Genomic DNA, 72,089 nt, shown 5'->3' with positions numbered 1-72,089 from the left:
AGGGCTTCGAAGTTTTTAGGCGGGAACCAAGCAGCGCGCGAGTCAGGCTGTGGGCTGACCGCTCGTTGCTCGCGCGCCACGTGGCACCCAGTGGCTGGAAGGGCCTGCCAGCCCACGCGTGCGACGGGACGCCGCCGCAGTCCAGGGCCCGCCACTACCGGGCCACGGCCCACGCTCGGATCTTCTGTGGCCCGGGCGAACCGCGCGCCTCCCAGCGGCGGTTACTGCACGCCGTGAAGGCACAATAAGCGGGGACGTGGGGGAGTGGGCGTAGTTAATCCCACGTCCCCCCACGCCTCGCCTCCTCGGCTTCGCCGCACGAGGCTATAAGTAGGGGGAGGAGGAGGAGCGGCAAACGCTCGCACGCTCGCCCTCGCCCCGCCCCTTCCTTTTCTTCTTCTCTGTCGCCACAACTCCCCGCCGCCGCTCGGCTCTTCCGCCAACCTCCTTGGCTCGCCGTTGCTTTGTCGCGGCAGGGTCGCGCGTCTCTCCGTCGCCGCATCTTTCTCGTCGCCGCGCCATTCTCATGGCCTTGTCGAGCTCCTGGGACGGCTCCAACGTCCACGATGACCATGTCGACTTTCTCTGCCGGGCACGGACTATGTGCGGGTCCGTCTCGCGCCGGAGAGGGAGATCTCGCCGGCACCATAGGAAGACGAGCGGGTAATCTTCCGCTCACATTGCCTGCACAGCTTCGGCCTGCCGGCGAGCGGGTTCTTCCGCTCCTTCCTCGAATTTTATCATCTCCAGCCGCATCACCTCACTCCAAACATGGTGATACTACTGTCGGCCTTCGTCACCCTGTGCGAGGGTTTTCTTGGAGTCCTACCCACCCTCAAACTGTGGGGAGAATTCTTCCAGTGCAATCTTGGCACTGTTGTCGCGGGCGTGCCCGCCCCATGCGGCGCCTTCATCGCCGTGCGGAGGACGAGCGACGACAACCCGTTTCTGTCCATCCCGCTGATCCAGTCGGTGAAGCTCTGGCAGAAGTCTTACTTCTACGTGAAGAACATCGCTCCGCAAGGCGACTTCGTCAACCTGCTGGCTTACGTAGCCGGCCCGCTGGCTGGGAGGCAGCCTTCATGGTCCTTTCGAGTCAGGTCACTGTCTCCGGGCGGGGCCGCCTCCGTTGCCCGGCTCCGGGTGATGGTCCAGTGGGAGGGTCTGTCCGGGGCCTGCCTTCTTGGAGCGCCTGGTGCTCCCGCTTCAGGGCCGACCTCATATGATCGGCCAGATGAGCGGCCGCTTCGACCCGTGCCGGCTAAGCACCAAGGAGATGCCTCACGCCGAGGTGTCCTATATGGTGAATTATATTTCCAACTGCAAGCTCACCGAGGAATGGCAGTATGGCAAGGAGCCATACTCTCGCGCCAATCCTCCGCCTATGGTAAGCTTCTCTTTTTTTCTTTGATTGTTGCCGAGTTCATGATGGCCGACTCCTAACCAGCCGGCTTATTTCTGGCAGAACCCCATGCTTCGACCAGCAGTCGGGGCCGCAGGGGTGGAACGCCAGTTCCTCCCCGACTGCACGATGGACGACGTAGACGACCCAGATCTGGGGGCGGCCACCATGGAAGACGACGTCGCGGGGGAAGGCGGCGATGCAGGCGGGTCCGGGCTCGGGGCCGCCTTTGAGGATTGGCCGGACGATGACGAGGCCGAAGTCATTCCGCGTCGCCGACCGACGCCTTATCACCAAGGCACGGGCCCATTTGCCGGGCCGGCTGCCCATGGCGGCCCACAGAAACGCCGGGCCGCGACGAACCACTTCGGCAGTCGGCCAAAGAAGCCCAAGAGTACCGCGGCGGCGACCAAGCGGGACGAAGCGGCCGTGAAGGCAGCCCGCATCCGCAAGGTGGTGAAGCAGCCGCAGGCGGTCTCAGCGTAAGTGTCGCTGTTCTCATGCCTTTCTTTTTTCTTCTTCTTCGGTTGATGTCTTTCCAAGCCTTTTTCTCAACTCATCAAATAGGGCCCCTCTTTCCCTTGGGCGGGTCCCGGCCGCCTCCATAGTCGGGGCCATGGGAGGGTCTTCAAGCTCCCGCCATGTGGATCCCCGCGCCGACCTCCTAGAGGCGACGGAGCGGAACGCGCGGGAAGTGCGGGAGGAGCGGGAGGCGGAGGAGCGGAGGGCGGCTCGGGAGGCGAGGGAGAAGTCGGCGGAGGCGCGAGCCAGTGCGGCCGCCAAGGCCCAGGCGAAGGCCGCAGACACGGAGAGGGAGGCGGAGGCCCAGCTGAACCAGCCTCCGCAGCTTGTCATTCCCCTCCATGCCGCGGCTCCCGACATCCCAGTGCCCCCGTCGGAGGAGGCCGGCCGCGGCCAGCCGGAGAAGGAGAGGGAGGCGGCGCCGTCGCCACCGACTGGAGCGGACCGAGGAAGCCGGCCTGAAGCGCCGCCCGTGCAGCCGGCTGGAGCCGAGCCGGTCGTGGGAGGGGATCTTGTGATCTCGTCGCCGTCTCGCCGGCACGCGGGGAAGGCGACTTCAGCGCCGAACACGTAGAAAACTGTGGACGCTGGCTCGTCGGCCCAGGACCTGGAAGCGGCCAGCGATAGCTCGTCCGGGTGGACACCGGGCGGCGGCACGGCCGTGCGGCGCAGGACGTCCGGAACCGGCTTCAGGCCCAAGCCACCGCGCCGAAGCAGTACACTCAAGAGTTTCTCACAACGCGAACGGTTATTCGGGTGAGTCCTCCTGCTCTTCGTCGATTGCTCTTGATTTCTTCCATGGGGGCGCGTCAGCGCACCCACTGGGTGTAGTCCCCGAGTTCCGAGCCGGCTGTAGAGCAGGCGGCTTGGAACTTCTTGGAAAACTTGATTGCCCGCTTGTTCTTACTCGTGTCCCTTGTCTTATCTGCAGGAGTACCACAACCTCCGTGTAGCTGCTTTCAACTCCCAGGCCCAGGAGTTGAATCAGAAAGCCACTGATCTGACCGAGAGCCGGAGTAAGTGCTTCGTTTTTTTTGAGTGGGGGCGCGTCAGCGCACCCACTGGGTGTAGTCGCCGAGATTCGAGCCGACTGCCGAGTAGTCGGGTCGGATCTTTTCCTGACGACTTCTTTCTTCATATTTGCAGGGGTCAATGCTGACTTGAGGGGCCAGCTAAGCGGAGCCCAGTCCTCCCTTCGCGCCAAGGAGGCCGAGTGCGCCGCCCTGGCCTAGGAGCGTGATCGCCTGGCCAAGAAGCTGGCCGACCAGGAGGAGAGCCACAAGGCGGCCCTGAAGGCGGCACAGGACAACGAGGCCACCCTCAAAGCCGAGTATGAGACCGAGGCGGCGAACTGGGCCGAGACGCGGCAGGCGCTGAGCCAAGGCTACAGCCGGGTGGAAGACTTGATCGACGGTAGGCCGCCTTCTTCTTTGCTTCCTTGCCTGCGTCCTACTATCTGGTTCGTCTTTTGACTGTGTGCTACTGCTTTCCTCTTTGTGCATATTACTTTCCCGGCTACTCTGCTGCCGCCACCCAAGCCATTGAGGCCTACCGCGACGCGCGACGGCAGGTGGGGGCCGAGATCGTGCCGGGTGCCAGCCGGTCACTTGAGGAGCAGCTTCTAGGGCTTCAAGCCCGCCTGCAACCGGCCCACCGCTTGCTCCGCCGTCTTTAGCGCGTCGGGGCGCAAGTGCTGGCCGCCCTTTGGCCTAGCGAAGTGATTCCGCGCACCCCAAGTCGGACTGCCGACTGGCTGGAGGTCGCAGTCGGCCGCTTCGAGGCTTGGAAGGCGTCAGCGGCCCGGTCCGGCGCTGGGCGGGCACTGGAGTTCGTCCAAGCCTGGTATCCTGGGCTGAACTTGGACTAGCTGAGCACCTGGCGGCAGGAGGCTGGCGAGGAGCTGGAGGCGGTGCGGCCGGCTATCGTCCAGCGCGCCTCGGCGATCGTCGAGTACACCGACACCAGCGCCTTTGCCCCTGAGGTGGATGATGCCGGCATCGCTCAGCCGGAGGAGTGGTTCGGGCTGAACCCGGCAGAAGGTGAGGACTCGGCGGAGGAGATTGCTTCCAGCGATGAGGGCGAAGGGGAGGAAGGAGAGGATGGTGAAGACGTCGTGCCATACGGCGAAGCGACCAGCCCACCTCAGCTTGATCGTGCCTCCAGCAACGATGCCGAGACTCGCCAGCCGGTCACTCCTCCAGCCGGCACCGCCGACTCCACTAGCCTGCCCAACTCGCTTGTCGTCCCCTTGGCCTGATCCGCCGTCCTCGCTTTTTGCTTGTTACTCTTTTGAACAACCTTTAAATTTGCGCAGTTCCATCCACTAGGGTGTATTCAGACTATGTTTAATGCTGGCCTTTCGAAGGTCTTTTGTGTAAATATTATGCATGTGTTTGGCTTCCGTTCATGTTTGCTTTTTATCCTTTTAGCTTTTTCCTTTGCCGCCTTCCCTTGGCCGCCGCCTTCCCAGCCGGACAGTTGCTCTGCTGTCTGTGGCCGGAGAAGGACTTGGTCGTTTTGGGAAGGCAAGTACTCGAGCTTTCTTAGATTGCAGCAAGGTGAACGGGAAGCCGGCCAGCCGACTGCTCTAGTAGTCGGCTGGCGGGTTGGGGTGCCGGCTCGCATTATATAAGTTCGTTGGTCCTTAGCCGTTTTTCGTGTGGGCATCCTTTCCTGCCCTTGGCTCTTGCCAGTCAGACAGTCGATTCTTCGAGCTGCGACTTTTGGCAAGAGGGGGCTTGGGTGCCGGCACACTACTTGTCTGACTGTAGGTAGAACTTCAGATATAACTTGAGGCGGCGAGTCCCCGGGCCGACTGGTCGAACCCGGTGCCAGACGAAAAAAGGCAAATGTAGTAACGTAATCGTATGCGTGATACTCATCATTCATAGATAAAAGAGGGTAGTCCCCGAGTGCTCCTCGGGGTACCCCTTGTCTCATACTTAGTACAAAAGGTAGCGTGCTACGTACTGCTTTTTAACTGTAAAATCTTCGAAGGAGATTGGCGTTCCACGGTCGTTCCGACTCCTTGCCGGAATCATCTCTCTTGCGTGCCTTCGGCTTATGTGCGTCGATTAGGTAGTAGGAGTCGTTGCCTAAAGCTCTGCTGATGATGAAGGGGCCCTCCCAAGGGGCCGAGAGCTTGTGCTGGCCGGCTGTTCGCTGGATCAGCCGGAGCACAAGATCACCCTCTTGGAAAGATCTTGGCTTGACCTTCCGGCTGTGGTAGCGGCGCAGGCCCTGCTAATAGATGGCCGACCGGCTGAGGGCTAATAGCCAGCCTTCTTCCAGCAGGTCCATGCCATATTCTTGTGCTTCCTTGGCCTCCGCCTCCGTGTACATGGTGACCCGAGGCGAGTCGAACTCGATGTCAGTTGGGATGACGGCCTCGGCACCATATACAAGGAAGAAAGGGGTGAAGCCGGTTGACTTGTTTGGGGTAGTGCGCAAACTCCAGAGGACGGCCGGCAGCTCGTCGAGCCAACAGCCGGCCGAACGCTCCAGTGGCACGACCAGTCGCGGCTTGATGCCGGAGAGGATGAGGCCGTTTGCTCGCTCGACCTGACCGTTTGACTGCGGGTGGGCAACGGATGCTAGGTCCAGCCGGATGCCGTGTGTTGCGCAGAAACGTGCCAGTGCTCCTTTTGCAAAATTTGTGCCATTATCGGTGATGATGCTATGCGGCAGCCGTACCGGGTTGTAATATCTGCGATGAAAGTGACGGCAGTCGGCCCATTCAGCTTCTTGATCGGCTTTGCTTCAATCCACTTGGTAAATTTGTCCACAGCGACGAGCAGATGTGTCATGTCGCCGCGTGCTGTTTTGAACAGGGCCACCATGTCCAACCCCCAGATGGCAAAGGGCCAGGTGAGGGGGATGGTCTTGAGTGCAGAAGCCGGCAGGTGTTGCTTGGAGCTGAAAACTTGGCACCCTTTGCAGTGTTTGACTAGTTCCTTGGCGTCTTCCAAAGCAGTTGGCCAGAAGAAACCATGGCGAAAAGCTTTGGCGACGAGTGATCTTGAGGCTGCGTGGTGGCCGCATTCGCCTTGGTGGATGTCCTTGAGGATTGCTATGCCCTTCTCTGGTTTGACGCAGCGCTGGAAAACTCCAGTGACGCTGCGCCTAACAAGCTCTCGGTTGATGATTGTGTAAGATCCGGCTCGGCGTTGAACTTGTCTTGCCGAGATATCGTCGGTTGGTAGCTCTCTATTTACTAAGAAGTTGAGGATGGGCTGGGCCCATGATGGAGCTGTGACTTCTTCTATTGTCAGGACTGCCACTGTGATCAGGGCGGGTGGGCTGGGTGGTGAAGAGTTGGAGTCGCCACCGCCTGTTGTGTTGATGCAGTCCCCGGGCCGGCTGCAGTAGCCCCCGGGCCGAGTTCCGAAGTCCCCGGGCCGGGTGCGACTACGGTAGTCCCCGGGCCGCCAGTCAGAGTCCCCGCGCCGCCTGCTTGGTTTCCCAAGTCGGATCCGACTGCGTTGGGGTCCGTTGGCACGAAGATGGAATCAGATTCTGGAGACGGCTTGATAGACGGCTTGAGGAGGCGGTGGAGAGAAACGCCGGCTGGTATAGCTTGCCGGGTGGAGCCTACTCGTGCCAGGGCATCTGCTTGCATGTTGTCGGCACGTGGTACATGAAGGAACTCACATCCTTCAAAATATCCACTGATTTGCTGAACGAGGAAACGATAGCTTGCCATGTTCACGTCCTTGGCGTCCTAGTCGCCAGATGACTGTTGTACCACCAAATCCGAGTCACCATAGCACAGGATCCGGCGGATGCCGAGCTCTTTGGCTAGCCGGAGCTCGTGTATGAGCACCTCGTACTCGGCCACATTGTAGGAGGCGGCAAAATGAATTTGCAATGTATACTTGAGCTTGTCGCCCTTGGGAGAGGTGAGGACGATGCCGGCTCCCAAGCCGGTGTGCATCTTGGACCCATCAAAGTGCATCCGCCAGTGAGTCGAGTCGGGGGCCGGTGGCAGGTATTGGGTTTCGGCCCAATCGACGAGGAAGTCGTCCAATGCCTGGGACTTAATAGCGGTGCGGGGCTAGTAGAAGATCGCGTAGGGGGCCAGCTCAATGGCCCATTTGGCCACCCAGTCAGATGCATCCCGGCTGCCTATGATCTCAGCGAGTGGGGCAGTACACACGACCGTGATGGGGTGCTCTTGAAAATAGGGCTTGAGCTTCTTGGCAGCGAAGTACACACCATAGCACATCTTCTGGTAGTGTGGTTAGTTCTGCTTCGAGGTGGATAATACTTTGCTTAAATAATACACCGGCCTCTGGACCAGCTGAGCTCGGCCTTCTTCTGGGCGCTGGACTACGATGACTGTGCTGACCACCCGGCTAGTAGCGACAATGTAAAGGAGCATGGGCTCTTTTTCAGCCGGTGCCGCCAAGACAGGCGGCGTGGTCAGCATCTTCTTTAACTCGTGAAAGGCTTGGTCCGCCTGGTCGTTCCACTCGAAATGAGTGGACTTCTTCATGAGTCGGTAGAGGGGGAGGGCTTTCTCTCCGAGCCGGCTGGTGAAGCAGTTCAGGGAAGCCAAGGACCCAGTAAACTTCTCAACGTCTCGTAGCTTCGTGGGAATCTCCATTCTCTCTATGGCTTTGATCTTCATCGGGTTGCATTCGATGCCGCGTTCGGATAACAGAAAGCCTAGAAGCTGGCCGGTTGGTACTCCGAACACGCATTTCTCGGGGTTGAGCTTGATTTGAAATCGGCGCAAGTTTTCAAATGTCTCTCTGAGGTCTTCCAGCAATGTGCAGCGCTTCTCCGTCTTCACCACAATAGCGTCTACATAGATGTGGGCATTTCTGCTGAGTTGCTTGAGGAGGCACTTCTGCATGCAACGCTGAAAAGTGGCATCGACATTTCTCAAGCCGAATGTCATAGTCAGATAGTAGAAGGCTCCGAAGGGTGTGATGAAGGCGGTCTTCAAGCGGTCAGCTGGATCCATTTTTATCTGGTGGTAGCCCAAGTAAGCATCCAAGAAGCTCAACAGATCGCATCCGGCTGTGGAGTCTATCACTTGGTCAATCCTTGGTAGGGCGAAAGGATCTTTGGGGCAAGCCTTGTTGAGGCTAGTGTAGTCTATACACATGCGCCACTTGTTGTTTTTCTTCAGCACGAGGACCGGGTTGGCGAGCCACTCTGAAAAGAAAACTTCCATAATGAAGCCGACTGCCAGAAGCCGGGCTATTTCTTCTCCTACAATCCTTCTCTTCTTTTCCGACAGTCGGCGGAGGGGCTGTTTGACTGGTTTTGCACCTTCTCGGATGTGTAGCTTGTGCTCGGCGAATTCCTTCAGCACACCTGGCATGTCCTTGGGGGACCATGCGAAGATGTCCCAATTCTCACGGAGGAAATCGGCGAGCTCGCCTTCCTATTTGCTGTCCAGGTTTGCCTCGATGGTGGCAAACCTTTCTCGGTGATCCGGGTCCAGAGGTACCTTCTTTGTTTCTTTGGCCGGCTGAAAAGAACCTTGGGCATCACACTCCTTGGGGTTGGGGGACAGGGCCGGCTGCTTGCCGGCCATGGCCACGACTCGGTCCAGTATCTTCTTCTCCTCAGTAGTTACAAGGGACTCGGCCAGCCGGCTGCTGGCAGCCGCACACTCGGAGTATTTCTTGTAGTCTACGGCTATGGTGATGATGCCCTTGGAACTTGGAATCTTCATCTTGAGGTAGGCATAGTGGGGTACATCCATGAACTTGGCCAGAGCAGGTCAGCCAAGCAACGCATGGTAAGGCCTCTCTAGATGCACCACCTCAAACCACACCGCCTCTCGGCGGAAATGATCCTTGTCCCCGAAGAGGACATCTATCTTGATCTTGCCGATTGGGGAGCAGGACAGGCTGGGTACAATGCCGTGGAACACAGTCCGACTGGGCATGAGCTGCTTCGTGTTGATGCTTAGCTTCTCCATGGTGTCATGGTACAGTATCTTGATGCTGCTCCCACCATCTATCAGCACGCGGGAGAAGCGGGCGGCTCGCCTTTCTGTTGTGAGGGTGGCATCCAAAACCAATGCGTAAGAGCCGGGAGACGGCATCACCTCTGGATGATCTGTCCGGCTCCAGCTAATAGGCCTTTCTGACCAGTGCATGAACTCTGGGTTGTTGGAGGCGACTGCGTTGACTTCTTGGTGTTGTCGGCGCCGTCTACGCCGATCTTCTGGCTGGCTCGTAAAGACGACGTAGGCGGCATGCTCGTCGGGGTACTCGTCTTGAACAGCCCCGACTGCTGGTCGAGCAGCCGGCGGCGGAGGAGCCGGAGGCGGGTGACCAGCAGGCGGAGGAGCCGGAGGCAGCTGACCAGCAGGCGGAGGCGGCGCTATCCCCTCGCCCTTGGAGATCCGCGTGAGCCAGTGGCATTTTCGGGTTGTGTGGTTTGAAGGCTTCGCGCCGCTGTGAAACTTGGAGGGGGCATCAAGTGCTTGCTCGTAGGAGAAAGCCGGCTGCCAAGCCGGCCTGCCGCCCTTCTGCTTCTTGGGCGCGGGCCGCCCTTCGGGTGGTTCGTCTTCAACTGTGGCCACCTGCCGACTGGTGGAAGGCGGCGGGGGAGCCTTGCGCTTGTGGTCGTTTTGGTACGGGTGGCGGCTGGATTCTCCAGCTGGCGTCTTGGGACTTGGAGCGAGCACCTTCCCGGAGGCTTCTACTCGGAGCTCGGTCTTCATTGAGGAATCGGCCATGGCGTATTTATCAGCTATGATCAGCAGCTCGTCAAGGGTAGTCAGCTCATCGCAGAGGAGTCGGTGCTTGAGGAGGGTGCCTTCTCGGCACCCGGCGGTGAAGTACTCTATAGCTTGAACCTCGTGCACTCCCTTGCAGGAATTGCGGAGCTCGGCCCAACGCGTGAGGTAGTCGCGAGTCGATTCGTTGGGCCCTTGGACACACAAGGAGAGCTGTCGGGGCTTGGGAGCCAGCTTGTAGGTGCTGGTGAAGTTACGGATGAAGGCTTCGGCGAAGTCTAGCCAGCTGTTGACGCTGTAAGGCTTGAGGCTGTTGAGCCAGGTGCGCGCCATGCCTTGGAGCATGAGGGGCACATATTTTACGGCAACACGCCTGTTGCCGTTCGCGATGCTAACCGCGGTGGAGTAGTTGATCAACCAATCCTCCGGCTTCACGGAGCCGTTGTACTTTGGCGTGTCTCTTGGGAGCGAGAACCCTTTGGGGAAGGGCTCGTCGCGGATGCAGGGGCCGAAGCAAGGCGGGCCGACATCATCTTCTTCTTCCAGAGCCAGGGATCGCCCAAGGCGGTCGATCCGGTGGCAGGCATCATTCTCGCCGACTCCTTCGCGGCGACCCAGCCGGCCGCTGAGAGTCGGATGTGTGACAGGCGGCGGGGTAGGGTATCTCTTCCCACGAGGCGGAGGAGGAGGAGGGTCGCCCCGCCACTCCACGGCTCGAGGGCGGCCCTCCGCGTCACGCTCGATGGAGATTCGAGTCCGGCTGCGGCTGGCAGCCGACTCCTTTTCTTTTCTTCCGCGGGTGTTGCCCGCAGTCGGTGTTCAGGATGTCGCGCCGTGCTCTCAGCGCGGGGGAGGACTCTCGGCGCGGGCACCGGCTTCATGCCGCTTCGTGGCTGCGTCAATAAGCTGCTGGATGCGCCTGGTCATGTAGGGGAGCTCGTCAGGCCCCAGCCCATTCAACTCGTCTGCGACCGCCTGGGCGGCGCGCAGGTTCTCGAGAGGCGTGGCATAGACTGGGCGGTCCGCTCCCAGCATGTCGGCGATAGCCGCGCCGTGTTTCTTGACGATGCCGACGCGGCTCGGCCCGTCGGGAGGCGGCGTGCCGAAGGCGGCACGGTCGACCTCACGCTGGTGAGCCTCGGTGAGGCGTCTCATGGTGGCTAGCTTCTGGCCCTCCACAACGAGGGCGAGGCGGAGCGCCTCCAATGTCTTGGCGTCCGTGTCAGCCGGGATGGGGGCGGACAAGTCGTGCAGTGCCGTCTGCAGGGCATCGTGGGCGTTTTCGCCAGAGGCGGCGCCGTGGCTGATGACCAGTACCTCGGTGATGGCACTGACGCTGCTGTCGGCTCGAGGAAGAGGGTCTTTGATGATTACCATGTTGGTGGGGAAGGCGTCAAGTGATGCCGTGTCGGAGTCGACAAGCATTGGGTCGGTGGAGCCAACCGACTCCAAGTCCGCGGCAAGCTCGCCGGAGACGTGGAGTTGGTCGAGGAGGCTGACGAGGTGGCTCTCGGGGTAGCTTGTGCCCGCGTCGGATGCGGGATCGTCGGAGATGCGAGCCTCGCCAAGAAGATCGGCGAGGCAGCTCGCCGCGCAGGCGTCGGGGACGTCTTGCAGCGCGTCGGGGCAAGCGCCATCGGGCGAGCCGGGCTGGCTACACACGTTGGGAAGGAAGAGGGTTCCCGTCTAGAACAGGTTTCCGGACGACGGTGCACCTGGCCCCACGGTGGGCGCCAAATGTCGGGTGGTTGGTGCAACATATGCCAATGGATGGCTTATCATTGTGGGAGCCAATAAAACATCGCCGGTGCCTGAAAACGGGATAAGGCGAAGACATGCACGCCGGCGAATCTTACCCAGCTTCAGGGCTCTCCGTGGAGATAACACCCCTAATGCTGCTCTGCGGGTTCTCCGCATGATCACTAGCTCGACAAGTAGCTACAAGATGCTCCTTAAGCTGTTCGGTGAAAGGATGAAGGAGGGCCAAGCTAGCCCGTTCCTCTCCTCGTTGTGGTGTCTAAAACTATTGAAAGAGTGATCCCCCTGCATGGGTGCCCTGGGGGGTTTATATAGGCATACCCCCAAGGGTACAATGGTAATCCGGCTGGGCGTGGGCCCTAGCCGTCTATGTCTATGCCCGCCGGCTTCTCTGCCGACTGGTGGGCCCCGCCGGCTGCCGGCCCCACCGCTCGAGGGCCCTGTCGGGGGCTGGTTACTGTGGCCTCGCCCTTAGTGACGAGGGCTTTGTCTTGGTAAGCATGGCTACAGTGCTGCCGCCGGGCGGCTTGTTGCTGTAGCCTTACCTCGTCCTATCTCCTTAATGGGGCGCCTCCTTCGAGGGAGTGGACTGGCCGGCTACTGGGAATCGGCCATACCCCAGGCCGACTGGGGAGGCCCGGCCGCCTTCGGATGTCTCCATGACGGATGGGGCTCGCCGCCCATGGGTCGTACTGACGGATCGCCGTGGGAGACATCACGATCAACATGGCAACAGTGCCACGCCGGACGGGTGATGGCCGCCCCGTACGGCATACTGTGGCCAGGCGTGTTCCGGGATTCGGGGGTGGCAGGCTTCACTGTAGCCACGCCCCGTCTCATCGCCGTTATGTTGGTGCATATTTTGAGGGCACAATCTGGGCCGTCTGCTGAGGGGGGGGGGCGGCTTCTTGGAGTCGGCCCTCTTGTGGCCGGCTTCGTGGAGCCGGCCCTCTCGGGGCTTTCTTCTTGGAGATTTTTAGACCTGGGCCGCACTCGCACAGCCGGCCTGAGGGGCGGTCGGCTGGAGGAAGGCGGCCCCGTATCTTGGGTGTTTGAAGGCTTGATCGGCCTATAATTTTTCTGAAGTGCCAGGGGGAGTCGGCTAGGCTACCCATGGTCATTTACTTTGTCAAATACAATGAGAACAGGATGATCCAAATGTTAGAGATGAACTACAGTTATGCGGGCACGGAGTCGTCGAATGCATCACTCGGAGCAAATACTGACCATAATGCATCAGCTGGGAGTGATGATTGGTTCCCCTAGAGCTTCATTGTTTCTTGCATCACACATAGCCTGGTGGTTGACAGATTGTTCTGCATCATGGTGAAGAACGGGGGCGTGTTAGAACAGAAAAACAGAAAAACTAAAAAAACCACAGGAAAAATGAACGCCTCAGGGAAGATAATGAAAAAACCGCTCCGATGCAAACCACATACCTTGTTAAGTACATTGCGTAGTTTGTCCCCATCGTGGTACCTTATGATATGCATGATGCACAACCCAGTTTCTTCCCTAAAAAATGGTGAACATTTGTATCGTGATTATGACTAGATAGATGATATTTGTGGAAAAAATATTAGGACTCTGAGTGCTCCAGTATACATGCACGGATGTGGGTAATACCTAGTAACTGAGGTCTGCATAAGGAGCGGGTATTTTGTAGTCCAGTTTTCCTTCGGGGTCGGCCAGCCAGCAAAAAAACAATTGAGGCACTTGAACAAAGTGTCGTGAAGCCGCGACGCTATCAGTTCATGTCGTTCCTTCTGACGTGCACTGCACCCCTGGACCGGCAGCAGGATCGATGATGTGGATGATCCTGGACAGCATGTCCCAAATGTATAAAGCCCACCCGTCCTGGAGTATTGCTAGGATATAGAACTGCGGGTACAAATGGTGAAAATTAATCAAAAACTAAGCTGGCAAAATCGGTGTGTGCAAAACTAAGAAACCGCACGGAGAAAACGTCTTCAGATTAGTCATACCAGTTGGCATGCCTCAATTGCATATGCGATGTTGGCTCCAATAAACTGGTTTTGAATCTCTATGAATCTTGATATACTTCCATTGTCAGCAATAGCAAGGGTCTGTCGCGATGGTGTGGTCGGTCAGTTTGTCATTGGTATGTGCTATGAGTGCATAAGGTACTGTGTTGGGGTATGCTTACCGAGAAGTCGCATTCTAATAGGTGAGAATGTGTTAGATGAGGTGTGCCCATGCTTGAGTCCGCGTCCAATTGTGACTGTCGGCGGATAAGAATAGAACCCAACTCATGGTCGATCATGCCGTTGCGAACAAGCTGCTGGATGATCTCGTGACCAGTGACTTTGACTAGACGAGGGATGGCATGCAATATCCAATTTCTCATAAGGTACATAAAATTCTATTAGTACATGGGACGACTTTAAGGCGAATAGGAAAAAGTGTTGAGTCTGAGGGGTAAGCAAATACTGACCGTGCTAGCTGGTTATCGGGCAGTGATGGCAAGTATGTCGAAAGTAATTCTCCTGTTTGAGTCTTCGGAGGTACTACAGGTTTCCCGGTGAACCATGGGTTGCTTGCGTAGCTCCTGGACGAAGTGTACTTGCGTTTAGGAGTAGGGCCTGTGGAAATGCCAAAACAGATTGATGTTTGGTTCTCTCGTGGACTGGAGCAGTATAGATCCTTGACTGCTTCAGCTATGCATGAGGCTTATCGTTGAACAGAGTTACAGATAGACTCGTTCCTGGCTTGTAGTTCGGTTGTGCCTTCTACTGGTGCTGCATCGGGCCGGAGAGTGCCTGGGGATGTAACAATAGCCGTACATTCTTTTTGGATCATTGCCTGGCGTGAAGAACCTGACAGGTGAAAATTCTTATGAGGGATATAGTTGTTGTGACACAGTTGGAGTAAGCGAAAAAACCTCTGTATGGGCTAGATGGTATATGACAAATATGAATTACCTTCACAGTCGGACATATCGAGCCAGACACCAGGTAGCTTGCGAGCCTTCGGTGTCTTGTAAGATGTTTCTCCAGTTGGAGTCAGTGAACCCAGAGGAGGTTTACGTTTGGTATTTGCAGATGCGCTGTGCTCGTCGGCCATCGCCGGGCGAGGTTTTAGTGGGCAATCAGGCAATCCCCTTGCGGCACAACAAGTGCAAGCTGAAGCGAGAGCGGACATGAGCTTGTCTGTGAATGAGACCATATCGTTCTGAATGTTTTGCCGTGCAGTAGTTAGGTGGAGGATCGCACGTGCATTCTGCTCTCGTAGGAGGACGGCGAGTTGCTGTGATGACGGAAGAAAATGCAGACACAAGGAGGGAGAAAATAATATATTTACAGAAGAGTGCGCAGGGTATGTAAACGAAGAGAGCTCGGACTATCAAGAAGAATACTCTTTACCATCAACGGATAACGATTTGCAATGTAGTTGGAGTAGTCCAATGCTGATGGCTGTCTAGGTGGTAGAGCGTGGGAGGCAGCCCCTGTGGCAATGGTCGGTGAGTTGTCCGTACTAGCATTGGGTAAACGCGAGCATGTGGCTGGGTGAGAATGATTGTCCCAGTAGCGCCGCGATGCAGTTACGTCCCTCTTTTGTTTGTTAGCTTCTAAACTCCTAGAGTACCACACGGTTGACGGGTCCCTAAGCTGTGTCACCACGATAATCAAAAACAAGAAGAAAAAATGTTAGGTACATGGCTGTCATGGGAATGATTGGTCCGTACGCGAGACCGGCAGAGGGGGGCATGAACATATACCATTGACGACGCGAATGACGGCTCGGCTACTCCAACATCAGAGGCCTTGGTTGTCATTTTCCGCAAAACAATCCTGGTCGAACTCTTTCAACCTCGGGAGCACATCATGCTTCATGTTGAATAGACCAAGATCAAGATTATCAACAAAGAAAACCTGCAATTGAATGGGGGAAAAGTAGTGAGCATTGCAGGAACATGATACTTTTGATTAGTGCGCCGAGCAGAAAAACAAAATGAAAATCATGATCCTGACCTACAGGAACAAATGGAAACCTGTTGTTGGATTAATGGGCCATGGGTAGCCTGATCCGAGTTCCAAAACCTTTCAAGACATCGGGCCGGCTGCGCCCCTCAAGACGTCAAGATGAAGCGCCGTCTTCTGGTGGACGGCTGGCTGAACGGCCGACTGCCAGAAGACGGCCATGGTTAGGAAGGCAGCTCCAAGACGGGCCAACTCCTGGCAGACGGCTTCCAGAGAGGCCGGCTCCCAGCAGTCGGCCCATGGTGCCCTCAAAGTCTGCACCCCCATTAAGAAGACAGGACGGGCAATGGCTGCAGAGTAGCCCACCCCCCCGTGCCCAAGGCCAGGCGTGGCCACAGTGCTCCGTACAGGCGAAGATCTCAGCCTGGCGCAGCACTGTTGTCACTCCGCCCCTGGCATCATTCCTGACAGGCGAAGCCTTGTTCCCATGACCGCTTGTCGGTACGGCCCGAGAATGATGGGCCCTGCCGGTCAGCGAGATCCCGGAAGACGGCGGGTGCCTCACCAGTCGGACCCGGGGGAGGCCGGCTCCGAGCAGTCGGCCCGTTCCTTCCTCAAGGCCCCACGCATCATTAACCAGATAAGACACGGGGTGGCTATAGTGATCTCCCACCAGGCGGCGGGACTGTAGCCACGCACCCCTGACCAAGCAAGCGTCATTAGCATCACGACAACAATAACCCGCAGCCGGCAGACCCGTGAGCGGCTGAGACGGCCCGTCGGCTCCGTACCAGACCAGCCAGCGGGGCCCACCAGACGGCGGACCCCAGCAGTCGGCGAAGAAGCCGGTGACCAAAGAGACCGACAGCAGGGTCCCACACCCGGCCAGATTACCATTGTACCCCTGGGGGTTAGGTCTATATAAACCCCCCAGGGCACCCATGCAAAGGGTTGAAACCTGATAGAATTAGACTCACACCTAGGGGGAGAGGAGAGCAAGCCTTGCCTTCTTCTACCTCTAGCATATAGTTCGAGGAGCATCATTGTACTCACTAGTGCCTTAGTGATCATGTGGAGACCCCGCAGAGCAGGACTAGGGGTGTTATCTCCTAGGAGAGCCCTGAACCTAGGTAAAGTACGTCGGCGTTCGTGTCTACGCCTTATCCCGCTTCCAGGCACTGGCGACGTTCTACTCGCTCCCACCATGATAACCCATCCATTGACATATGTCGCACCCAACCCCCGACATTTGGCGCCCACCGTGGGGCGAGGTGCACCGTCTCGCAGAGACCTGTTCTGGATGGGAACCATGTTCCTTCCTCGCGAGCGCAGCCAGCCCGGCACGCCAGACGGCGTCTGTGCCGATGCGCTACATGGCGCAGAGGCTGCCTGCGCGACGAGCTGCCTCGCCGATCTTGTTGGTGAGATTCGCCTCTCCGACGAGCCTGCGTCTGATGCGGGCACCGATGGCCCCGAGAGCCGCCTTGTGAGCCTCCTCGATCAGCTCCACGTCGCCAGCGAGTCTGCTGCTGACTTGGAGTCGGTTGGCTCTACCGACCCGATGTTGGTCGACTCCGACACGGCATCGCTTGACGCGTTCCCATCCAACGTGGTGGTCTACGATGAGCCGCTTCCTTGCGCGGACAGCGGCGGCAACATCGTCACGGAGGTGCTCGTCATCGGCCACGGCGAGCACTCTAGCGGAGCTGGCCAGCATCCGTTGCAGGCGGCGATGCAAGACCTATCTGCGCCTATCCCGGAAGACACCGACGCTGAGACGCTGGAAGCACGCCGCGTCCTGCTCGTCGAGAGTGCCAACCGGCTGGCCAGCATGAGACGCCTTTCGGAGGCCTACCAGCGGGAGATGGACCATGCAGTCGGCGGCACGCCGGCTCCTGGTGGGCCTAGCCGCATTGGCCTGCTCCGGCAGCGTGGCGCGACCATCGCCAGCATGTTCGGGACAGATCGCCCCGTATACGCCACGCCTGCTGGGAACATACAAGCTGCCCAGGCGACAATAGATGAGCTAGACAAGCTCGAGGGCGACGGGCATCGCCACATGACGGAGCGAGTCCAACAGCTCCTCGACGCGGCTGCTGAGCAGTAAGATGCCGGGTGCCGCACCGAAGCGTCCGGTCGGTGAAACGACGACCCACCTCCTCACCGAGATCAAGGCGCGACATCCCGGACGCCGACTGGTGACGTCCACGATAGAAGAGACAAGGAGCCGGCTGCCAGCCGCAGCCGGACTCACATCACCATCGAGCGCGACCAAGACGGCCACCCTAGAGCAGTGCGACGGCAAGACGGATGTCCGCCTCCTCCTCCCCGCAGGGAGAGGCGCATTTCTCCGCCGCCTGTTGACCACCCGTCACTCGGCGACCGCCTTGGCCGCCGAGAAGGAATCGGAGAAAATGATGCCCGCCATCGGATCGATTGCCTCAATCGATCCCTGGCGCTAGAAGAAGAAGATGAGCTGGGTCCGCCTTGTTTTGGCCCCCGCATCTGAGGAGCCCTTCCCCAAAGGGTTCACTCTCCCGAGAGATATGCCTAAGTACACCGGCTTCGTGAAGCTGGAGGACTGGCTAGTTCACTATTCCATAGCCGTCAGCATCGCCAACGGCAACAAGCGCGTTGCCGTGAAGTACGTTCTGCTCATGCTCCAGGGCACGACCCAGACATGGCTGAATAGCCTGAAGCCCCACATCGTCAACAGCTGGGTTGATTTTACTGAAGCATTCATCTGCAACTTCACCAGCACATACAAGCGGCCGCCCAAGCCTCGCTAGCTTTCCTTGTGCGTCCAGGGCCCCAACGAGTCGACTCGCGACTATCTCACACGCTGGGCCGAGTTGCGCAACTCTTGTGAGGGCGTGCACGAGATTCAGAGAAGATTCAAATATTGTTCATAGATAGACTTGATCATAAACCTACAATTCATCGATCTCAACAAACACACCGCAAAAAGAAAATTACATCGAATAGATCTCCACAAGAGAGGCGAGAACATTGTATTGAGATCCAAAAAGAGAGAAGAAGCCATCTAGGTACTAACTATGGACCCGTAGGTCTGAGGTAAACTACTCAAACTTCATCGGAGGGGCTACGGTGTTGATGTAGAAGCCCTCCGTGATCGATGCCCCCTCCGGCGGAGCTCCAGAAAAGGCCCCAAGATGGGATCTCGTGGATACAGAAAGTTGCGGCAGTGGAATTAGGGTTTTGGCTCCGTATCTGATCATTTGGGGGTACGTAGGTATATATAGGAGGAAGGAGTACGTCGGTGGAGCAATACGGGGCCCACGAGGATGGAGGGCGCGCCTGGGGTGGGGGTAGGCGCGCCCCCTACCTCGTGGCCTCCTCTTTTGTTTCTTGACATAGGGTCCAAGTATCCCGGGTCTTGTTCGTTTAGAAATTCACGTTCCCGAAGGTTTCATTCCGTTTGGTCTCCGTTTGATATTCCTTTTCTTCGAAACCCTAAAACAGGTAAAAAAACAGCAATTCTGGGCTGGGCCTCCGGTTAATAGGTTAGTCTTGAAAATAATATAAAAGTGGATAATAAAGGCCAATAATGTCCAAGACAGTAGATAATATAGCATGGAGCAATCAAAATTATAGATACGTTGGAGACGTATCAAGCATCCCCAAGCTTAATTCCAGCTTGTCCTCGAGTAGGTAAATGATAAAAACAGAATTTTTGATGCGGAGTGCTACTTGGCATAATTTTAATGTAATTTTTCTTAATTGTGGTATGAATATTCAGATCCGAAAGATTCAAGACAAAAGTTCATATTGACATAAAAATAATAATACTTCAAGCATACTAACTAAGCAATTATGTCTTCTCAAAATAACATGGCCAAAGAAAGTTCATCCCTACAAAATCATATGGTTTAGTCATGTTTCATTTTCGTCACACAAGAATGCTCTCATCATGCACAACCCCGATGACAAGCCAAGCAATTGTTTCATACTTTAGTAATGTCAAACCTATAAACTTTCACGCAATATATGAGCGCGAGACATGGACATAGCACTATGGGTGGAATAGAATATAATGAGGGGGGTTATGTGGAGAAGACAAAAAAAGGAGAAAGTCTCACATCAACGAGGCTAATCAATGGGCTATGGAGATGCCCACCGATTGATGTTAATGCAAGGAGTAAGGATTGCCATCAACGGATGCACTAGAGCTATAAATGTATGAAAGCTCAACAAAAGAAACTAGTGGATTGTGCATCCAACTTGCTTGCCCACGAAGACCTAGGGCACTTGAGAAGGCCCATTGTTGGAATATACAAGCCAAGTTCTATAATGAAAAATTCCCACTAGTATATGAAAGTGACAAAACAAGAGACTCTCTAACATGAAGATTAAGGTGCTACTTTGAAGCACAAGTGTGGCAAAGGATAGTAACATTGTCCCTTCTCTCTTTTTCTCTCATTTTTTGGGCCTTCTCTCTTTTTTATGGCCTTTCGCTTTTTTATAATTCCTCACTTGGGACAATGTTCTAGAAAATGATGATCATCACACTTCTATTTATTTACAACTCAATGATTACAACTCGATACTAGAACAAAAGATGACTCTATATGAATGCCTCCGGCGGTGTACCGGGATATGCAATGGACCAAAAGTGACATGTATGAAAGAATTATGAACGGTGGCTTTGCCACAAATACTATGTCAACTACATGATCATGCTAAGCAATATGACAATAATGAATGTGTCATGATGAACGGAATGATGGAAAGTTGCATGGCAATATATCTCGGAATGGCTACGGAAATGCCATAATAGGTATGGTGGCTGTTTTGAGGAAGATATAAGGAGGTTTATGTGTGAAAGAGCATATCATATCACGGGGTTTGGATGCACCGGCGAAGTTTGCGCCAACTCTCAATGTGAGAAAGGGCAATGCACGGTACCGAAGAGGCTAGCAAGGATGGAAGGGTGAGAGTGCGTATAATCCATGGACTCAACATTAGTCATAATGAACTCACATACTTATTGCAAAAATCTACAAGTCATCAAAAACCTCGGCACTACGCGCATGCTCCTAGGGGGATAGATTGGTAGGAAAAGACCATCGCTCGTCCCCGACCGCCACTCATAAGGAAGAAAATCAAATAACACCTCATGTTTCAAAGTTGTTGCATACCGTTTACCATATGTGCATGCTACGGGACTTGCAAACTTCAACACAAGTATTTCTCAATTTCACAACTACTCAACTAGCACGACTTTGATATTATTACCTCCATATCTCAAAACAATCATCAAACATCAAACTTCTCTTAGTATTCAAAACACTCTTAAGAAAATTTTACTAACTTTGAATACCTAGCATATTAGGATTTTAAGAAAATTACCATGCTATTAAGACTCTCAAAATAATCTAAGTGAAGCATGAGAGAACAATAGTTTCTATAAAACAAATCCACCACCGTGCTCTAAAATATATAAGTGAAGTACTAGAGCAAAAATTATATTACTCAAAATATATAAGCGAAGCACATAGAGTATTCTAACAAATTCCAAATCATGTATGGATCTCTCAAAAGGTGTGTACATCAAGTATGATTGTGTTAAACTAACAAGCAAAGACTCAAATCATACAAGAAGCTCCAAGTAAAACACATATCTTGTGGCGAATAAAAATATAGCTCCTAGTAAAGTCACCGATAGAAGTAGACGAAAGAGGGGATGCCTTCCGGGGCATCCCCAAGCTTTGGCTTTTAGGTGTCCTTATATTAGCTTGGGGGTTCCATGGGAATCCCCAAGATTAGGCTCTTGCCACTCCTTGTTCCATAATCCATCAAATATTTACCCAAATCTTGAAAACTTCACAACACAAAACTTAAAGCAGAAAATCTCGTGAGCTCCGTTAGCGAAAGAAAATAAAAGACCACTTAAAGGTACTGTAATGAACTCATTATTTATTTATATTGGTGTTATACCTACTGTATTCCAACTTCTCTATGGTTTATAAACTATTTTACTAGTCATAGATTCATCAAAATAAGCAAACAACACACGAAAAACAGAATCTGTCAAAAACAGAACAGTCTGTAGTAATCTGTAGATAGCGCAAGATCTGGAACCCCAAAAATTCTAAAATAAATATCTGGACGTGTGGAATTTATCTATTAATCATCTTCAAAACGAATTAACTAAATATCACTTTCCAAATAAAAATGACAGCAGTTCTCGTGAGCGCTAAAGTTTCTGTTTTTTACAGCAGGTTCAACAAGACTTTCCCCAAGTCTTCCCAATGGTTCTACTTGGCACAAACACTAATTAAACACAAAATACAAAACCAAAACTGAGGCTAGATAAATTATTTATTACTAAACAGGAGCAAAAAGCAAGGAATAAAAATAAAATTGGGTTGCCTCCCAACAAGCGCTATCGTTTAACGCCCCTAGCTAGGCATAACAAGCAAGAATAGATCTAGGTATTGCCATCTTTGGTAGGCAATCCATAAGTGGCTCTCATAATAGATTCATACGGTAATTTAATTTTTTTTCTAGGAAAGTGTTCCATGCATTTTATTAATGGAAATTGGAATCTAATATTTCCTTCCTTCATATCAATAATTGCACCAATCGCTCTAAGGAAAGGTCTACGAAGAATAATAGCACATGAAGGATTGCAATCTATGTCAAGAACAATAAAATCTATGGGCACATAATTCCTATTTGCAACAATAATAACATCATTAATTCTTCCCATAGGGTTTTTAATAGTGGAATCCGCATGGTGCAAATTTAGAGAGCAATCATCAAAATCACGGAAACCTAACAAATCACACAAAGTCTTTGGAATCGTGGAAACACTAGCACCCAAATCACATAAAGCATAGCAATCATGATCTTTAATTTTAATTTTAATAGTAGGTTTCCACTCATCATAAAGTTTTCTAGGGATAGAAACTTCCAATTCAAGTTTTTCTTCATAAGATTGCATCAAGGCATCAACGATATGTTTAGTAAATGCTTTATTTTGACTATAAGCGTGAGGAGAATTTAGCACACATTGCAACAAGGAAATACAATCAATCAAAGAGAAATTTTCATAGTTAAATTCCTTGAAATCCATAATAGTGGGCTTAGCAACATCTAGGATTTTAATTTCTTCAATCCCACTTTTATCAAATTTAGCATCAAGATCAACAAATTCCGAATTCTTGGAACGCCTTCTAGGTAAAGGTGGATCATATTCAGTCCCATCATTATCAAGATTCATATTGCAAAACAAAGATTTAATAGGGGACACATCAATAACTTTTAGATCTTCATCTTTATTTTCACAGGAACTAGAAGAACACGCTCTTATAAAGGCATCTTTCTTAGCACGCATCCTAGCGGTTCTTTCTCTGCACTCATTGATACGTCTCCAACGTATCTACTTTTCCAAACACTTTTGCCATTGTTTTGGACTCTAACTTGCATGATTTGAATGGAACTAACCCGGACTGACGCTGTTTTCAGCAGAATTACCATGGTGTTATTTATGTGCAGGAGCAAACGTTCTCGGAATGACCTGAAACTGCACGGAGACACTTTTCAGAAAATAAGAAAAATACCTGCCAAAGATGAAGGCCAAGGGGGCCACCACCTTGCCACGAGGGTGTGGGGCGCGCCCCCCTACCTTGTGGGCCCCCTGTTGCCTCTCCGACTCCAACTCCACCTCCATATATTGAGTTTCGGGGAGAAAAAAATCAGAGAGAAGAAATCATCGCGTTTTACGATACGGAGCCACCGCCAAGCCCTAAAACCTCTCAGGAGGGCTGATCTGGAGTCCGTTCGGGGCTCCGAAGAGGGGAATCCGTCGCCATCGTCATTGTCAGTGTCAAAACCGACGGATCTCCGGTAGGGGGTCCCAAACTTTGCGTCTAGGCCGGATGGTAACAGGAGACAAGGGACACGAAGTTTTACCCAGGTTCGGGCCCTCTTGATGGAGGTAAAACCCTACGTCCTGCTTGATTGATATTGATGATATGGGTGTTACAAGAGTAGATCTACCACCAGATCAGAGAGGCTAAACCCTAGAAGCTAGCATATGGTATGATTGTATGTTGTGATTGTTGTCCTACGGACTAAAACCCTTCGGTTTATATAGACACCGGAGAGGGTTAGGGTTACACAAGGTCGGTTACAAAGGAGGAGATATCCATATACGCATTGCCTAGGTTGCCATCCACGCCAAGTAGAGTCCCATCCGGACACGAGACGAAGTCTTCAATCTTCTATCTTCATAGTCTAACAGTCCGGCCAATGGAGATAGTCCGGCTATCCGGAGACCCCCTAATCCAAGACTCGCACAGTAGCCCCTGAACCAGGCTTCAATGACGATGAGTCCGGCGCGCGGTTGTATTCAGCATTGCAAGGCAGGTTCCTTCTCCGAATACATCACAGAAGAATTTGAATACGAGGATAGTGTCCGACCTTGCAAAATAAGTTCCACATTTCACCGTAGAGAGAATAATGTCTTCGCAGATCTAATCCGCCAGCTTGTTTTGGTAACATGACGTCATGTCATGGCCCGATGATTATTCGAACCGTTTCATTTAACCAGCCCCGCACATAACGCGAGGCAGTTTCTTGACACGTCTTGCCGAAGCGGAGATCGTGTTCCCCTAATTATGGGATTCTCATTAATGTGGTTCGTGGGTAACCCAACCGTGTCTAGGACTCCTAGATTATAGGTAAGTCCTAAACGGCTACGGAGGGGACGCTTGATATTCACCCTCTTTATAAGGGGACGAGGTTTTCGCTTTTTCCCTCCCGTGCTCAACCAAACCCTTCCCCCGCCTCAAGTTCTAACACCCAAAGCTCAGGTTAGGTGCTCCGGACCTTCAACCATGTCCGGATCCAGCCTTCAAGGCCGATGGACGCCCTCTTCCGTTACGGAGGAGGACATTAAGAAGTTGAGGGAGGCCAGATATCTGACCGCCGAGGTTTTGCATCGGCTGCTTGCTAGAGGGCAGGTTGTCCCTACTCCCGAACCCAACGAGAATGTTGTGTTCGTCTCCCACTTCCTCCGAGGTCTAGGCCTCACTCTAGAACCTTTCGTCAGGGGCTTGATGTTCTATTACGGGTTAGATTTCCACGATCTAGCCCCGGACTCCTTTCTCCACATTACGACATTTATTGTCGTGTGTGAGGCCTTTCTCCGTGTTACCCCTCACTTTGGCCTGTGGCTCAAGACCTTTGAAGTAAGGCCGAAGATGATCGAGGGGAACAAGCAGCGTGCGGAGGTGCATCAATAGGCAAGATGGCAGGAGCTCCATGGCCGAGAGGTTCGTTTCCAGAGGTTCCCGAATTATGGCAACGGGAGTGGTTTTACGTCACGGCTCCCAGAAGTACCAAGTGGGCGGCTGCCCCCGCTTTCCGCTCGGGCCCCCCACCAGAACTGATGTCATGGATTAGCAGGGGTCTGAGCTGGGGTCCAGCCAAGGACATGCCTATACTGCAAAGCCGCATCCGAGATCTCTTCGAGGGAGATTTCAATTTGGTTGCGGTGATACAAGTTATGCTGGTTTGCCAAGTCCATCCTTGCAAACGCCGGCCCCTGCATTTGTGGGAGTTCAACCCAGAGGGGCCACGTGCCATTCAAAGTTTCCTCGGCCTGACGCAGAGGAGATGTACAAGTCATTCTTCGGACCCCAAGTGGAATGTTCGGATATCACCGAGGACACTGGCCTGAGCAGTAACCACGCCGTCGAACAAGTAAGAAATCTCCCTAGTCGAACACGCTATCTTTTATTCGAAGTTATTTCTGAGAGTCCGCTTTTTGACCAGGACTGGCTAACAAAGGCGAAGATGATCCGGTGCTTGGCTCCCCTCCCCGAGGGTTTGGAAAATCCGGTATTGGAGAAGATGCTCGAGGTCGCACCTTGTCCGGAGCCCTTGAAGGAAGATACCGAGGGAGATAATATGGGCGGACGCGGGCCCCCATTGCTATCCGCTCCAGCCAAGGGAGCGAGCATCTCCACGAAGGAGGATGATCGGGGGAGGAAACGGACTGCTTCCGAGGATCCGGAAGCCGAAGCCTCCAAACGGGAGAAGAGGTCTCCCACTGAGGGTCCTGCCTTGGGGGGAGCTTTTGCCGCGCAGAGTCTGCGGGGGGATCAGCCCTCCAACGAGTCGTAAGTGATCCAAAATATTTTAGTAGTAATGGTATGTTATCTTTTTCCTCTGAGAAAATAACCACCGCATCTATCTTGCAGTTCGGGCCTCAGCCCCTCTCAAATGAGCTCGTCTTCGGGGGATCTTCTTCCAGAGATGATGGAGAGCGAAACGCCTCCCCCGGACTCCTCCACTCCAGAAGCGGGCGACCCTGAAGTGTCGTCGTGGAGGCCAGAAGATAATCCCATAGACCCCCAAGGTCCCCAGTGTCCGGCTCCCGAAGAGAGCATACGAAAGAGTCCGGCACCGTTTGGTGTGCGGTCGGGCATTCTGAGGGAGTTGATGGGGCGAGCGGCCATCTCAGAAGAGCACCGCACGCTGATGGGTACGGTGATGGAAAGAATCTCGTCCGCTGAAAGCGGATTACATGAAGCCTTCACGAGTCTATTGACAGGCTTTGAGGTATGTGAGATAATATGTGATAGTACTGCACATGTTATAGTAGCCCCTGAGACTCTGGTTGTCATCGAGAACGGCGGCGAACAGAGGATCAAATACCCAGGTAATAACCAATCTGCCTTTATGTGCAGGTGGTGGGAGCTCCGGTGGCTAGCCGGACTAGGGAGTTTGCCCAATTAAAACGGCAACTGGATGCGGCAGACGCCGACATCGAGCTTGTTAACCAGAGGCTTGATGAGGCACAGGGTAAGTGTTATTATCCGATGAACGCCACATAGTAAGAGCAGCATAATGCCAGTATCTTTAATATGTTGTGACTGCAGATGGAGCTGCCACCGTGGAAGCCTTGCGGGCAGAACTTGCCCGAGCCAAGGAACAAGCGAGGAGTAGTAATGCGGCTGCTTTGAAGGCGGCCGAAGATTTGAAAGCCGAGAAGGCCGCACATTGTGAGAGCCAAGAGAAGACGGCCAAGATGGCCGTAAAATTGAAAGACACTGCCGACCGTTGCCGGGTCCTTGAGAAAGAGAACCAAGCGAAGGCAACAGATCTTGAGAAGGCTGCGGTGGCAGACAAAGACACCCGTTCTGCTATGAGAGCGAAGAAGGAGGAGATGCGGGAAGCCGGGGATATTGCGGCTGGAAAACCCTTCATGTTACGGAGGAAGTTCGGGGATCCACGGTATGCCCCTCTGGATCGGCTGTGGAGCTCAACAGATGCGTATAAGGATTTGGCGGCGAGCGCTGCCGATGCGGCCAAGTACTTCCAAGGTCAGACAGATCGTGAAGTGGACAAGCTGTTCTGGACGCAATTCCATGTTCCAGAGCGTCTGCTTTCATTGACTGACCAGCTAGCCGAATGGGTCGAACTGAATAGGTTGTCCAGACTCGCCATGAGGTCTGTTGTGGATCAACTATGGCCTGAAGGGCCTAAGCCGAACAGCTATTTCGGCTTAGTGCAGCAGCTCCTTGATGCGGTGCCGCGCATTAACGCGATGAAGAGGTCAGCGTGCATAGAAGGCCCGCAGATGGCCCTTGCCCGTGTTAAAGCATACTGGGCGGAGATGGACGCTACCACTGTTGCGGCGCAGGGTTCGGCCATAGGCCGTGTGGCTGCCGAACACTATTTCGAGGAAGTTCTCGCGGGTGCTCGTTTGATAGAGGCCTAGTGCTCGAAAAATATTATGTTTGAGTGATATGTATTCTCATTGTAAACATAATGCTTTTATGAAGTTTTGATAAGGCTGTGTTTATACTTTTGCCTGTAAGTAGTATGATGCCTCCTGTGCGGCCGTTTATGTATACATGTGTATAACCTGAAAGATTGCAGCCGTCGGCTTCAACCCCCACGCATATAATGCGGAGGTGCTCGCAAAAAATGTGTGTTCACACTTAACCCAACGTCTTGGTCCTGATAAGGAGGTGATAGCGCAGCGAGCGAGGCAACCGGACTATAATGCTTGAACACTTTCACTTAGCCATAGGAGTTTGACAGTGGGGCTACTAGATAGCCCCTGGTGGCTCCGCACTCTCCCGATCGCGGGGTGCGTATATGCCTGGCCGGAAAGCGGCCCTTCATTAAGGAGGAGGAATTCTAACATTCCGATTGGTCATTGAGTGGTTGAACAGTCTCACGCTATATCATGATAGTCAGTTTTCGGCTTTCTCTACTGAGGCGCTCGTCCGGATGAACTAGGGCACAATCGCAGTAGTTCTCCTGGTGCTACCTTAGCCGGTAAAGTGGAACATAAGGCACCAAAACACAGGAGCCGGGAAACCCAACATTTGACCAAAGACAATGATTCGGAGCTGATGCATATAAGGCCGAACTCGCGACGCCGAACACTCCCTAAGGTATTCGGTCTTTATGGTATAAACCGGGCTGAAATAGTGCCGCTTGTAAGAAGCCCCTTGTGTCCAGGTACGTGCATTCTTCTGACGTGGCCACATGCCAAGACGTCAGCATCCTTCTCAATTTTGCTGAGAAGTCGGTGGATATGTATCAACAAGAGACAGTAAAAAAGGTTTACGCAGGGTCTTAATCTAAAAAGAATCCTTGGAGCAGGTCCCTGCTGCACGTCTGCGCCTGTGTCTCCGTTGTGCCGTATCCTGGACGGGTGGAGCATGATGATCATCTGTAAAAGGGAGGAGCTGAGGTGAAGAAAGCTGTCGTGTGAAAAGATAGTTCTTTAAAGAAATTATTTATAATTCTAGGTAAGTAAGAATCGCCGCTTGTCTGCGCTCATGGAGCCCCTTGTATTTGCAATAGGGGTGTGATTATTGATCCGGTATAAATTGCATATGGCTGCGCCGGACTCGTCTAGCCGTGTCCGAGGTCGTGACGACCTGCTAAATGCTTTAGCTGGTGGGGCAATTTATAGTGTGCGGCTGCCAGGGCAGTCACACGCTCTTCGGCGCGCAGAGATCGCTTAATACTTCCGTTCACTGTAATGATGCCACGTGGACCGGGCATCTTGAGTGTGAGGGAAGCGTAGTGTGGTATTGCATTAAAGCGAGCAAAAGCTTCGCGTCCGAGTAGTGCTTGATAGCCACTTTGGAATGGAGCGATGTGGAAGGTTAGATGTTCGCTACGGTAGTTATCGGGGAGGCCGAATATAACTTTTAGTAGCAGGGAACCCGTGCAACGAGCCTCTGGACCTGGCGTTACTCCTTTAAAGGTAATATTGCTATGGCGAATTTTTGTTGGGTCTATCCCCATTTCGCGGATTGTATCCTGGTATATCAGGTTTAGACTGCGGCCACCGTCCATCAGGACTCGTGCGAAGCGGTATCCGCCAATTATTGGGTCTAATACTAGGGCAGCCCATCCTGCACGCCGGATACTTGCTGAGTAATCATGATGGTCTAAAGTGATCGGTTGAGACGACCAGTGGCAGGACTCTGCGGTGATGGGCCTTCGGGCGTATTTTTCTGGGAGTGCCGTTTTGTTTCTTCCATTGATCACGTGTAACACGTTTACTGTGTTGACTTATGGTGGAAATTTCTTTTGTTCCCCAGCGTCTCCCTTGATAGGCTCATCCTCATCTTCGCTTGGTGTATCCTCTCCCTTGTGTATGGCGTTGAGCTTGCCGGACTGCTTGAAGACCCAACATTCTCTGTGGGTATGATTGGCTGGTTTGCCAGGCGTGCTATGGACCTGACATGTTTGGTCCAGAATTTTGTTCAGGTTGGACAGTTCATCTCTGGTGCCTTTAGAGGGCGGCTTCTGACCTGGCCGAGAGCTTTTGAACCCGGCGTTTACTGTCGTGCTCTTCGTGCTGTATCCTTTGTTCCGGCGTTTGTTATTGTTGTTGCGCCGTGATTCCTCGTTTCCATCTCTAACTTCGGATGTACTAGGGTCGCTGGTGCTGCATCTGGCTAGCCAGCTGTCCTCACCCGCGCAAAAGCGGGTCATGAGGCTTGTTAATGCTACCATCGTTCTCGGCTTTTCTTGGCCGAGGTGTCTGGCGAGCCATTCATCACAGACGCTATGTTTAAACGCCGCCAAGGCTTCAGCGTCCGGACAGTCGACAATTTGCTTCTTGTTAGTAAGGAACCTGTTCCAAAGTTTTCAGGCTGACTCTCCGGGCTGTTGAGTTATATGGCTCAAATCGTCCGCGTCCGGACGTGGGACATAAGTTCCTCGAAAATTTGCTCGAAAAGCATCTTCAAGCTCTTCCCAACTTCCAATGGAGTTTTCAGGGAGGCCTTTAAGCCATTGGCGGGCTGGCCGTTTGAGCTTGAGGGGTAAGTACTTGATGGCGTGGACGTCATCTCCTCGAGCCATATGGATATGGAGGATGTAATCCTCAATCCAGACCCCAGGGTCGGTTGTTCCGTCGTATGCATCTATGTTTACGGGTTTGAATCCCTCTAGAAATTCATGGTCCATCACCTCATCGGTGAAAGATACGGGGTGTGCTGCACCCCTGTATCTAGGTGTGCCGCGTTGTTCGGATGTTTGTTGTGGTACATTGTAAGCTGGGGCGCGCTTGCGTGGTCCGTAGATGGATCTGGTTGCGCCGTCCTTTTGGCGCGAGACCTCGCGTGGATCGCGTATTGGCTTGTGAGTGGCGTTGTTTGCCGCTTGATGTTGGCCGTCAGGTCGTCTATCCGGCCAGGTGGCCGTTTTGATTTTTGGTTGTGAGGGGTCTGATGCCTCCTCATTGAATTCAGGTAGCGACTTCCACTTTGGGTAGCTCTTGCTGGGGCGATTGTCGCCGTATTTGCTGCTGTGTTGCGTACTTTACTCCATCTGATTTGGAGTGTGTCCTGCGTAGCCTTGAGCCTTTGCATCTGCTTTTTTAGACTCCTCGCGGTGGAAACAAGCCTTTGACGGGCATTCTGCTGCTCCGGGTGCCTGTCCAGCATTGTGTCGTCCAGATATTATCTTTGACAGAATTGGTTTGTTCGGTTTGATTCTCCTTATTGCCGTGGTCCGGCAGTGGTTCGCCTAGCTCCAACGCTGGGTCTGTGTGATCGTTGTTTCTGGCGAGGTGGGATTTGGGGCGGCGCTTGCGCCGCCGCTTTGACAGCTTCTCGAGGGAACAAGCCTTCGGTGCGTCCTTCCGTTCCTCGTCATCGCCTTCTTTTGGTGTGTCCACCATGTATACGTTATATGATGAAGTGGACGTCCAGCGCCCTATGGGCGGTGGTTCATCTTTGCCTCCTGCATCATTGTCCATACCGTCGATGTCTGCGGGGTCGAAGTCGAGCGTGTTGGTTAAATCATCGACAGTGGCTACAAAGTGGGTGGTGGGTGGGCGTCGAATTTCTTCGTCGTCCGCATCCCAGTCCTGTTGGCCATAATCCGGCCAGGGCTCTCCTGACAAAGAGAGAGACCATAGTGAATTCAGAATGTCGCCGAAGGGTGAATGCTGAAAGATATCCGCACCGGTGAATTCCATGATCGGCGCCCACTCGGATTCGATTGGCAGGGGCACGGATGGTTCGGGGTCCGGAAGAGAGTCCGACACCTCGGAGTCACAGGCTGTGCAAAGGATTATGCTGGTGTTCGTCTTGATCGTCGTCGAGACTGCAGTCCCTGAGGCGGTGTCTAGCCACCCGTCCTCAATTGGCGCAGTTGGCTCCGAGCTAAGGGTCGGAGCTGGTGTGGGCGCGGCCTCTGGAGTACCGTCCGGTGGCAGGGCTAGGTCATACCCATCGAGACAGTGCGGCGCGCCTGGCTGTGGCTCGAATCCATCGAAGATCAAGTCCCCGCGGATGTCGGCCGTGTAGTTCAAACTTCCAAATCTGACGTGATGGCCAGGGGCGTAGCTTTCAATCTGCTCCAGATGGCCAAGCGAATTAGCCCGCAGTGCAAAGCCGCCGAATACGAAGATTTGTCCGGGGAGAAAGGTCTCACCTTGGACGGCATCGCTATCGATGATAGTAGGAGCCATCAAGCCTAATGGTGACAACACAGAGGAACTCTCAATGAAAGCACCAATGTCGGTGTCAAAACCGGCGGATCTCGGGTAGGGGGTCCCGAACTGTGCGTCTAGGCCGGATGGTAACAAGAGACAAGGGACACGAAGTTTTACCCAGGTTCGGGCCCTCTTGATGGAGGTAAAACCCTACGTCCTGCTTGATTGGTATTGATGATATGGGTGTTACAAGAGTAGATCTACCACGAGATCAGAGAGGCTAAACCCTAGAAGCTAGCCTATGGTATGATTGTATGTTGTGATTGTTGTTCTACGGACTAAAATCCTTCGGTGTATATAGACACGGAGAGGGTTAGGGTTACACAAGGTCGGTTACAAAGGAGGAGATATCCATATACGTATTGCCTAGCTTGCCTTCCATGCCAAGTAGAGTCCCATCCGGACACGAGACGAAGTCTTCAATCTTCTATCTTCATAGTCTAACAGTCCGGCCAATGGAGATAGTCCGGCTATCCGGAGACCCCCTAATCTAGGACTTCCACAGTCATCATCGACCATCCTCCATCACCAATTTCATGATGCTCACCACTGTGCGTGAGTAATTCCATCATAGGCTTGCTGGACGGTGATGGGTTGGATGGGATCTATCATGTAATCGAGTTAGTTTTGTTAGGGTTTGATCCCTAGTGTCCACCATGTTCTGAGATTGATGTTGCTATGGCTTTGCTATGCTTAATGCTTGTCACTAGGGCCCGAGTGCCATGATTTCAGATCTGAACCTATTATGTTTTCATCAATATATGAGTGTTCTTGATCCTATCTTGCAAGTCTATAGTCACCTATTATGTGTTATGATCTGTTAACCCCGAATTGACAATAATCGGGATACTAACCGGTGATGACCGTAGTTTGAGGAGTTCATGTATTCACTATGTGTTAATGCTTTGTTCCGGTTCTCTATTAGAAGGAGGCCTTAATATCCCTTAATTTCCGTAAGGACCCCGTTGCCACGGGAGGGTAGGACAAAAGATGTCATGCAAGTTCTTTTCCATAAGAACGTATGACTATATTCAGAATACATGCTTACATTATATCAATGAACTTGAGCTAGTTCTGTGTCACCCTAGGTTATGACTGTTACATGATGAACCACATTTGGCATAATTCTCCATCACCGATCCATTGCCTACGAGCTTTCGATATATTGTTCTCCGCCTATTTACTTTTCCGTTGCTATTGCTATCATCACTACAAAATACCAAAAACATTACTTTTACTACTGTTACCTTTTGCTACCGTTATCACCACTATCATATTACTTTGCTACTAAACACTTTGCTGCAGATATTAAGTTTCTAGGTGTGGTTGAATTGACAACTCGGCTGCTAATACTTGAGAAATATTCTTTGGCTCCCCTTGTGTCGAATCAATAAATTTGGGTTGAATACTCTACCCCCGGAAACTGTTGCGATCCCCTATACTTGTGGGTTATCAAGACTATTTTCTGGCCCCGTTGCCGGGGAGCATAGCTCTATTCTTTGAGTCACTTGGGATATATATCTGCTTATCATTATGAAGAACTTGAGAGATCCAAAAACCAAGATCTATCCCTTAACTACGAGGGGAGGTAAGGAATTGCCATCTAGCTCTGCACTTGATTCACCTTCTGTTTTGAGTAAGCTTGCGACACCTACACCTGCTTCTGCTATTCGTTCTGATATGTCGCATGTTATTGATGATGCCACTTCTGCTATGCATGATACTTATGATGAAACTACCTCTATGCCTGATACTACTATGCCACTTAGTGCTTTTCTTGATGAACAACTTGCTAGGGCTAGAGAAATTGAAAATATTGAATCTGATGATACTGATGAAAGTGATGATGAAGAACCACTTGCCATTCCTAAGGGTTATGTTTTTGATCAAGATGCTTCTTTAGCTATTTTAGCTTGCAGAAATAGAACTGAACTTAAAAAATTATTAGCTACATGGAGTAAGCAATCTCTAAATGCTAGAATGAAACCTGACCCTCCTTTTGCTACTTCACCTATCTTTGTTACTGACAAGGATTATGAATTCTCTGTTGATCCTGATATAATTACTTTGGTTGAATCTGATCCTTTTCATGGTTATGAATCTGAAACTGGTGTGGCACATCTTACTAAACTGAATGATATAGCCACCCTATTCACTAAAGATGAGAGAACTCGCTACTTTTATATCCTTAAAATATTTCCGTTCTCATTAAAGGGTGATGCTAAGATATGGTTTAAATCTCTTGATCCTGGTTGTGTGCGTAGTCCCCCGATATGATTTATTACTTCTCTGCTAAATATTTCCCTGCTCATAAGAAACAAGCTGCTTTAAGGGATATATATATTTTTGTGCAAATTGAAGAAGAGAGTCTCCCACAAGCTCAGGGGAGGCTTCTCCAATTACTTAATGCTTTGCCTGATCATCCTCTTAAGAAAAATGAAATACTTGATAACTTTTATAATGGACTAACCGATGCCTCCAGAGATTACCTGGATAGTTGTGTTGATTCTGTTTTCAGGGAAAGAACACCAGATGAAGCTGAAATTCTATTGAATAATATGTTGACAAATGAAAATAATTGGACACCTCCAGAGCCAATTCCTGAGTCTATTCCTAAACCAACTCCGAAGAAGAGGGGTATTCTATTTCTCAGTCCTGAAGATATGCAAGAAGCAAAGAAATCTATGAAAGAAAAAGGTATTAAAGCTGAGGATGTTAAGAATTTAGCTCCTATCGAAGAAATACATTGTCTTAATTTACGTACTATTGAAGAAACCTGTAATTAAAATCCTTTACCCATTGAACAAACTCATGGTCTTGATAACCCGACACAGGTAGTAAAGGTAAACTCTCTCTATAGATATGATAAAGCTGTAATCCCATTTACTAAAATTGCTAGCCCATGCTTAGATGAGTTTGATAAATTTATGGCTAAGCAAGAAGATTTTAATGCTTATTTTGGTAGATAACTGAAATATAATTCAAATATGCTTGGACACTTGGGTGATTATATGGCTAATGTCAAAGGTGAACTTAAACTTATTAGTAAACATGCTTCTATGGTTACCACTCAAGTAGAACAAGTACTTAAAGCTCAAAATGATTTTCTCAATGAATTGAATAGTAAAGATAATGATTATGCTGTTAGAGTGGCTACTAGAACTGGTAGAATGACTCAGGAACCTTTGTATCCTGAAGGCCACCCTAAGAGAATTGAGCAAGATTCTCAGAGAAATAATATAGATGCACCTAGCTCTTCTAAAAGGAAGAGAAAGAAAAATGATAGGACTTTGCATGATTCTAGTGATCCTATTGTTGAAACACCTGAGAATCCAAATGATATTTCTATTTTTGATGCTGAAGCACAACCTGGTAATTAAACTAAAACTAGTGATAATGTTAATAATAATGTTCATGATGATGCTCAACCTAGTAATGATAATGACATAGAAATTGAACATGTTGTTGATCTTGATAACCCACAACCAAAGAATTAACGTTATGATAAGAAAGATTTTGTTGCTAGGAAACATGGTAAAGAAAGAGAACCTTGGGTTCAGAAACCCATGCCTTTTCCTCCCAAACCATCCAAGAAAAAGGATGATGAGGATTTTGAGAGGTTTTCTGAAATGATTAGACCTATCTTTTTGTGTATGCGATTAACTGATATGCTTAAAACCAATCCTTATGCTAACTATATGAAAGATATTATTACAAATAAAAGAAAGATACCGGAAGATGAAATTTCCACCATGCTTGCTAATTACACTTTTAAGGGTGGAATACCAAAGAAACTTGGAGATCCCGGTGTACCAACTATACCATGCTCCATTAAAAGAAACTATGTTAAAACTGCTTTATGTGATCTTGGAGCCTGTGTTAGTGTTATGCCTCTCTCTTTATATCATAGAGTTGATTTGAATAAGTTGACACCTACTGAAATATCTTTGCAAATGGATGATAAATCAACTGCTATACCTTTCGGTATTTGTGAGGATGTGCCCGTTGTGGTTGCAAACGTTACTATTTTAACAGACTTTGTTATTCTTGATATTCCCGAGGACGATAGTATGTCTATTATTCTTGGAAGACCCTTTTTGAATACTGCAGGGGCTGTTATTGATTGCACTAAAGGCAATGTCACTTTTCATGTTAATGGCAATGAGCATACGGTACACTTTCCGAGGAAACAACCTCAAGTTCATAGTATCAACTCTATTGGAAAAATTCCATCGATTATATTTGGAGGTTTTGAATTTCCTATTCCTACTTTCAAGAAGAAATATGATATTCTTATTATTGGGGATGTGCATATCCCCATTGAGGTAACATAGTGTTATTCGAAATTTCTCCGGTTCCATGTTATTCAGAATGAGTTCGTTAACAAGACTTGATCAACCTTGTTAGTGGATTCCTTTTGATGACCATGAGATGGATGAAACTAGAAGGCACAACCTTCTGTACCCCACGTTTACTTTCTGTTATTTATATTAAATAAAATAAAAATATATATTTTTCTGTCTGTTATCTGATTATCCATATAAAAATACCTCGAAAATAAAAGTTCTCCAAATGCCCTGAAAATTAAATATGATTTTTTCTAGAATATTTGAGGACTTATGGAACCGAGAACACACCAGGGGGTCAACCACCTGCCCACGAGGGTGGAGGGCGTGCCCCCTACCTCATGGGCCCGTGGTGGCCCTCCTCCACTTATTCCCGCACCCACACACTTCATCTTCCTCCCCCAAACACGAATATCCAGCTCAAGCATGAGTTCTAGCTCATTTTGCTGCCATTTTCGATCTCCTTGCTCAAAGCACCTCTCACAAAACTGCTTGGGGAGATTGTTCCTTGGTATGTGACTCCTCCGTTGGTCTAATTAGTTTTTGTTCTAGTGCTTTATTCATTGCAATTTTTTGCTGCTTAGGTGACCCTGTTCTTGAGCTTGCTTGTCAAATTTATATGGTCAAAAGTAGTTTTGATGCATGTTATAGGCCCCAGGCACTTGTAGGAGTAGTTACTATCAATATTATTGAGTTTGGTTTATTTTTATTTTGAAGTTACTAAAAAAATTCAGAATTTTTCAGAGGAAGAAAATGCTTAGGAAAATGTTCCAAGGTGGTTGTTCAAGGAAGCAAGGACCCAGGCTTGCAATGCGTGATGCTGACGAAGAGCCACCAAGAGACGCTCCAGTGTGTCCTTGTGAGTGGCCTTCTAAAAATTTTATGGATCAAGCGGGAATAAAAGAAGAATTCAACGCATATTTGCGTAACGCTGATCTCGTGAGCTTCGAGGAAGAGAAGTGCAGTCAGTATCATAATCTCACTAGTTCCTTTGTGAGGAGGTTTGAACTTTCAACTTCACGTAATTCTCCAACTGTCCTGTTTGATCTTTATGATAAGTCTTATACCATGGAGTTAGAGGATTTTACCACTGCATGCAAACTTCCACAATGGGGTAGTATAAGGGATCCTCGCGAATCTTAATTTAGAGATTTTCTTGCTAGTATAACTGTGGGAGAATCTAGAGATATTACACAAGCTACCATAGGGAGCATTCACTTTCCAGCTATACATTATTTTGCTCTCTTCATAGGTAGATGCATAAATGGTAAAGATGAGGCATGTCACATGTGTGTCCCCAATCTCAGTATTCTTAGGAGTGCTGTGTTAGGAGACCAATCTTATAATTTGGGAGCCATTGTTGCACGTAGGTTGCACCTTAATAGATATAATGGAGATTTCTTTGGAGGAATTTATGCAACCCGCATAGCTAATTTTATTGGTATAGACATACGCGAAGATGATATTGAATTACCACCTGCTTACCTAGACTTTAGTTCTATGGTTCATCACCAGTTTGTTGAGAGGAATGAATCACCTCTCCAGTACCGACTAATCTTTAACAGACGTCGTGTTGTTCGTATTACTCTCCTTGCTCCTGCTTTCTTTGATTATCAGGCAAGAGGAGGATATACTATTACCAGAGAGGAGGCAGATGAGTACGAGAGGAGAGAGGAGGCCACTCGTGGCCACACTGCAGCTCAGCGGGCGATAGCTGCTGCATCACAGTAAGACCCCAACTATTATTGTGGATATCCGCCAGGCCAGCCGTGGCCATAGACCAACTTAGGCCAACAGCCTAAGCTTGGGGGAGTACGTATTTTTCACCGACATTACATTATGCTCACACACTCATTGCTAGATGTCGGTGCTCATACTTTTTCATTGTATCATCCATGTTAGTTTATTTTCCTTTTTATGCTTTCTTCTTGTGTGTTTAATAAACCTTAAGACAAACAAAAAATTAGTTGTAGCTTTTAATTAGTTTACTTTCCATGCTTGTAGTAGTAATTAAAAAGAAAACCCAAAAAGATTTCATGTTCTTCCTTTGCTTGTTGGGAGCTTTCCCGTGTAAATAGTTTTATTTCTTTTCTTTGGGGGTCGATAGGAGAAGACCATGATTAAATTGTTGAAGTGGCTCTTATATGCACTCTTGTTGATCTGACAAAAGAGCACATATTGCCTTGTCTTCTCCTGTTTATTGAATGTCTGCAGATTCCAGCTTAGTCCAATGCACGTGCACTATTATTATTATTCACATCGTTCGGTCATGCAAGTGAAGGGCAATTATGATGATATATGATGGACTGGTTGAGATAAGAAAAGTTGGTATGAACTCGACCACTTTTGTTTTTGTAAATATGATTAGCTCATCGTTCCTGATTCAGCCTATTATGAATAAACATGTTTGCAATGACAACTAGAGATCATAGTTTCTTGTGCCATGCTTGATTAGCTATGAGTTATAATGGTTTACCTTGCGTGCCAACATGCTATTAATATGGTTATGATGTGGTATGATAGGGTGGTATCCTCCTCTGAATGATTTAAGTGACTTGACTTGGTGCGTGTTCACGCATGTAGTTGAAACAAAATCAACATAGCCTTCATGATATTTATGTTCATGGTGGCTTATATCCTACTCATGCTTGCATTCGGTGTTGATTAATTTTAATGCATATTCATGACTGTTGTCGCTCTCTAGCTAGTCGCTTCCCAGTCTTTTGCTAGCCTTCACCTGTACTAAGCGGGAATACTGCTTTTGCATCCAATCCCTTAAACCCCAAAGTTATTCCACATGAGTGCACTATACCTACCTATATACGGTATCTACCTGCCGTTCCAAGTAAATTTGTATGTGCCAAACTCTAAACCTTCAAATAAATATCCTGTTTTGTATGCTCGAATAGCTCATGTATCAACTAGGGCTGTCCGTATCTTCCATGTTAGGCGGGTTATTCTCAAGTGGAGTGGACTCCGCTCCTCACTCACGAGATAAATGGATGGTCACTGGGATGCCCAGTCCCATGCTTTATGCAAACTAAATGAAAATAATTGCAAACAAAACTCCCCCTGGGACTCTTGCTAGTTGGAGGCACTCGTTGTTTCGAGCAAGCCATGGATTGATGCTTGTGGTGGAAGGGTGAGTATAAACTTTACCATTCTGTTTGGGAACCGCCTATAATGTGTGTAGCATGGAAGATATCGCCATCTATTGGTTGTTATGTTGACAATGAAAGTAAACCGCTCAAAATATTATTCACCTCTGTTTCAAAACTGAGCTCTGGCACCTCTACAAATCCCTGCTTCCCTCTGCGAAGGGCCTATCTATTTACTTTTATGCTGAGTCATCATCCTCTTATTAAAAAGCACCAGTTGGAGAGCACCGCTATCATTTGCATTCATTACTGTTAGTTTACATTGAGTATGACTTTACTGGATCTCTTTTACCATGAATTACAATGTCTAGTCAGTCCTTGGTCTTTAAAGGTGCTCTACATTTATGTTTTGCGGTCTCAGAAAGGGCTAGCGAGATACCATCCTGTTATATAATATTATGATTGTTTTGAGAATGTGTTCTCATCTGAGTTTTATTATTATGGCTCGCTAGTTGATTATGCTATTGATATGAGTAAACTTGAGACCTATGCGTTATTGCAAATGTGGTTAGTTATAATCTTTGCTGAAAACTTGAATGCTGGCTTTACATATTTACAACAACAAGAGCAAACCGAGTTTGTAAAAGTTTTTCTTTATCACTTTCAGTTTGTCAACTGAATTGCTTGAGGACAAGCAAAGGTTTAAGCTTGGGGGAGTTGATACGTCTCCAACGTATCTACTTTTCCAAACACTTTTGCCCTTGTTTTGGACTCTAACTTGCATGATTTGAATGGAACTAACCCAGACTGACGCTGTTTTCAGCAGAATTACCATGGTGTTATTTATGTGCAGGAGCAAACGTTCTCGGAATCACGTGAAACTTCACGGAGACACTTTTTAGAAAATAAGAAAAATACCTGCCAAAGATGAAGGCCAGGGGGGCCACCACCTTGCCACGAGGGTGGGGGGCACGCCCCCCTACCTCGTGGGCTCCCTGTTGCCTCTCCGACTGCAACTCCACCTACATATATTGAGTTTCGGGGAGAAAAAAAATCAAAGAGAAGAAATCATCGCGTTTTACGATATGGAGCCGCCTCTAAGCCCTAAAACCTCTCGGGAGGGCTGATTTGGAGTCCGTTCGGGGCTCCGAAGGGGGGAACCCGTCGCCATCGTCATCATCAACCATCCTCCAGCACCAATTTCATGATGCTCACCGCCGTGCGTGAGTACTTCCATTGTAGGCTTGCTGGATGGTGATGGGTTGGATGGGATCTATCATGTAATCGAGTTAGTTTTGTTAGGGTTTGATCCCTAGTGTCCACTATGTTCTGAGATTGATGTTGCTATGACTTTGCTATTCTTAATGCTTGTCACTAGGGCCCGAGTGCCATGATTTCAGATCTGAACCTATTATGTTTTCATCAATATATGAGTGTTCTTGATCCTATCTTGCAAGTATATAGTCACCTATTATGTGTTATGATCCGTTAACCCCGAAGTGACAATAATCGGGATACTTACCGGTGATGACCGTAGTTTGAGGAGTTCATGTATTCACTATGTGCTAATGCTTTGTCCCGGTTCTCTATTAGAAGGAGGCCTTAATATCCCTTAGTTTCCGTAAGGACCCCGCTGCCACGGGAGGGTAGGACAAAAGATGTCATGCAAGTTCTTTTCCATAAGCACGTATGACTATGTTCGGAATACATGCCTACATTATATCAATGGACTGGAGCTAGTTCTGTGTCACCCTAGGTTACGACTATTACATGATGAACCGCATCCGGCATAATTCTCCATCACCGATCCATTGCCTACGAGCTTTCCATAAATTGTTCTCTGCTTATTTACTTTTCTGTTGCTATTGCTATCATCACTACAAAATACCAAAAACATTACTTTTACTACTGTTACCTTTTGCTACCGTTATGACCACTATCATATTACTTTGCTACTAAACACTTTTCTGCAGATATTAAGTTTCCAGGTGTGGTTGAATTGACAACTCAGCTGCTAATACTTGAGAATATTCTTTGGCTCCCCTTGTGTCGAATCAATAAATTTGGATTGAATACTCTACCCTCGAAAACTATTGTGATCCCCTATACTTGTGGGTTATCACTCATCAATGGAAATTCTCATGGCGTTGAGAGACTCATTGATATCATGCTTAGGTGGAATAGATCTAACTTTCAAAGAATCAACATCAAGAGAAATTCTATCAATGTTCCTAGCCAAATCATCAATCTTAAGCAATTTTTCTTCAATCATAACATTAAAATTCTTTTGCAAAGTAATAAATTCTTTAATATTAGATTCAAAATCAGAGGGCATCTTATTATAATTTCCATAAGAATTGTTGTAGGAATTACCATAATTATTAGAGGGATTACTAGGATAAGGCCTAGGGTTGAAATTTCCTCTATACACGTTGTTACCAAAATTGTTCCTACCAACAAAATTCACATCCATAGATTCATTATTATTCTCAATCAAAGTAGACAAGGGAATATCATTAGGATAAGAAGAAACAATCTTATTAGCAAATAATTTCATAAGTTCATCCATCTTTCCACTCAAAACATTAATTTCTTCTATCGCATGCACCTTTTTATTAGTAGATCTTTCAGTATGCCATTGAGAATAATTAACCATAATATTATCTAGGAGTTTAGTAGCTTCTCCTAAAGTGATTTCCATAAAAGTGCCTCCCGCGGCCGAATCTAAAAGATATCTAGAAGCAAAATTCAATACGGCATAAAAATTCTGAACAATCATCCACAAATTTAAACCATGAGTAGGGCAATTACGTATCATTAATTTCATTCTCTCCCAAGCTTGTGCAACATGTTCATGATCGAGTTGCTAAAAATTCATAATATCGTTTATAAGAGAGATGATCTTAGCGGGAGGAAAATACTTAGAGATAAAAGCATCTTTGCACTTATTCCATGAATCAATACTATTTTTAGGCAAGGACAAAAACCAAGCTTTAGCACGATATCTAAGCAAAAAAGGAAATAGCTTCAATTTAACAATATCATTATCCACATCTTTCTTCTTTTGCATGTCACACAAATCAACGAAGCTATTTAGATGGGTAGCGGCATCTACACTAGGAAGGCCGGAAAACGGATCTTTCATGACAAGATTCAGCAAAGTAACATTAATTTCACAAGATTCAGCATCGGTAAGAGGAGAAATCGGAGTGCTAATAAAATCATTGTTGTTGGTATTGGTGAAGTCACACAATTTAGTATTATCTTGAGCCATCGTGACAAGCAAGCAAACTAACACACAAGCAAACAAAAAGCAAGCGGGCAAAAAGAGGCAAATAGAGAAAGAGAGGGAGGATAGAGAGAGAGAGGGCAAATAAAACGACAAAGGTGAAGTGGGGGAGAGGAAAATGAGAGGCAAATGGCAAACAATGTAATGCGGGAGATAAGGGTATGTGATGGGTACTTGGTATGTTGACTTTTGCGTAGACCTCCCCGGCAACGGCGCTAGAAATCCTTCTTGCTACCTCTTGAGCATTGCGTTGGTTTTCCCCGAAGAGGAAGGGATGATGCAGCAAAGTAGCGTAAGTATTTCCCTGAGTTTTTGAGAACCAAGGTATCGATCCAATAGGAGGCTACACGCGAGTCCCTCGTACCTGCACAAAACAAATAAATCCTCGCAACCAACGCAAATAGGGGTGGTCAATCCCTATAAGGCCACTTACGAGAGTGAGATCTGATAGATATGATAAGATAATATTTTTGGTATTTTTATGATAAAGATGCAAAGTAAAATAAAGGCAAAGGAAATAGCAAAGGAAATAACTAAGTAGTAGGAGATTAATATGATGAAGATAGACCCAGGGGCCATAGGTTTCACTAGTGGCTTCTCTCGAGAGCATAAGTATTCTACGGTGGGTGAACAAATTACTGTTGAGCAATTGACAGAATTGAGCATAGTTATGAGAATATCTAGGTATGATCATGTATATAGGCATCACGTCCGAGACAAGTAGACTGACTCCTGCCTGCATCTACTACTATTACTCCACTCATCGACCGCTATCCAGCATGCATCACGTTCCTTGCTACCCCTTCTGTCACTGGGTAAGGACACCGCAAGATCGAACCCAAAGCTAAGCACTTCTCCCATGGCAAGAACTACCAATCTAGTTGGCCAAACCAAACGGATAATTCGAAGAGACTTGCAAAGATAACCAATCATACCTAAAAGAATTCAGAGAAGATTCAAATATTGTTCGTAGATAGACTTGATCATAAACCCACAATTCATCGATCTCAACAAACACACCGCAAAAAGAAGATTACATCGAATAGTTCTCCACAAGAGGGGGGAGAACATTGTATTGAGATCCAAAAAGAGAGAAGAAGCCATCTAGCTAATAACTATGGACCCGAAGGTCTGAGGTAAACTACTCACACTTCATCGGAGGGGCTATGGTGTTGATGTAGAAGCCCTCCGTGATCGATGCCCCCTCCGGCGGAGCTCCAGAACAGGCCCCAAGATGGGATCTCATGGATACAGAAAGTTGCGGCGGTGGAATTGGGGTTTTAGCTCCGTATCTGATCGTTTGGGGGTACGTAGGTATATATAAGAGGAAGGAGTACGTCGGTGGAGCAATAGGGGGCCCACGAGGGTGGAGGGCGCGCCCCCTACCTCGTGGCCTCCTGTTTTCTTTCTTGACGTAGGGTCCAAGTCTCCTGGGTCTTGTTCGTTGAGAAAATCACGTTCTCGAAGGTTTCATTCCGTTTGGACTCTGTTTGATATTCCTTTTTTTCGAAACCCTAAAACAGGCAAAAAACAGCAATTCTGGGTTGGGCGTCCGGTTAATAGGTTAGTCCCAAAAATAATATAAAAGTGGATAATAAAGCCCAATAATGTCCAAAACAATAGATAATATAGCATGGAGGAATCAAAAATTATATATACGTTGGAGACGTATCACCCATCGCCTCCTCCTCCACAGCAGCCGGCTGCTCGGCCTGTCGGCGCCATACAAGATGATTATCCTGAAGAGCATGGGGCTTATGTCGTGTTTACCAGCATGGCCGATGAGAGGCGCAGCAGACGGCACCTGCAACAAGAAGTAAATGCGGTAGCATCAGGAACCCCGGAATTCATGCATTGGTCTGAGAAGCCCATCAGCTGGAGCCAAGCCGACCACCCGGAGGTGATGCCCAATCCTGGCACTTATGCTCTGGTGTTGGATGCCATGTTTTCCATCGAGAGGTGAGCTGCTCACTTCTCCCAAGTTTTGATAGATGGCGGTAGCAGCATCTACATTCTGTACAAAGATACCATGGAGAAGTTGGGAATCAAGCAGAGACATCTTTAGCCTAGCCGGACTATTTTCCATGGCATAGTTCCTGGCCTTTCCCGCTCACCAATCGACAAGACTCTGATAGATTTCCTCTTCAGGGACAAAAATCATTTCCGTCGAGAGCCAGTTTGGTTCGAGGTGGTGGACCTTGAGAGCCCTTATCATGCATTGCTTGGTTGGCCTGCCCTGGCCAAGTTCATGGAGGTCCCCCACTATGCTTACCTGAAGATGAAGATGCTGAGGTCCAAGGGAATCCTAATGTGGCGGGGGATTACAAGAAGTCGTCCACCTACACGGCAGAGAGCAGTCGGTTAGCCGAGTCCCTCGTGATCGCGGCTGAGAAGCGACTCCTGGACCGGGTGGTGGCGATGGCCGGCAAGCAGCCGGAAATATCACCCAACCCCAAGGAGTCGGAAGCCGAGGGCTCCTTCAAGCCGGCAAAAGAAACAAAGAAGATACCCTTGGACCTGGAGCACCCGGAGAGGCACGCTGTCATAGGCGCAAACCTTGAAAGCAAATAGGAAGGCGAGCTCGTCGATTTCCTCCGTTAGAATTGGGACATCTTTGCATGGTCTCCCAAGCACATGTCGGGTGTACCGACGGAATTCGCTGAGCACAAGCTACACGTCCGGTCCGATGCCTCAACAAAGCATGCCCCAAAGACCCATTTGCTCTGCCAAGAATCGACCAAGTGATTCACTCCACAGCCGAATGCGAGCTGTTGAGCTTTTTGGATGCATACTCAAGGTATCACCAGATCAAGCTGAGCCCAGCCGACAGGCTGAAGACTGCCTTCATCACGCCATTCGAAGCTTTATGTTACCTGACCATGATGTTCGGCTTGAGAAATGCCGGCACCACATTTCAGCGTTGCATACAGAAGTGTCTCCTCAAGAAATTTGGCAGGAACGCCCATGTCTATGTGGATGATGTGGTGGTTAAGACGGAAAAGCGAGGAACGTTACTAGAAGATCTCAAGGAGACCTTTGAGAACTTGCGTCGATTTTAGACCAAGCTCAACCTGGAGAAATGCGTCTTTGGAGTGCCAGCTGGCAAGCTCCTTGGCTTTCTGGTATCAGAGCGCGACATAGAGTGCAACCCTGTGAAGATCAAGGCCATCGAGAGGATGGAGGTGCGCACCCGACTGCTGGACGTGCAAAAATTTACCGGCTGCTTGGCATCCATCAGCCGTTTCATCAGTCGGCTGGGCGAGAAGGCTCTTCCCCTGTACCAGCTCATGAAGAAGACCACCTTTTTCGAGTGGAATGACAAGGCAGATGAAGCCTTTCTCCAGCTCAAGAAGATGTTGACCACTCCGCCTGTCCTGCCAGCCCCGACTCCTAAGGAGCCCATGCTCCTCTACATTGCCGCCACCAGCCGGGTGGTCAGCACAGTCATAATGGTGGACCGCAAGGAAGAAGGCAGAGCTCTACCAGTCCAGAGGCTGGTGTATTATCTGAGTGAAGTGCTATCAGCCTCCAAGCAGAACTACCCTCATCACCAAAAGATGTGCTACGACGTGTACTTTGCTGCAAAGAAACTAAAGCCATACTTCCAAGAACACCCCATCACTGTGGTCTGCACAGCTCCACTTGCCGAGATTATTGGAAGCCGAGACGCTTCGGGACGAGTGGCCAAATGGGCCATAGATCTGCCCCCCTACACCATCTATTACCAGCCTCGCACTGCCATCAAGTCACAAGCACTGGCCGACTTCCTCGTCGACTGGGCCGAGACCCAGTACCTGCCGCCAGCGCCAGATTCCACTCATTCATGAATGCACTTTGATGGTTCCAATATGCGCACCGGTTTGGGAGCCGGCATCGTCCTCACCTCTCCCAATGGCGACAAGCTCAGATATGTGTTGCAGTTTCATTTTGCCGCCTCCAACAACGTTGCTGAATACGAAGCACTCATTCACAGGCTCTGGCTTGCCAAGGAACTCGGCATTCGCCGGATCCTGTGTTATGGAGATTCCGACATAGTGGTCCAGCAGTCGTCTGGTGACTGGGATGCCAAGGATGCAAACATGGCAAGCTACTACTTCCTCATCCAGCAACTCAGCGGATATTTTGAAGGGTGCGAGTTCCTCCATGTGCCAGGAAATGACAATGAGCAAGCCGACGCCATGGTACGAATCGGCTCCACCCGACAAGCAATACCAGCCGGCGTCGCCCTGCAGCGCCTCCTCAAGCCATTTGTCCGACCATCACAAGAGTCGGATTCCTTCTTTGTATCGGCTCCTCCTGAAGCAGTCGGATCCGACTTGAGGACCCCGGCAGCCGGCACAGGGAATTCGACAGGCGACCTGGAGACTGCAGCAGTCGGCCCGAGGACTTCACCGACTCAGCAAGCGGCAGCCGGCTCCAACTTGCCACCTCCTGGCCCAACTGCCCTTATGCAAGTAGCAGTCATGGCAGCCGAAGAAATTGCAGCACCTTCACGGGCTCTACCCATCCTCAACTTCTTGGTGAACAAAGAGCTGCAGACTGATGACATCTTGGCCCGGCAAGTGCAACGCCGAGCAGAAGCATACACCATAGTCAACATAGAGCTTGTGAGGCGCATCATGGTCACCACGCAGCCTCAAGAGCACTCGTGGCAAAAGCTTTCCGCCACGGTTTTTTCTGGCTGACTGCTCTGGAAGACGCCAAGCACTTGGTCCAGAAATGCAAAGGGTGCTAGAAGTTTCGTTCAAAGCCACATCAGTCGGCTTCTGCACTCAAGAGCATTCTCATTGCCTGGCCCTTTGCCGTCTGGGGCCTCGACATGGTGGGACTATTTAAGACGGCACACGGCGGCATGACTCATCTGCTCGTCGCAGTGGACAAGTTCACCAAGTGGATAGAAGCAAAGCCAATTAAGAAGTTGAATGGTCCGACTATCGTGACTTTCATCTCCGACATCACCATCCGGTATGGCATACCACACAGCATCATCACCGACAATGGCACAAACTTTGCCAAAGGCGTTTTGGCCTGTTTCTGCCTGACGTAGGGCATCCGACTGGACCTAGTGTCTGTTGCCCATCCGCAGTCAAACGGCCAGGTAGAGAGAGCAAACGGCCTCATTTTATCCGGCATCAAGCCCAGGCTGGTCGAGCCTCTGGAGCCGTCGGCCGGCTGTTGGCTCGACGAGCTGTCGGCTGTCCTCTGGAGCCTGCGCACAACTCCGAAGAAGTCAACTGGCTTTACGCCTTTCTTCCTCGTCTACGGTGCCGAAGCCATCATCCCGACGGGCATAGAATTCGACTCCCCTTGAGTTACCATGTACACCGAAGAGGAGGCAAAAGAAGCACGACAAGACGACGTCGATCTGCTGGAAGAGGGTCGGCTATTGGCACTCAGCCGGTCCACCATCTACCAGCAGAGCCTGCGCCGATACTACAACCGAAAGGTGAAGCCAAGATCCTTCCAAGAAGGAGACCTTGTGCTCCGGCTGATCCAGCGAACAGCCGGCCAGCACAAGCTCTCGGCTCCTTGGGAAGGCCCCTTCATTATCAACAAGGTGTTGGGCAATGACTCCTACTACCTCATCGACGCTCAGAAGCCTCGAGCACGCAAAAGAGACGACTCCGGCAAGGAGATGGAGCCACCATGGAATGCGAACCTCATGCGAAGGTTCTACAGTTGAAGCAGTATGTACCACGCCAACTTTTGTATTAAGTACGAAGACTCTGGGTCCCCTGAGAAGAGCTCGGGGACTGCCCTCTTTTATCTATATGATAAGTATCACGCATGTCATTTGCATTATTTCATTAGTCCGTCTGGCACCGGGTTCGACCAGTCGACCTAGGGACTTGCTGCCTTGTACTATGAAATGCTTCCTGCAGCCGGACAAATAATGAGTTGCACCTAAGCTTTCTCCTGCCAGAGGCCGCAGCTCACAGAGCGACTGTTCGGTCTACAGGAGTTAAGGCTGAAGGGATGTCTTCCTAAAAAATGGCTAAGGACCCAAGGCGTACACATAGTCCAAGTCGGCTTCCCGCCTCACCGACCGACTGTCAAGCAGCCGGCCGGCCGGCTCCTACTTAACTTGCTAGAAAACTCCAATCGGCTAAGTACTTTCCTTCCCAAAAGTGGCTAAGTACTTGACCCAGCCACAGTCCGTGGAACGGCTGCTCGGCTGGCAAGGTGGCAACCGAGGGAAGGCGGCAAAGGAAAAAAGCCAAAGAGCAGAAGCAAGGAAAGATAGTACTCGGCAAAAATATTTACACGTCAAAAGGCCCTTGGCCGACATTCAACAAGAGTTTAAAATACACCCCGCGGGTGGAATTGTGCAAAGTTAACAAGTTTGTCTAGACTGATAAGCAGGAAGAAACAAAGGTAAAATGGCAGCCTAAGAAGCAGCAGACGGGTTCGGCGAAACGGTGGAGTCGGTGGTGTCGGTTGGTGGAGCGGTCGGCTGGTCGGTCCCCGCTTGATCGCCTTCAACAGCAGCCGGCCTACTCGGGCGTGGCTCGTTGCTGGAGGCGCGGTCGAGTTGAGGCTGGCCATTTGCTCCGACCTCTGGCGCCTCCTCTTCACCTTCCTCCTCCTCTTCATCTTCTCCCTCGTCGCTAGAGTCGATCACCTCGGCCGAGTCCCCGCCATCCTCCGGGTTTGGCCCGAACCACTCTGGCGGCGCCTCAGCACCATTCTCAGCCAGCTCTGGGATGAAGACACTGGTGTTGGTGTACTCGGCGATCGCCGCCGCCCGCTTGACAAGATCACCCTCCACTGGCACCAGCTCCTCCTGGGCTTCTTGTCGAAACGTGGTCAACTGGGCTAGATTTAGCCTAGGGTACCATGCCTTGATGAACTCCAAGGCCCGGGGCGCTCCAGCCTGGGCTGAAGAGCCCTTCCACGCCTCAAGGCGGTCGGCCATCACCTCCAGCCAGTCGGTAGTTCGGCTGGGTGTGCACGGAGCCGGCATGTCGGGCCATAGGGCGGCGACCGCCTAGGCGCCGGCACGTTGAAGGCGGCGCAACATCCGATGAGTCGGCCGAAGACGAGCCTAGATGCTGAGAAGCTGCTCGTGAAGTGTGCGGGGGGTGTTGGCGGCGATCTCCTCACCTTCTGCCCTTCGTCCTTCGCGATCAGCCTCAATAGCCTGGTTGGCAGCACCAGAGTGACCTAGGAAGAAGTCTACTTGGACAAAAAAGCAAATAGTCAGACCGGAAACAAGAAGTCGGCTCGTTCAGAAGCCAGCGGCTTGAAGAAAGAGTAAAGAGAGTAGCTCACCGTCGACCAGGTCTTCAATCTCGCCAAAGCCGGCTGTCCGCATTGCTTCCTTGTCAGTCCAGGCAGAGCGCTCGATCTCGAACTCGGCAAGGAGACCTGCCTCTTTGTCCTCCGCCTCCTTCTGGGCCTTCTTGAGAAGCTCCGCTTGCTCCGCTAGTTGCGTGGCCAGCCGGTCACGCTCCTCAGCCAGCTTGTCGCAGTCCGCCTCCCTGGCACGCAGCGCGGTATTGGCTTCGCCCAGCTGCTGCTGCTGCAGGGCAGTGTTGGCCTCTACAAAAGGAGAAGAAGAAAAGGACATCAACAATCAACAAAGAGAAAAGCAGTTGCCGGGAAGATCCGGCCCGACTGTTCAGCAGTCGGCCCGAATCTCGGGGACTACAGCCCGCGGTTATGCCAAAGCGCCCCCACGGAGAAAGAAAAAGACTTACTCCGGCTCTCCGGCAAGTCGGCGGCATGTTGTTCCGACTCCTGGACTTTGGAGTTGAAGGTGGCCGCACGAAGGTTATGATAATCCTGCAGCAAAGATATCGGACAATATCAGTACTCAGAGCTTGCCAATTAAAGTTTGTTGCCGCCTGCTCAGCAGCCAGCCCGAAACTCGGGGACTACACCAAGTGGGTGCGCTGGCGCGCCCCCATGAAGCAGTGTAAGAATCAAAAACAAAGAAGCAAGAAACATACCCGGATGGCGGCTCGCGACTCTAGGAACGCGTTGTTGCAGTTCAAATGGCATGTACCGCCTCCCCGCACCCACCCAATGGGCGCGGCGCTGGTTGCTTCGGCGTCCGGGATCGAGTAGCTCGCAGTGTCGGTCTCCAGCGGGCATGGCGCCGAGGCTGCTTTCGCAAATCGGTGTCGCAAGGGTGTGCGGACCTCTGGAGTTGGGCCCGTCACCAGCTCGGCTCCGGCTGGTCAGCCGGCCGTTTGTCCCACGCCTCCTCGGAGGGTGGTGGCGGGGGCACGATTACGTCCGGCATGATGACGTTGCCGCCGTCCCTCTCCATGACTGGGTGCTCATCGCCGGCTCCCCTAGTCGGCGCCACGAACTCTGGTGGTGGCGGCGCAGAGTTCAGGGGGGTGACGAATATTGCTGGCTGACGGCGCGCGGTTTCCTCGGCCCGCTTCTTCGCCACGTCAGCAGCTTCGGCCTCCGTCCCCTTCTTCAAAGCGGTGGCCTCCGCCTTGGCAGCCTCCGCCTTCTCCAGGCGGGCGGCTTCCCGCTCCTCACGCGCCTCCCGCGCGTGTTGCTCCGTCGCCTCCCGGAGGTCGGCGGCCGGATCAATTCGCCGGGTGGTGGTGGAAGTCTCCGCCAACCCCACGATGGAGGCGGCGGCCGCCTTCTCGAGAGAGAGCGGAGCCCTAAATTCAAGAAATAAAACAAGGGAAGTTCAGAAAGAATCAATGAGAAGGAAAGAAACAAGGGAAAGATACTCACGCCGACACCATAGGAGGCGCCTTTGGGAGCTTCTGGTACTTGGCCGCCTTCGCTGCGGCCCCTTTCCACCTGGTCGCGGTGGTTGGATGCTTGGCCTTCTTCGGTGCGCTGCCGAACAAGGCGGCGCCTTGCTTACGCTTACGCGAGCCGCCTCGAGCAGTCGGCTCGACAGAGGGGCCCGCGTCCGCCCTGCCGGCGCCCCGCGCAGGGCGCGGCTCTTCTTCCTCCTCGTCATCATCAGGCCAGGTCTCAATGCCGACTTCTTCGGAACCACCGGCTTCGTAGACGCCGCCTGTCGCGGTGTCCTCCAAGGCGGCCGCCCCCAGGTCGGGGTCGTCCACGTCGCTCACCACCCGGTCCGGTTCATAGTCACTGTCCGCCCCTACGATGGCGGCTGTCGCATCCGACATATAGATCTGTTTAAGATAATGAGAGGCCGACTGATCAAGACCAAGGTCAATACTAAGAAAAGTATCGAAAAGAAAGAGTTGGAAAACTTACCGCAAGCGGCGGGTCGACATGAGAATATGGCCGCTTGCCGAAGCTCCAAGACCCCTCCAGCTTGAGGCCGGAGATCTCGTTCACTAAGTTCACGACCTCAACAGCCGGCATCTCCTTGGTGCTCAGTCGGCATGGGTTGCGATGCCCGCTCATCCGGCTGATCAGGTGCGGCCGGCTCTGGAGCAGGAGAACCCGGCGCTCAACGAAAGCGACTAGCAAGTCAGACGCCTTGAGGCCTTCAGTCTCGATCATCTCCCGGAGCCATTGGATGGCGGTGGTGCTGTCTGCCGATACCGGCTTCGACTTGTAGCCCAGCTGGCCCGGGGCTCGGCAGGCGGGCCGGCTACGTAGGCCGGCGGGTTCATGAAGTCGGCGGCCGGGTCCGTGTTCTCCATGTAGAAGTAGGATTGCTGCCACATCTTGACTGACTGTGGCAACTTAATGGTGGGGAAGGCATTCATCGGTGACGGTCGGCGAACCCCGACGAAGGCACCACACCGGGCAGCCACCTCCCGGACGGAGGTGCCCAGCTTGGTGTAGAAGAAGGCACCCCACAACTCGATGGTGGGGAGGATGCCGAGGTAGCCTTCGCACAGCGTGACGTAGGCGGCTAGGAGCATCACGGTGTTGGGCGTGATGTGATGGGGCTGGAGGTGGTAGAACTCAAGAAACGAGCGGAGGAAGTCGCTCGCCGGCAGGCCGAAGCCACGGATGAAGTGCGAGCGGAAGACGACCCGCTTGCCCTCTTTCGGAACCGGCGAGATCTCCCCCTCCGGCGGCACGCGTGCCTTCACGAGGCCCGTGCCCAATAATGTGGTCCTCATTGACGTTGGACCCATCCCAGTCTCCTCCTCGCTCGCGCGCCATGGAAAGCTTGACGAAGAGAAGACGCGGCGAGGGAACTGGGAATGGGCGAAGCAAGGAGGGCTCGGGCGGAGCTCGGCAAAGACAAACTACGGCAGCGCTCCGGCGTGGTTCGGAGGCACTGTGGTGAGAGGAGGAAGAAGAAGAAGAATAAGGCAAGGACAGGGTGGAGGGGCGCACGCGTGCTCCGCCGCTCCCTCTCCACCCCTACTTATAGCCTGCGGGCTATGAAGCCGAGGGGGCGGGCATGGGATCGTGGGATTTATTGTGCCCATGAACCCACGCCCCCACCTTTTTCGCGTGGGTCACTGCGCGCAGTAACTCCGCGGGGAAACATAACCGCCCACCTCAGCCGCAGCAGATCCGCTCGTGCTGCGAGGCCTGATGGTGGCGTGCCCCACCTAGAAACGCGTCCCATCGCGTGCGTGGGCTCGCAGGCTGGCCGGGCTGGCTGGCACCACGTGGAGTGCCCACGATAAACGGTGAGCCGAGAAGCTTAGCTAGCACGCCACCTGGTTCCCGCCAATGCATTTGAAATTCTAGGAAGATCCGACTGGGCGTATCTGACTCCTGCCAACCGGCTTCCCGAGAGTCGGACGAGGCTTCCATCAGGGCATCCGGAGGAGGAAACTGTTGAGGCCCCTTGGCTCATCGGTCGCGGCACCTCACCAACTTCGAGGACTACTGTCAGAGTAATGGGCCACGGGTAGCCTAACCCGAGTCCCAGAAGCTTTCAAGACATCGGGCCGGCTGCGCCCCTCAAGACGTCAAGATGAAGCGCCGCCTTCTGGTGGCCGGGTGGCTGAACGGCTGACTGCCACAAGACGGCCATGCTCAGGAAGGCGGCTCCAAGACGGGCCGACTCCTGGCAGGCGACCTCTAGAGAGGCCGGCTCCCAGCAGTAGGCCCATGGTGCCCTCAAAACCTGCACCCCCATTAAGAAGACAGGACGGGGAATAGCTGCAGAGTAGCCCCCCCCCCCCCCCCCCGTAACCAAGGCCGAGCGTGGCCACAGTGCTTAGTACAGGAGGAGAGCTCCGCCCGACGCAGCAATGTTGCCACTCCGCCCCTGACATCATTCCTAACAGGCGAAGCCCTGTTCCCACGACCACTTGTCGGTACGGCCCGAGGATGATGGGCCCTGCCGGTCAGCGAGAGCCCGGAAGACGGCGGGTGCCTCACCAGTCGGACTCGGGGGAGGACGGCTCCCAGCAGTCAGCCCGTTCCTTCCTCAAGGCCCACCGCACCATTAACCAGATAAGACACGGGGTGGCTACAGTGATCTCCCACCAGGCGGCGGGACTGTAGCCACGCACCAGTAACCAAGCAAGCGTCATTAGCATCACGACAACAATAATCCGCAGCCGGCAGACCCGTGAGCAGCGGAAGCGGCCTGTCGGCTCCGTACCAGACCAGCTGGCGGGGCCCACCAGATGGCGGGCCCCAGCAGTCGGCGGAGAAGCCGGCGACCAAAGAGACCGACAGCCGGGTCCCACACCCGGCCAGGTTACCATTGTACCCCTGTGGGGTAGGCCTATATAAACCCCCCAGGGCACCCATGCAAAGGGTTGGAACCTGTTAGAAGTAGACTCACACCTAGGGGGAGAGGAGAGAAAGCCTTGCCTTCTTCTACCTCTAGCATACATCTCGAGGAGCACCATTGTACTCACTAGTGCCTTAGTGATCATGCGGAGAGCCCGCAGAGCAGGACTAGGGTTGTTATCTCCTAGGAGAGCCCTGAACCTGGGTAAAGTACACCGGCGTTCATGTCTACGCCTTATCCCGCTTCCAGGCACCGGCGACGTTCTACTCGCTCCCACCATGATAAGCCATCCATTGGCATATGTCGCGCCCAACCCCCGACACCGGTAAGGTTTGCTTTCGACACACCGTTCTCCATATTAATCTTCAGTTTTGCGACAACATCAAGCAAACACTACAACACGTACTCGCACCAGTTGAACTGAAATATCTCTTCAGTGCTAGCAAGCGCACCCCAGAAGTCTATGCTATTGTAGTCGTGTTTGGATGAAGGAGCTAGCACATGACCCATCACAAAAATGATGAAAGCAATCTGAAAGCAGTCTTTCTCCAGCTTGCTTGATTCTCGTTTATGTTCCTTTTAAGAAAATCTTCGGACGCTCGCAGGTTGTGTGTTGCAGACTGGTCCATACCAAGTGTCATCTTTATGAATGAAATCGACTCTTCGTTGATGTTACCATCCGGGCCGCGGACATCTCTATTACCACATGGAATTCCAAAAACCTTTGAGACATCAGCAGGGCTAAACGGCAGCACCTTTTTTCCGGTAACAACTATTGCACGCATGATCGGGTCAACTTTATTCATGAGCCATGCACTTAGCTTCAAGTTTATGTTTTGAATGGATGGTATATCTAGCATGCCACCAAACACAATTTCTTTGACTAACCATCGTTTGTAGTCTGTAAATGCATCAGTGACTGGTAGGACATGCCTGGCTGAGCATCTGGACGTGCAGCTAGCAGGGACTCCATCAGATCGGCCGCTAGGAGCCGCGTGCGTGCTAGATGGCGATTCAACTTGAACTGGCGAAGGTGGCCGCTGTGGCGTTCGGACAAATTGTCCTCGCTAACTGAAACTGGCATCTGGCACCAGGGGAAACAATGATAAACCAAACAACTACAGGTTATCGTCTATTCCACTATATGATCCTGAAAATAAATGTAGGTGTGATGAAATACTGCTAGAAGATGGCGGATTGAGGCGGGGAGGCGGTTATACATCTCCGTCGTATCTATAATTTTTGATTGTTCCATGCCAATATTCTAGAACTTTCATATACTTTTGGCAACTTTTTATACTATTTTTGGGACTAACATATTGATCCAGTGCCCAGTGCCAGTTCCTGTTTGTTGCATGTTTTTGGTTTCGCAGAATATCCATATCAAACGGAGTCCAAACGGGATAAAAATGACAAAGATTTTTTTTGAAATATATATGATTTTTGGGAAGAAAAATCCACGCGAGACGGTGCCCGAGGGAGGCACGAGGCAGGGGGGCGCGCCCCACCCCCTGGGCGCGCCCCTAACCCTCGTGGCCACCTCGTAAGGAGGTTGATGCCCTTCTTTCGCTGCAAGAAAGCTAAAATCCGGATAGAGACCGTGTTAAAATTTCAGCCCAATCGGAGTTACGGATCTCCAGGAATATAAGAAACGGTGAAAGGGAAGAATCTGAGAACGCAGAAATAGAGGGAGACAGAGAGACAGATCCAATCTCGGAGGGGCTTTCCCCCTCCCACGCCATGGAGGCCAAGGACCAGAGGGGAAACCCTTCTCCCATCTAGGGAGGAGGTCAAGGAAGAAGAAGAAGGAGGGGGGCTCTATCTCCCTCGCTTCCGGTGGCGCCGGAGTGCCACCGGGGGCCATCATCATCACCGCAATCTTCACCAACAACATCACCGCCATCATCACCAACTCTTCCCCCCTCTATGCAGCGGTGTAACCTCTCTCTTACCCGCTGTAATCTCTACTTAAACATGATGCTCAATGCTATATATTATTCCCAATGATGTATGGCTATCCTATGATGTTTGAGTAGATCCGTTTTGTCCTATGGGCTATTTGATGATCAAGATTGGTTTGAGTTGCATGTTTTATTATTGGTGCTGTCCTATGGTGCTCTCCGTGTCGCGCAAGCGTGAGGGATCCCCGCTGTAGGGTGTTGCAATACGTGCATGATTCACTTATAGTGGGTTGCGTGAGTGACTAAAACACAAACCCGAGTAAGGGGGTTGTTGCGTATGGGATAAAGAGGACTTGATGCTTTAATGCTATGGTTGGGTTTACCTTAATGATCTTTAGTAGTTGCGGATGCTTGCTAGAGTTCCAATCATAAATTCATATGATCCAAGTAGAGAAACTATGTTAGCTTATGCCTCTCCCTCATATAAAATTGCAATAATGATTACCGGTCTAGTTATCGATTGCCTAGGGACAAATAACTTTCCCGTAACAACAAGCTCTACTAAAACTAATTTAGTTGTGTCTTTACCTAAACAGCCCCTACTTTTTATTTATGTAATCTTTATTATCTTGCAAACCTATCCAACAACACCTTCAAAGTACTTCTAGTTTCATACTTGTTCTAGGTAAAGTGAATGTCAAGCGTGCGTAGAGTTGTATCAGTGGTCGATAGAACTTGAGGGAATATTTGTTCTACCTTTAGCTCCTCGTTGGGTTTGACATTCTTACTTATCGAAAACTGTTGCGATCCCCTATACTTGTGGGTTATCAAGACTTTTTTCTGGCGCCGTTGTCGGGGAGCAATAGCGTGGGGTGAATATTCTCGTGTTTGCTTGTTTGCTTTATCACTAAGTAATTTTTATTTGCTGTTCTTAGTTGTTTTCTATCTTTAGTTATGGGTAGGAAATGCAAAATACCAAAAAAATTAGTTGTACCTACTAAACCAATGGTTGAAGAACCACTCAAAATCTATCACACTGCTGAAGCCTATTACTTGGATCATCTTCGATCCCTATGTGCTCGTGCTGAAACCCCAACTAGCTTAGTTGAGGGAAAATCCTTAGATGAGCACGCTTGTTATGTGCGACACCAAATATCTGAAAAAGGGAAAATTTTACTGGGTCAAATTCATCATTTGCAATGCTATGCTTGGAATTTATGCGAAATATATGATATTACTTGTTGTTCTGAAAACCCTAAGAAACACCTTCCCTATCAATGTGAGTTTAGATGGAATCGTATTTTCGTATGCTAAGGGTGTTTATAGTTACTATGATGTTCAACAAATTGAAGAATTTGTTGCTTTTAAGGGTGCTTATGAAATTGCTTCTTTGTTTGAAACGTATGATGCTACTCTTTACAAATCTGAAATTTTTGACATACTTAAATATTGCTATGTAAATTATGCTTCTAATGCCTATGTTGAACCATATCTTGAGGACTAACCCGCTGTCCAAGAAGAGACTAATATTTTGCAGGACTCTATGGAAGAAGAAATTGATGAAACTGTGAGCTCATTGGATGAAAAAGATGAGGAGGAGAGCGAAGAACAAAAGGAGGAAGAGAGGATTAGCTACCCGTGCCCACCTTCCAATGAGAGTAACTCTTCAACTCATACATTGTTTAATTTCCCTTCGTGCTTACCGAAGGATGATTGCTATGATGATTGTTATGATCCCGTTGATTCTCTTGAAATATCCTTTTTTGATGATGCTTGCTATGCTTGTGGCCAAGATGCCAATATGAATTATGCTTATGGAGATGAACTTGATATAGTTCCTTATGTTAAAAATGAAATTGTTGCTATTTCACCCACACATGATAGTCCTATTATCTTTTTGAATTCTCCAAACTACACTATATCAGAGAAGTTTGCCCTTATTTAGGATTATATTGATGGGTTGCCTTTTACCATTGCACATGATGATTTTGATGAATATAATATGCATGTGCTTGCTGTACTTGCAATTATTATGAGAGAGTAAATATATCTCCACCTCTCTATGTTTTCAATATGATAAAATTACAAGAAACTGTTTATACTATGCATTGGCCTTTACTTTGTGTGCATGAATTGTTCTTTTATGACATGCCTATGCATAGGAAGAGAGTTAGACTTCGTCATTGCATGATATATGCTACTTTGTGCTCACTACTAAATTACAAATCATTGTTAATTAAAATTGGCTTTGATATACCTTGGGATCCGGGTCGATCCATTACTTGAGCACCATATGGCTAGCTTAATGGCCTTAAAGAAAGCGCTGCCAGGGAGACAACCCAGAAGTTTTAGAGACTCATTTATTTCTATTGAGTTCTTTCATATAGTTTTAAAACAACAAAAATAAAGAGGGGAACCCAAAACTTTTTCAAAAAGGAAAGTGAAAGTGAGAAAGACAAGCATTGTTGAAGTGGGAGAGCTCCTTGAACTTTGTTCATGCTCACTGAAACTTTGTGAATCTTGATTACAGAAACTTTTAAACAAAAATAATTATCCCCTTGTACAATTCCATTGTATTATAAAAATAATGTGCCAAGGTTTGCCTTTAGGATGTTTACATTTGCTTGATGGTTTGTACGGTGCAGGACAGAAACTTTGGCTGTAGTGCGCGATTTTACATTTTCAGCTGGAACGTCAAATGGTTCTGATTCTTTTTGCACTGTCTTCCTATACAAATTTTTTATTTTTACTAATTTTGGTAGAATTATTCAAGTATCATAAGTATGGTGAATGTTTAGATTATTACAGACTGTTCTGTTTTAGACAGATTCTGTTTTTGATGCATAGTTTGCTCGTTTTGATGAAACTATCAATTTATATCAGTGGATTAAGCCATGAAAAAGTTATACTACAGTAGACACAATGCAAAAAAATATGAATTGGTTGGCAACAGTACTTAGAGTAGTGATTTGCTTTATTATACTAACGGATCTTACCGAGTTTTCTGTTGAAGTTTTGTGTGGATGAAGTGTTCGATAATCGAGAAGGTTTCGATGTGAGAAGAAGGAAGAGAGGCAAGAGCTCAAGCTTGGGGATGCCCGAGGCACCCCAAGTAAATATTCAAGGAGACTCAAGAATCTAAGCTTGGGGATGCCCTGGAAGGCATCCCCTCATTCTTCAACAAGTATCGGTATGTTTTCGGATTCGCTTCGTTCATGCGATATGTGCAATCTTGGAGCGTCTTTTGCATTTAGTTTTCATTTTTATTTTATGCACCATGCTGGTATGAGATAGTCCTTGGTTGATTTATAGAATGCTCTATGCACTTCACTTATATCTTTTGAGTATGGCTGTATAGAATGCTTCATGTGCTTCACTTATATCATTTGAAGTTTGGATTGTCTGTTTCTCTTTACATAGAAAACTGCCATTTGTAGAATGCTCTTTTGCTTCACTTATATTTGTTAGAGAATGGGCATATATTTTGTAGAAATAATTAAACTCTCTTGCTCCACTTATATCTATTTAGAGGGATGACAGGAACTGGTCATTCACATGGTTAGTCATAAAATACTACATAAAAATTGTAGATCACTGAATATGATATGTTTGATTCCTTGCAATAGTTTTGCAATATAAAGATGGTGATATTAGAGTCATGCTAGTGGGTAGTTGTGGATTAGTAGAAATACTTGTGTTGAGGTTTGTGATTCCCGTAGCATACACGTATGGTGAACCGTTATGTAACGAAGTCGGAGCATGATTTATTTATTGATTATCTTCCTTATGAGTGGCGGTTGGGGACGAGCGATGGTCTTTTCCTACCAATCTACCCCCCTAGGAGGATGCACGTAGTACTTTGTTTCGATAGATAATAGACTTTTGCAATAAGTACGTGAGTTCTTTATGACTAATGTTGAGTCCATGGATTATACACACTCTCACCCTTCCACCATTGCTAGCCTCTCTAGTACCGCGCAACTTTCGCCAGTACCATAAACCCACCATATACCTTCCTCAAAACATCCACCATACCTACCTATCATGGCATTTCCATAGCCATTCTGAGATATATTGCCATGCAACTTCCATCATCATCATATACATGACTTGAGCATTCATTGTCATATTGCTTTGCATGATCGTAAGATAGCTAGCATGATGTTTTCATGGCTTGTCTGTTTTTTGATGTCATTGCTACGCTAGATCATTGCACATCCCGGTACACCGCCGGAGGCATTCATAGAGAGTCATATCTTTGTTCCAGTATCGAGTTGTAATATTGAGTTGTAAGTAAATAAAAGTGTGATGATCACCATTATTAGAGCATTGCTCCAGTGAGGAAAGGATGATGGAGACTATGATTCCCCCACAAGTCGGGATGAGACTCCGGACTTTAAAAATAAATAAAAGAGGCCAAAGAAGCCCAAAAAAGGAGGCCATAGAAGCCCACCAAAAAACCAAAACAAAAAATAAAACAAAAAACAAAAAATGAGAGAAAAAGAGAGAAGGGGCAATGTTACTATCCTTTTACCACACTTGTGCTTCAAAGTAGCACCATGTTCTTCATATAGAGAGTCTCTTGAGTTATCACTTTCATATACTAGTGGGAATTTTCATTATAGAACTTGGCTTGTATATTCCGATGATGGGCTTCCTCAAACGCCTGAGGTCTTCATGAGCAAGTAAGTTGAATGCATACCCACTTAGTTTCAGTTTGAGCTTTCATACACTTAGCTCTTAGTGCATCCGTTGCATGGCAATCCCTACTCACTCACATTGATATCCATTGGTGGGCATCTCCATAGCCCATTGATACGCCTAGTTGATGTGAGACTATCTTCTCCTTTTTGTCTTCTCCACAACCACCATTCTATTCCACCTATAGTGCTATGTCCATGGCTCACGCTCATGTATTGCGTGAAAGTTGAAAAGGTTTGAGAACGTCAAAAGTATGCAACAATTTCTTGGCTTGTCATCGGGGTTGTGCATGATGTGAATATTTTGTGTGGTGAAGATGGAGCACAGCCAGACTATATGATTTTGTAGGGATAACTTTCTTTGGCCATGTTATTTTGAAAAGACATGATTGCTTTATTAGTAGGCTTGAAGTATTATTGTTTTTATGTCAAATGATAGACTATTGATTTGAATAACTCGTATCTAAATATTCATGCCATGATTAGATATGTGATCAAGATTATGCTAGGTAGCATTCCACATCAAAAATTATCTTTTTTATCATTTACCTACTCGAGGACGAGCAGGAATTAAGCTTGGGGATGTTGATACGTCTCCGTCGTATCTATAATTTTTGATTGTTCCATGCCGATATTATACAACTTTCATATACCTTTGCAACTTTTTATACTATTTTTGGGACTAACATATTGATCCAGTGCCCAGTGTTAGTTCCTGTTTGTTGCATGTTTTTTGTTTCGCGTAATATCCATATCAAACGGTGTCCAAACGGGATAAAAACTGACGGAGATTTTTTTGGAATATATATGATTTTTGGGAAGAAAATCCACGCGAGAAGGTGCCCGAGGGAGGCACGAGGCAGGGGGCGTGCCCCTGAACCTTGTTGACACCCCGTAAGGAGGTTTATGCCCTTCTTTTGCCGCAAGAAAGCTAATATCCTGATGGAGACCGTGTTAAAATTTCAGCCCAATCGGAGTTACGGATCTCCGGGAATATAAGAAACGGTGAAAGGGAAGAATCTGAGAACGTAGAAACAGAGGGAGACAGAGAGACAGATCCAATCTCGGAGGGGCTCTCGCCCCTCCCACGCCATGGAGGCCAAGGACCAGAGGGGAAACCCTTCTCCCATCTAGGGAGGAGGTCAAGGAAGAAGAAGAAGAAGGAGGGGGGCTCTCTCTCCCTCGCTTCCGGTGGCGCCGGAGTGCCACCGGGGGCCATCATCATCACCGCAATCTTCACCAACAACTTCACCTCCATCATCACCAACTCTTCCCCCTCTATGCAGCGCTGTAACCTCTCTCTTACCCGCTGTAATCTCTACTTAAACATGGTGCTCAACGCTATATATTATTTCCCAATGATGTATGGCTATCCTATGATGTTTGAGTAGATCCGTTTTGTCCTATGGGCTATTTGATGATCAAGATTGGTTTGAGTTGCATGTTTTATTATTGGTGTTGTCCTATGGTGCTCTCCGTGTCACGCAAGCGTGAGGGATCCCCGTTGTATGGTATTGCAATACGTTCATGATTTGCTTATAGTGGGTTGCGTGAGTGACTGAAACACAAACCCGAGTAAGGGGGTTGTTGCGTATGGGATAAAGAGGACTGGATGCTTTAATGCTATGGTTGGGTTTTACCTTAATGATCTTTAGTAGTTGCGGATGCTTGCTAGAGTTCCAATCATAAGTGCATATGATCCAAGTAGAGAAAGTATGTTAGCTTATGCCTCTCCCTCATATAAAATTGCAATAATGATTACTGGTCTAGTTATCGATTGCCTAGGGACAAATAACTTTCTCGTAACAACAAGCTCTCTACTAAAACTAATTTAGTTGTGTCTTTACCTAAACAGCCCCTACTTTTTATTTACGTAATCTTTATTATCTTGCAAACCTATCCAACAACACCTACAAAGTACTTCTAGTTTCATACTTGTTCTAGGTAAAGTGAACGTCAAGCGTGCGTAGAGTTGTATCGGTGGTCGATAGAACTTGAGGGAATATTTGTTCTACCTTTAGCTCCTCGTTGGGTTCGACACTCTTACTTATCGAAAACAGTTGCGATCCCCTATTCTTGTGGGTTATCAGGCGGCGCGGTGGACCATGGGGATCTGGTGCTGAGGACGCCTCCGATGCAGTAGGGCATGGCGCGGTGGTGGTTGGTGTCGCAGCAGGCAACGGCCTGATGTGGCTCAGCGGCGGTGGTTGCCGTTGCAGCCGTCGACCGCCTGGTGTGCCACCGCGGTGGTCTGGCAAGCGCCCCACGGCAAGAGAATCGCCACACGGGGTGGGGTATGGATATGGAGGTGTGGTTGGGAGATACACGAGGGGGGCATGTGTGGTGGGGGTGGTCTGAGCCATTTAGCATTAAACTACGAGAAAAAGTGATGAACGAAAAAAATCCGCAAAATGAAAAAGCCGCAAAGGGGGGTCGCACATGTCAGGAATTTCACGAAACATCTTGATTAACTTAATTGCCCGTATGATTAATTACATGCATGGACGTCCGGTTGGGTGCGCCATTACAAAAGCCAGGGTGACAGAAAATTAAAAAAGGATGGAACGGACATGACACTAAAGCATTAAACAGACTTCTGCTTGTTACAACTAATCGCTGCGAGCGCGTCCGATGACCGTGAACGCACAAATGATGATGTACACGGCTAGCAGCAGAGCCGTCGCCATGAAATTAGCCCCTGCAATGAGAAGATTCACCCTCAGGAGATTTTTGACAATCCCTAAGATCGCCGCGATCTGCTGCTCTGCTTGAGTTGTCGGCGGTGGATCTGGTTGAGCAACCGCCCACGGCTGGGATTGGACTGAATGCGGCCCTAGATCTGCAGCAAGCCACCTCTTGTTGCCCTCCCTCTTGCCACTCGTAGAACTTGCATTTGCCAGACTAAATTGGGGAGAGAATGAAGCGGATCAGTAGAAAATCAGTGGATAAAAACAGGAAATCTGACAAAAGTATGCCAACTTACATCCTTCTAGATGCATTTGTAGTATCGTTTCCCCGGCCTCATTCGCATGGTGCCGCACACGAGCGTCACCACCTCATCCCTGAAGTGCGGACATGGGATGAGTGGCAGGATCTCCTCCGCCGCACGTTGGGTGGATGAAGACGAAGACGCCATTGCCGGAGTGGCTACAGCTATCGAGTCGTGACGCAGATATTTTGCGAGTCGTGTGGGGGAAGGTGGGCGATGGAAGTGCGGATGTGTGGGGTTGGGTATGGCCTGTGTCGGTGGACATCCGTTATGTCACCATGGTACATGACTGTTGGACCTATCTGTACCACGCGCGGGCCCCACCTGTTTTGTCGATTCTATTGCTAATGTCGTGACCCATTACATGAATTGCTGGTTTATTCCAAGTGGCAAAATATGGTATAGAATACAAGTGTACCTGCGAATCTCGATGAGCATGGGTGGTCCAGATTCCAGGATCATCTAGACCTAGGAGCCGAATTGCTTTTTCGTTTCGACTTGTACTACTTTGTGCACAGTTTTTTATCGACTCATGGCTTCCATGAAGTATGATCTTCCGCCGCTGGACCATGACACAAGGTGTACCCTATGGCAAGTCAAGATGCGGGCATTGTTGGCACATACCGACTATGATGAAGCATTGGATAGTTTTGGGAAGAACCGAATTGAGGACTGGACTGATGAGGAGAAAATAATTGATCGTAAGGCTTTGTCAAAAATTCAACTCCATTTGCATAATAATATTTTGCAGGAAGTTTTGAGCGAGAAAACTGTTTCCGCTCTATGGTTAAAGCTGGAAGGAATTTGCATGACAAAAGATCTCACTAGTAAGATGCATCTGAAGCAAAAATTATTCCTGCACAGGTTACCCGAGGGAGGTAATGTTTTGAATCATATTTCAGAATTTGAAGAGATCATATCTGATCTAGCTGCAATGGAGGTTAAGTATGAAGAGGAAGATACTGCTTTAATGTTACTTTGTTCACTACCAAGTTCTTATACCAATTTTAGAGACACCACATTATACAGTCATGATACTCTTACGCTTAATGAAGTTTATGAAGCTTTGAACTCTAAGGAGAAGATGAAATTAATGGTGCCTCATGATGGTTCGTGTTCATCCCAAGCCGAGGGATTATCTTTTCATGGCAGGACAATGGAGAAGAACCCCAATAATGGAAACAGAGGCAAGGCAAAAGTAAGAACGGCCACAGGGGCCGGTCACAATCCAGAGACAAGAAATATTGCAGATATTGCAAGAGAGATGGGCATGACATCTCTGAGTATTTCAAGTTGCAGAATAAGGAAAAGAGGAAAGGTAACAAACAAGGTGAAAATTCTGCTATTGTTGCTCGTGATGATATTTTTGATGATGCTCTTGTTGTTATTGCTGGATGTGCCAATACCAATGTTGAGTGGGTACTTGACACTGCATGAACTTTTCATATGTGTCCACATAGAGATTGGTTTAATACTTTTGATTACACTACTTCTGGTGGTTCCGTTTTGGGTTTTGATAATTCACCATGCAAGATTGAAGGCATAGGTTCCGTTCGAATCAAGATGTTTGATGGCACAATCAGAACTTTGACAGATGTTTGGTATATTCTAAACATGAAGAGAAATCTTATCTCTGTTAGTTCCCTTGATGCAAAGGGGTACAAGTATTCAGGTGGAGATAGTGTTTTGAAGGTCAGCAAAGGCTCCCTTGTTGTGATGAAAGGTGACTTAAGTTCGACCAATGGTCTTTATTACCTTCGAGGTTCTACCTTTTCAGGTAACGCTACTCCAGTTATTTCAAAGAATTCTGATTGTGATGCTGCTAACCTTTGGCATATGCGTCTTGGACATATGAGTGAACTTGGTTTAGTACAGTTAAATAAGAGAGGTATTCTTGATGGATATGAACCTGGTAAATTGAAATTTTGTGAGCATTGTATCTTCGGAAAACACAATAGGGTGAAGTTCAACACTTCGACTCATACAACTGAAGGTATTCTTGATTATGTGCATTCTGATTTATGGGGACCATCTCGCAAAAAGTCACTAGGTGGTGCTAGTTACATGATGACTATTATTGATGATTATTCGAGAAAAGTTTGGCCTTATTTCTTGAAGCATAAATATGAAGCATTCTCAACATTTAAGGAGTGGAAGATTATGATTGAAAGACAAACCGAAAAGAAGGTAAAAATACTTTGCACTGATAATGGTATGGAATTTTGTTCTAAGCAATTTAAGAATTATTGCAAGTCTGAAGGCATTGTCAGACACTACACCATTCCTTATACTCCTCAACAAAACGGTGTTGTTGAGCGTATGAACAGGACCATTATTTCCAGAGCCTGTTGCATGTTGTTGAATGCAGGTTTGCATAGGCGTTTTTGGGCTGAGACTGCTTCCACTGCTTGTTATCTCATTAACCGTTCACCATCTATTGCTCTTAATAAGAAAATTCCAATTGAGGTATGGTCTGGTTCACCTGCTGATTATTCACAGTTGAGAATTTTTGGTTGCACTGCTTATGCTCATGTTGATAATGGAAAATTGGAGCCTAGGGCTATTAAGTGCATCTTTCTTGGTTATAAGTCTGGTGTTAAAGGTTTTTAATTATGGAATCCTAAAACCCAGAAGGTTGTTATTAGCAGAAATGTTATCTTTAATGAATCTGCTATGTTACATGATGTTTCATCTACTAATGTTCCCATTGAGAGTGAACATCAACCTATTGTTCAAGAGCCTACTGTTCAGGTGGAGCATGTTATTGATTCAGGTGATACATCCGGTAAAGAAAATGTTGATGCACATGATGAACCCGTCGTTAATGATGATCATGTCACTACCACTCCAAATCATCCTATTGTTCCACCCAGTTGGAATCTTGCACGTGACAGAGTTAGGCGGGGCAGTAAACCTGACAGGTTAATTGAAGAGTGCAATATTGTTTCTTTTGCTTTATCTGTTGCACAAGAAATTGAAGGTAATTCTAAGCCATATTCATATTCCAAGGCTATTATTTCTGGTGATAGTAATAAGTGGATGACCTGCATGATGAGATGGAATCACTTGAAAAGAATGGCACTTGGGATTTAGTAAAATTACCTAGAGAGAAGAAACCTATTCGTTGCAAGTGGGTTTTCAAGAGGAAAGAAGGTGTTTCTCTAATGATGAGACAAGATATAAAGCAAGGTTAGTTGCTAAAGGTTACAGTCAAATTCCAGATATTGACTATAACGAAGTCTTTTCTCCTGTTGTGAAGCATAGCTCTATTCGCACTTTACTCAGTATTTTTTCCATGCATGATTTTGAGCTTGAACAACTGGATGTTAAAACTGCATTTTTACATGGAGAATTAGAAGAGGATATTTATATGGAACAACTTGAAGGTTTTGTTGTTCCTGGAAAAGAAAAGCTTGTCTGTAAGTTAAAGAAATCTCTTTATGGATTGAAGCAATCCCCTAGATAGTGGTACAAGAGATTTGACACCTTTATCCTCTCTCAAGGTTTCAAAAGGTCTAATTATGATAGTTGTATTTATTTGAAAACTGTCAATGGTTCAACTATTTATTTGCTCCTTTATGTTGATGATATGCTAATTGCTGCAAAGAGTATGTCAGATATTAATGAACTAAAGAAGCACTTGAGTAATGAATTTGAGATGAAGGATTTGGGTGCAGCAAAGAAAATACTTGGCATAGAAATATCCAGAGATAGACCGTCTAGTAAAGTATATCTAAGTTAGAAGGGATATATTGATAAAGTTCTTCATCATTTTAATATGCATAATTCCAAGCCAGTAAGTACTCCGTTAGCTGCACACTTCAAATTATCATCGGCTTTATGTCCTAACTCAGATGTCGATATTAAGTACATGTCTAGAGTTCCCTATTCGAGTGAAGCTGGTTTACTTATGTATGACATGGTTTGTTCTCGTCCGGATTTATCATATGCATTGAGTGTTGTCAGTAGATACATGGCTAATCCTAGAAAAGAGCATTGGAAAGCAGTTCGGTGGATTTTCAGATACCTGCGAGGTACTTCTAATGCTTATTTACAGTTTGGAAAAATTGGAGATGGACTTGTTGGTTTTTGTTGATTCTGATTTTGCTGGTGATTTGGATAAGAGAAGATCACTCACATGTTATGTTTTCGCCATTGGTGGTTGTGCTGTGAGTTGGAGAGCAACTTTGCAGTCTATTGTGGCTTGTTCCACTACTGATGCCGAGTATATGGCTATTTCTGAGGCATGCAAAGAAGCTATCTGGTTGAAAGGTTTGTATTATGAGCTTTGTGGAGATTCATCCTACCCTACCATATTTTCTGACAGTCAAAGTGCCATATATCTTACAAAGAATCCAATGTATCATGAGAGGACAAAGCACATTGATGTCAGGTTTCATTATATTCGAGATGTTGTTGCTGAAGGCGATTTGAAGGTTTGCAAGATAAGTACTCATGATAATCCTGCTGATATGATGACAAAGCCAGTTCCAAGCAATAAGTTTGAGCTTTGCTTATGCTCGGTTGGTATTTCTCACTAGTCCTATGGACTTTGACACACAAGGTTTTTAAGATGATTTGGATGGAGTTATTCACTTTCTTCGACTACCGGAGGGAATTTGGATCAAGGTGGAGATTGTTAAATTGTGATCCAAATTATACCGTGTTGGACTAGACGTAATACAATCGGTGTGGGCCTTTGCGTTGACATCGACGCGTACGAGTACAACTTGTTTACTTGTCCTCCAAGAACTCTTGTGTATTGCCCTCATATATACCCATGTAGTCGCGCCAAAGACGGTATGTCGTCTCGTGCTTGTAATACTCCTCCTTATAGTGATTGCGCCTTCGTGCATCCGTGGTTTTCTCCTGCAAGGGTTTCCACATAAAAATATGTGCCTCTTTGTCTCGTTTGTTTCTCGTTATTATCTAACAGAAGAGGTGATGGTGATGTGTGAGCATGGGAAGCCGGCGGAGAGGTTAGTTGTTTTCGAAGGGATTAGCACTGGGAGAAGGTTCATTGCTTGTGTCATGGATGTAAGTTAACAAATTTGTGGAATTTGTGCAAAATATTCAATTGTTCAAGGGTTCATAGTTCCTATTCACTATTCATGTTCTAGGGTTCATAGTTCCTGCTCACTATTCAATTATTAGGGTTTGATCCTTAGTATCCACTATGTTACGTGCTAGATGTTGCTATGACTTTGCTATGCTTAATGCTTGTCACTAGGGCCCGAGTGCCATGCTTTCAGATCTGAACCCTCTATGTTTTCATGAATATAGTTATGTTCTTGATCTCATCTGCAAGTTGTATGCACCTGTTATCGTTCTGAACCCTAGACCCCAAGGTGATAATAATTGCGATATCGACGGGAATGACTTTAACTTGAGTATTACATTGTATTCGCTATGTGTTAATACTTTGAACCTACACACAATTGATTAATTCCAGCTAATTTGCGGTCGCTCTACGTTATGACCTTTGCTTATTTAATCTCATATGAACAACCCCATCGCTTACTCCATGCCCACGCTTCCTACTATTGATATTTCTGTTGCAATTACTACTGCTGCATTTTGTTGTTACTATACAATTATGTTAGTGCATCTCCAACGCCGCCCTCAAATCGCCTGTATCCATTTGGACATAGCTATTCGAACCCCACAAGCCATCTGTGGAGTAGTCCGAACCGCAATTTTCCTGCAAAATCAAAACATATTGGGGGGTGGGGGGCTTTGCTGGAGTCCAGACACAAGCCACGTAGGACTCCGACACCCCCGGCCCACCGAAAACTAAGGCAGAGCCCGCACTTTTGTAGATGGCCGCATTGTTTCCGTGGCAAAATCCCCCCACTCTCTTCTTCCATCCAATCGCTTTCCACCAAATTCCCACCATTTCCCCACTCTCTTCTTCCCTCTCGCCATGACGCGTGGACCCGGAGGAGACCATGTCGGATATGGAGGTGGTGGAGGATCCAAGCTTCACGCTTGCCCGAAAGATCAACTTGGTGATGAGTCAAAGCAAAGGCAAAGGAGGAAACGCTCAGGAAGCAGAAGGCCGGTGGACGACATACCTGTGGCGGATGAGGCGGTGGGCGTGCTGGTCATGGACGTGGTGGAGGTCGGGGCCAGGGTGGGGGGAGGGGCGTCCTCGTCGACCGTGTCGCTACTAGGAAAAGGTTATACATAGAAGTTTACCAGTAGCGTGTGTTTATGACCCAACGCTACTAGTAGTTAGTAGTAGCGCTGGCTAGAAAGAGCGCTACTGGTATACGTTAGCAGCAGCGCTTGTTATATAAACCCACGCTACTGCTAAGTGTAACAGACCACAATATCTGATCAATAAATATTAGCAGCGCTTGTCGCCCAACCAGCGCTACTGTTAGTTCTGGATCTATAGCGCATGTTGGTATAAACGCGCTACTACTATTTTTTCTATCTATAAAATTTTACCAGTAGCGTGTTTTTTATCCCACGCTATAGGTAGTGCACCACCAGCCGTAGATATTTTGCAAGCTGCCATAGCAGTAGCGCGCATAGGAGACCCGCGCTACTGCTATGCCCGCCACCCACCTACCACCTTTCCCCTCCTTCCTCCCCTTTCTTCTTCCTCCCCTCTTCCTTTCTCCCCCTTTCCTTGCACCTTGCTTGTTCCAATGTTCCCCCTCCACCACCCCTCCATTAGAGCCCTCCCTTCCCCTCTTCTTTGCCCTTCCATCAACCCCCTCTTCTTTGCTCCTCCACCACCCCTCCATTAGAGCCCTCCCTTCCCCTCTTCTTTGCCCTTCCATCACCCCCCTCTTCTTTGCCCCTCCACCACACCCCTCCATTAGAGCCCCCTCCCCCCCTCTTATATTCCCTCCTCCACCCCCTCCATTAATGCCCTCCCTCCCCCTCTTCTTTTCCCTCCACCACCCCCTTCCATTAATGCCTTCCCTCTTCTCCTCTCCCTCTCCTCCCACTCTCTCCCTAGCTAGCTAGCTAGTTAGAGCTATATATCTATAGAGCTACTAGGTAATTAAGAAGAAAGGTGCTCAATATCCCTCTCGACACATAGGTGAGCAAAAAAAGTGTTTGTGTGGATAGGACCGAAACTATATATATATATATATATATATATATATATATATATATATATATATATATATGGGCGATATGAGAATATACCGAATTGTGTGTGGCATAATTTGGGTTGCCTACATTGTGTATTTGATGAAATAATGTGGGTGACATGAGTTGCCTATGTTTTTCCGAGTTGTCGATTCAATTCCGTTTCGGTGAATTTTGGGCAAACTCAATATGTCCTATGTTTAGGGAAGGTCATGCCGAATTTTTGTATGAATTTGATCCATGCATGCATATATACGTGGTTATAATATTTGCTCCGCCCGCAGGTGATCATGAAGGTCAATGGAAGGAAGGTGGAAAGATACTGGCAATCCGCTGTGGATGACATGTATGAAAAAAGGCTGAAGGATGTTTTAACTCCGTGTCGAAAATTGCAAAGGAAGAGTCAGGCTCGACCCCTTTCAGGGTGGTAAATTCAAGGCGCACCTGCTCATGCATGGTTTCATGCATGGCCATACTTGGTGGATAAGTGAAGATGATGATGATGATGATGATGATGATGAGGACGTCGACGGGGCAGGAAATAACTACATGGGGCCACCAGACGAAGAGATGACCGATTATGTGCCCGAAGAGGAAGATGGCCTCGGAAATGTCGATGGCGAAGAGGCAGTTCAAGGAGGAGAAGACGCGGACACGCCACCATCTTCGTCGCTACTAAGTTCATCCATGCGGGACCCGCATGTTTGAGACCTGCTTCGCGAGAAGACGACTAGCAACAGAGCTGCTTCTAGAGAGGAGGTCAAACTGGCGCAACTGGAGGTAGACTCGATGACTCCTTTGTATGATGGTAGCAATAATCCTGAGGCAAAGAAAATCATGTGCCCTCTTGATCTGCCACATATTAGATATCACGCATGCATCAATGATTGCATCAAATATCGGAACGAGCACGCGGAAAAAACCATCTGTCCAAAGTGCAATGCTTCACGATATAAAAAGGCTGGAAAGAAAGATCCATAGAAAGTTGTATTGTACTTTCCGATCACTCCACGTCTGCAGGGGTATTTCTTAGATCCTAAGGAAGCAAAGCTTATGCACTAGCGTGCGGAGAGGGTGAAGCCAGATGACGGAGATGAGCCGAAGCTGAGACACCTCGTAGATGCTAGCCAGTGGAGAGCATTAAATGCTGAATTTGATTTTTTTCGCAAATGATCCAAGGAACATCGTGCTTGGTGCTAATAGTGATGGCATGAATCCATTTGGCAACCAGAACACCAATCATAGCACATGGCCCGTGTTTGTATGGATGTACAACCTCCCCCCTAGTTGTGCATGAAGGAAAAATACATACACATGGCTATGCTTATTCAAGGGCCGAGACAACCGGGAAATGATATAAATCTGTATCTCAGGTTACTGAAAGAGGAGTTACAGACCTTATGGACAATGCCGGCCAAGACATGGGATGCAAGCAAAGGAGAGTATTTCTACATGAGAGCCGCGCTGATCACGACGGTGCAGGACTATCTCGGTTACGGCTATCTCTCCAGCCAGGTGTGCCACGGATATTGCGGATGCATGAGGTGCATGGATGATACAACTTCTCTGCAGCTATCGAAAGATGGTGGGTCTTCGAAAATCGTGTACATGGGGCATCAAAGATGGCTTGAGAAGGATGGCCCATGGAGAAAGCGTGGAGATCTATTCAATTGTAAGGCTGAGCATCGAGGTCCTCCACGTAAGC

At 49.0% G+C, this 72,089-nt stretch overlaps 1 pseudogene; it reads right to left on the bottom strand.

Moving 5' to 3' along the window:
- Positions 1-13,136: 13,136 nt before the first annotated feature.
- On the bottom strand, positions 13,137-63,421 carry LOC147986179 (uncharacterized; annotated as a pseudogene).
- Between the last annotated feature and the right edge of the window lie 8,668 nt (positions 63,422-72,089).

This window comes from Triticum urartu, chromosome 2A (assembly GCF_056163025.1).
Source record: "Triticum urartu cultivar PI428250 chromosome 2A, HENAU_Tu73, whole genome shotgun sequence".
Classification (NCBI taxonomy): Eukaryota; Viridiplantae; Streptophyta; class Magnoliopsida; order Poales; family Poaceae; genus Triticum; species Triticum urartu.
Note: the sequence above shows the minus strand (reverse complement) of the source record. Positions and strands in the feature narration are given on the sequence as shown.